The sequence below is a fragment of the Cryptomeria japonica genome, chromosome 9, assembly GCF_030272615.1.
Source record: "Cryptomeria japonica chromosome 9, Sugi_1.0, whole genome shotgun sequence".
Lineage (NCBI taxonomy): Eukaryota > Viridiplantae > Streptophyta > Pinopsida > Cupressales > Cupressaceae > Cryptomeria > Cryptomeria japonica.
The window spans coordinates 568,530,845-568,602,933 of NC_081413.1; the positions used below are offsets into that span (position 1 = coordinate 568,530,845).

Here is a 72,089-nt window from a genome sequence, read left to right on the forward strand (position 1 = left end):
AATTTATTGTACATGAGAATCTCTATTCACTTTTAGTGGAGTTTTGGTAATTATATTGGTCATGATGTGTTGGGTGAAAATTTTGTAAACTCGGAGAGGTTTACAAAATGTGGGTTTTCACCACAGTATGCAAGACAGTATCTCTCTGAAGGCAAGATACGGTCTCTCGTATCTATAAGGGAAGACTCCCCCTTTCAATTTAAATCTATATTTAATATTACTCTACCTACTAACTTTACACTAATCCAAGATGATACAATTACTTCACTCTCTTTTTTCCAAGTAAGTATTTTCCCAATTCTCTATCTAGAATAGATTTCCTTTCTTGATACCTAAAACAGTTCTCATTTGTAGTAATTCAAAACTCTATACTAGTTAGAAGCAAAGTGTCCATAAGAGTACAAAGCCTCTCGTTGTTTCCTTTTCTTAAGATGACTTAGGGAATGATAAAATAGAAATGAAGATCAAAGTCTTCACCTTACCACTATCCTATCAACCTTTTTACAAATAACTCTTTTAACCAATATTATTATTTTTAAATAACAAATGAAGCACAAAATCATTATGTTGCTACTTGTATACAATCTATAGCTTTCTCTAAGAATAACAAAGCAAAGCACTAAGTCTTTGTATGATTATCCACACACAAATCCTACTTCCAAATTCTCGAAGTAACACAAAGTCTACTTAGCAAATTTGAACTACTCTTTAATATGCCATACAACTCACACTGCTCAACTCAAACTCTTTAAGAATATATGACATAAATGACATAAGAACAACTATATCATAAACAAATATGATTCCAACACAAAGTTTGAAAGCCAAAACTTTTCTTCTTATTTTGATTTAGCGTGCAAAATCACAGTTTGAACACAAAGTCTCACTTTGATTTTCACTTTGGTAGATTTTTGTTACATAAAATAAAAAATAGTAATTACAAAGAGCACCCTCATATATATAGGTGAGGTGCAATGATAAAGAATAGGAAAGTTGAAACTAATTTAAGACTAAGTCAAAGAAAGAGTTTGATCTGACTTTGGACTTATACACTCCTAAATGCAAAACTATATATGCAAAATGACACTTGAAGTGTTGATCAAAAATACAAAATTACACTAGACTAAGAATGCATAAAAATGACTAAGTTGTTGGAGCTCCATCTTGTGTCTGGTCACCTCCATCTTTATTTAGAAATTCATCATACTTTTGGAGAGAAGCTTAGATTTTTGCATCATCGGGTTCATCTTCATAGAAGGAAATAACTCGTATTCTCGTAACTGAATTTTCCAATAGAGTACATTATTTCTTGGATTTCTTTGAGAGAGATTCCATATCATCCAAAATGGATTGAATTCCTATCAACTTATCAAGTGAGAAATCTCCTCACTCTACTTCATCCTGGATGAACAAACAAAATACCTGAATAACTAAATCCAAGGGTAAAAGATTATGTTCTTCATCAAACATTTTGGAGGGAAATTATGTGATCTTGGCCAAAATTACTTTGATAGTATTCTCACTTGTTTTTCTAGCCTTTTTTATGCCTTCAACTAATTCCTACAAAATTTCCATTCTATGTTTTAGGAGTTCCTTATGTTACACATAGAATTTTCTCGAGGGAATAATATTATTGTCAACCAAAACATCCAAGGGGAAATCCCTCAACCTAAGACATGATTCAAAGTTATTTTCATGTGTTTCAATGCATCAAGTATTGTATCAAATTCATATTCAACACCTTGAATATTGTCAATCAACTTGATTGTTGAAGTCATAAGATGTGTCCCTTAATTTTTCATTCTATGCATTCACTCACCTACTACTATACCCCTTAAGGTGAGCCTCTCAACTTGTTTGATGGCTTCTTCGTCAATAGATGAAGTTACTGGCTCAACTATCTTAGTAGACTTAGTTATTTTGATTAAAACATTTGTCAACAATTCTACTTGAGTGTTGAGCTTATCTTTCTTAACTTTTTCTTCGTCATATTTGACAATGAGAGATTGGAAGGCCTGTTGTACATCTTGCTTGCTACCATCATGGGTCTATTTACCAAGATTTATTCTTCTCATGGTGTAATCCTCTACTTTAAATTCATCTACGTTTTTGTCTAAAGGAGGTTTTGCAACTTTGACACACTTATTTCTGTCTTGATCAATTCTTATCCTTGAGATAGTTTTGGTTTTCTTGGTAGCCTTTGGCTTGATAGGAACTGATTGACCAAAATCAAAATCATCAGGAGAAATTGCCAGTTTCTTTCTTTTGGGAGTATTTGAAACTAACAATGGTAGAAGTGCAGAAACATTTTCAAATACATAAACACATGTTTGAGAAGAAATACATTGATTATGAGAAACAATGGTGACTATAGGGGAAGTAGAAGTTGTATTAACAACAAATGGAGGATTTTCAATGGATGACTCATTAGGCTTAAAACTAGTTTCTACCAAGATTTTGTCAAAATCATCTAACATGATAGAAGTTACTTGTGGTAGATAAGAGAACATATTAACAATGTTTTCTTGAGGGGTTTCTAATGCAAACTCATTAGTAGGCACATGAGTAACATTACTAGGAGTAACCTCGTGAATAGTAGTTATAGTTGGTAATGACTCAATAGTAGAAGTTGTTGGTACATATGAAACTGTTGATCCAAATGGCACAAAAGTAGGAATAGAAACCTTTGAAGATGAAATGACTTTTACCAGATTAGGTACTTGAGAAACTTGTTCTTACATCTTCTATGCTCCTTCATCCTTTGAAGTTTCTAGTAAGCTTTCCTCATCAAATTATTCTTCTTTCTCTTCATCGTGCTCTTCCTCTATAGGTCGATCCTCATATTAACCTTCATCCACTACTAGTTCAATATCCAAATCAGGTGGTTCATAATTCAAGTGTTCCCCTAATACTTCTAGTTCCTTCTCTTCCTGAGCACTTGGTGTAGAATATTCAACTTGCTCCTTTCCTTTAACTTTTCCCTTTATAAATTTGAATCTAAGAGTAGTATCTAAGGTAATAGGATCTCGTTTATTATTTGTTCTCAAATCTAATTTCTTCCCAATAGGTCTTGCAATATCTTCTTTTGAACCTATGGTAATTTCTTTAAGCTAAATGCCTTTTGAAGCGAGCCACACATTAGTATTTGCAAGAATCTTTTGGAACCGGGTTTTTAATAACCTCCTTTTATGAATATTAAATCAAAGGAAGGGGAGTACTTCCAATTTTATTAGCCTCATACACAGGCTCAAGAATATTGCCATCATCATGAAGGTCTTCGGGTACATCTGCCAAGTTGATATCAATTATATACTCTTTGGTGAGATAACAATAGTCAAGTTTCTTGATATCCTTCTCTGATCTACATTCTATCCAAATATCTTCAATCATGTGACCATGAGTATAGGATCTTTTCAATTTATTCTTCATACCTCTATAATCAAAATCCTTCTGAGCACTTGAAAATCACATTGTAATTCTTCTCATTTCTTCATCCATGGCTCTAGCTTTGAAAACTGAATTAATTGAATATCTTCCAATGGACAAAGAAAACTTGAACCCTGGCCTCTATGAACTTGATTGTTTCTCATGAACATATACCATTTGTCATGCCAACTCCATCAAGACAACCTTGTCAGATGGATACCTAGGAAGCATGAATGGTTGGTCATCAAAGAAATCAACTTCAAGGTAAGTGATGGTGGAAATTTAAGGAACATGCATCCATACTTGTTAACCATTTCCCAAGATTCATCTGAAACTCTATTTTTTTCTAGACTCTTGCCAAAAAAATAGAAAAAATTGACCGAAGAAGGCATCATTGATTCTTCTAAAATGATATTGACTTTGCTTCAAAGTCAACTTAGGATAGTACTTCCAAAAAGGAGCGGATCTTCTATCACCTTTGTAGATAAACCTACAAAATTCTTCATAGCTACTGCAACATACACCAAGTATGAAGTAATGTAGAACTTCAAAGTGTTAGGAACCTTGGTAAGTTGATCACAAAGTGCATCACTCATTTGCCTTCCTCAAAGATCCTCTTGTTATTTTGCCTTGTGACATGAATGTATTAATACATCCATTCATAGTATGTATCTAAAGTTGGAAAACCCTTTACCTTGCTCAGAAGAGTGATTAGGTCATTCACTTCTTTGAAATTGCTTCGATGGATAGTCTTTGGCCACTTGGCAATGGTTGGCCTAGGAGTTTTTAGCCAATTATCATTGATGTTCCTTTTATACTTATCAAAGTTTTCTCGTAATAAACTTCAGTTGACTCTATATTTATACTGGCAAAAGAATCTATATCTAGACATTTAAACAATGTATCAAATAAATCTTTATCCAAAATTAACACCTTATTACCATCAACATCTTTGACATTTCTACTCACTACATCAAAAAGATTAGCCACTACAAGCACAAACTCGGGATTCTAAATTGATACGGGGAAAGATGCGACCAAAAGTATACTACCGTTGATAGTGAGTTCTATAAAATAGTAGTTGGGAGGATTCTCAACCCTTTTGACAAACTCTTCCAAATCTATGTGACCAATCTTTGTATCCCTGATATGCTCAATGTTGGATGCCACTGAGGATTGTGCAAAGGTAGGACGACGATCTTGATTTTTGAACTTCATCTTTCTCTAACTTATAGAGGATGAAGTCATTTGGTAGAAACTGTGACTAAAATATGATTGAGAAAAATATCCTAAGTTAGCAGAAACAACTTCATTGGAACAAGAAGATTGAAAATGCTTTGTCTTCAAAGGTCCTCAAAGAGTAAGACTTTCTTCTTCATACTTTGAAAAATGATAAGTAAACAATTGTATATTTTTCTAAGTGTAGGTGTTGATGAATACTAAGAGGGGGGTGAATTAGTATGCCAAAAATTATTGTACTTAAACACTTTACTATTCTAATAGTAAACTGGTAAAGCAGTTTAGCAAACAAACCGGTTAGCACACATGCAAACCAAATAGCAAATAATGAATTCACCCATAGAAGCACAAACACCATAACACAAAATATTTTGATGTGGAAACCCAAATGGGAAAAACCACGGTGAGATGAAACTCACAAGTAACTATCTACAGAATAGGAACCAGACCGGTTAAGGTCATACAATGTTCTTTACCAGAATAGATCCTATTAGGAATCTCAATCTCTGTTAGGAGATAAGTCCGATTAAGGACTACCTTGCTAGAGGATTTTAGATCCACAGATGTGAACCACCTTGTTAGAGTATTTACAAAAGGCTTTTTGGGCCTACCCGGTTAAGGGCTTCAGACTTGTCGAAGATGTGAGTAATCAACAAGTGAGTGATCTAGCAAATAGCACAGATTGCTTGATTAGATCCTTGATAGCTCATTCCTAATGCATTCCAACATTACTTCAGTCTTCAACACATTCATACTCTACCTTTTTCTCACATACATGAACTTCTCTTCTATAATATCACTTACAAAAACTCATCAACCACCTTAAACCCTTGCAACAACCTAAAACCCTAGACATGATGTCCTTATAAAGGAATCTGATTTCATGTCGATCCAATAGGATTACAATACAATTTCCTAGGTTCAATGCATCTAGAAATATTTGGTAACACGACACAAAAAGCACCGCCAGGGTGTCGGCACTGCAAAACAATCGGTGGATGGTAACTCATCACAAAATGTCGATTGGTAACTCATCACAGAGTATTACTGGTTCAAACAAAATACCGGTTGCCGGTTTGACAAAAATGAAGACTAGGAAATATGAGTTGTGCCGCTTCGTTCCTTCGTACCGCTTGAGATCCTCAAACCGCTTGGGATCTTCATACCACTTCAGATCGGTAAACACTTTCTTCAAAACACCGATAGTCTAAAGACTATAATACATCATACTGATTGGAACAAATACCGGTTGAGCTTTAACTCATACATACAAAAAGTGATCTCATAGCAAGTGTGTGTCCATCAATGACAATCACAACATAATCATAAAAAATGCCAACAATCTCCCCCTTTGGCATTGATGGCAACACTTAGGAAAATTTTGACATCTAAGTGTTTTACAGTAAAGAATATGCCATAATCAAAATTACTCCCCCTAAGCATATACACTATCCCTTTTACATAAAATGCAATGTATACTACTCCTTAACATAAATAACATGAAAGTATACATCAAAACATCAAAATTTATATACTTCTCCCCCTTTGCCAACAATGACAAAAATATTGCAGACTAACCCCTATTTCATTAGTATTAAAATAATAAGTGTTTATGACAGTAAAGAGTAAAATTTGTCAAAAACTGATTTAAAGACCTGCAAAAATTGCTTCATGGATAAGGACCATGACTCAAGTAGGGATGTAGCCACCTCTTTCTCTATCTGCATCTGGGAGACCTATTCTTCCATGGCATCTATCGTGCTCATTTCTTGAGTGATCGTTAGGGCATCAAGATTTAGATAGCATTTCTAGAGAATTTGCAGTCTTGGCAGTAGGACCAGTTGAAGTTCCTGCAAATTTCGTGTCCAATTGCTTATCTCTGCCTCTAGTCTTGCAGACTGAAGTTGAAGCCAGTGAACAGTTTGTCCATAGGTGGAGAAGGATTCATAGGGCATCTTGAAGGTGCTAATAAATGACTACATATCAGTTTGCAGTTTGTCCTTCTGAGTGAGCACATCATCACAGAATAAATGAGGTTGACAAATCTTGTTGAGTAGTAGATTTCCCTCATTCATTGTATCTCTAATGTCCTTTTGTGCCTTCTGGAGATCAGACCGGAGCTTTGTTAATTTTCTCACCAAGGTAGTGTCCAGAGCCTTTTGATGTTCCTTCTTGGCGTTTGCTTCTGCGACCTCTTCCAGGCTTTGCACCTGGTCTTCTACAACTATACATAGGAGCTTCAATTGTGCAAGTGAGGAATCGATATTGGGAAGGTTCGTACCGAGTATCAAACTAGTAAGTGTTTCCACCGCAATTTGGATAACATCTTCCTCCTTTTTCCTCCTTAGAGCATCCAATCACTCTTGAGCAAGCTTAATGCTCTGCAACAGCTCTGATTCATTTGCAGACTGGAGGTCAATAGGACTGGTAATGTCAGCCGGTTTAGCCTATCTATCAGTTGCCATTGGGGTCTCCACCTCTATGCTCTTTGTCGCGCTTCCTTGTCCTTGGCTTTTTGCTTCTCTTCTTGAGCCTTCCTCTGCTCCTCTTCTTCTTTCTTTCTTTTCTCTTCTTATTGTCTCTTCTCTTCATCTTTTCGCTTCTTCTCTTCTTCATCCTTCTTCTTCTCCTCTTCCTTCTTTCTCTTCTCCTCATCTTGTTTCTTCTCTTCCTCTTCTTTTATCTTCTTCTCCTCCTCTTTTCTCTTATCCTCTTCCTCTTTCTTCTTTTCCTCTTCTTTTCTCTTATCCTCTTCATCTTCCTTTTTTCCTCTTCCTATTTCTTCTTTTTCTCCTCTTTTCTCTCATCTTCTTCATCTGCCTGCTTCTCCTGTCCTGTTCCTTCTGATGGTGTACCCTGAGTAACATTTTCACCATCTAAGGCGTCAACATCAATGGGGTCCATTTGTTCTGTGACCGGTTCTCCTTCACTATTATACACCTCATCTGGTTTGCCAGTTTTTGGTTCTTGCTCAGCTTTCCTGTTGGCTTCAGCCACTTGATGCATCTTTAGAGCTTCTTGAGCATGAGTATGTGTATCTTTTATCACTTCATGAACCTTTCCTTCCAGTAACAAGAGTCTTCTTCTTCTCATGAAGAAGAGGCCTTTGTATTTATTCATAACTTCAAAAAGTTCTGAATTTGATACATCAAGAAAATATTGAGAAAATATTTCCTTCCTCATTTCCTGTTCCTTTTCTATGGCAATGCACCATTTGTTGTCTAAAGAATTATACAAAGAATCCGATGTCTCAGATCTAATTTCTGAAGGCGACTGGTCATTTACACATAAATACTTAATGATTTCCTATTCAACTTCTTCCTTTTCATTGTCATTGAAGTCATCAAAACAATCAATTAAATCATTCAACAATTTTCTCCTAATATTCTTTATAGATCTTTGACAATGTGTCAAAGGTTTGTAAGAAGAATATCAATATTTACTGGTGCAGATGTTGTCGGTTTTGTCTTTTTCTTCGTTTGCCTAGTCATCTTCTTAGGCGGTTCTTCTAACACAGTTTCTTTTGAGTCCAATGTACTGCTTTTTGTCTTCCGCTTCCTTTTAAAGACTTTGGTAGGTACAGCTTTCGGTTTCTTCTTAGCTGGTGACCGCTTGGTCACTTTGGGACTGGCTGCAGTAACCGGTGCCGATGCTGAAGGCATTGCCTTTCCTTTCTTTTCTGAGGGTTCTTCAAATGGTGTAACCCTTTCTAGATAGGTGTCAGTTCTCTTTGCGTTAGGATCAAGGGGTGAGGTGATTAGGGTAGAAGCATACCCATCCAACATATCATACATTACCTCATAGCCCATAGGCTCTACTCCTTCCTGCCTAGGCTCAACGACCTCCATTATGCATTCATCCACTTTGATGGTGAAGAAGATGACTTCCTCATACTTTTTTACCATGTCACCAGATATCCTTATCCTTTGGCTCATCTTGCGTCTGAACTCATCAAAGTATTTGTTCAGTGCTTTCGGATAGCCGGTTCCAACCGCTTGTAGGCTCTCCTTGATTTGTTTTGTCACCGATTGGTCAGCAGACCATTGAATGTCACCTACTCCTAGAAAGTAGCCTTGGAAGTAAAATAACACACCAACCAGTAGTTGTCCGAACTTAAATCTCAGTGCATTATCCTATTTGATCGACTTAAGATTCAACATAAGTTGTCTTTGCATACAAGTGCACAGATCAAACGACGCATCTTCCTTGATCATCCTGTAAGCGACATTTACCGCTACAGCAGAGACAAAATTAATTCTACTAGCAGAGAATGTCCGGTAACCTATCACCATGCAGGCATACTTGACCAGATCGTCCTTGAATGAGTTGACGGTCATTCCACGTGACTCGCTCACTGAACTGATGAGCTTGGACATTTCAGTCTTGCTGACCTTCCTTAAGGCTGGCACTTCCCCTGTGTTATAGAAACCAGTGATGACATGAATCGCTTCCGATGTGATATTATGCGTCCGCTCTAGGTACATATTATCACCGTGTACCCTGCTTAGAATAATGTGAATGTGATCATCCAAAAATTCTTCAAGAAAGTAAACTGCATTGTGAAGTTTCTTCTTTTCGAGAATGCTGAATTCCAGTTTAATCTTCTTATCCTTTCCACAAAATAAGCTCAGTTGGGAATGGATTACAAGAGACCCTAGGTCTTTAATTTTGCAGTCTATGTAGTCGGAAATGCCTTCTTCTACTATTACACCAGTAGGTACTTGAGACAGGGCATTGTATTTCGACTTTCGTTTAATGAAGTCCATAGAATCAACGGGTGTACTAGAGCTCTCATGTGATGCGGAAGCCATGATAAACAAAGAATTTTGAAGAATACCTTTGTAGATTGAAATTTAGGGCTTTGCAATTTGAACTACGCTTCACACTCCTTCGGTTGCAGAGATACCGCTTTGCGTTCTACTCTCCTTTAGCAGATGTTAGCTTCAGATTCTTCTTCAGGTTTTTGATAGACTCCTTGAATCACCGTGTAAATTGCTTTTCTTCGCTCTGCACTTGAAAAACTTCTTCGCTTGAAAAATGATAAGTGAGAAATGATTTGAAAATTCCTTTTAAACAGGTTCTCTACCTACCATAATAAATGGTTCACTATTAGGGCGTAAACCCTAATTTGCCTTTTACCATTTCCAGTCTTCTGTCAACTGACAGGTATCACATTCCAGTTAAGGTCTTTTATTGGTGTAAACCAGGGGTTTGAATTATTTCACCGATTGCTCCCCCTAAGCTTTTCTGATGCTTAGTTTGTTGGTTCCATGATTTCCACACTAGGTGCAGAAACCGGTTCTTCATGCAACACCGCTGGTTTCTTTTTCCAGGTTTTGTTCATATCCGCTTGAATAGTTTCAATATCAATCTTTCCTTCTGGAGTGATCGGTATGGCAATGTGACCCGGTTTGTTGCAATGATAGCAGACCATTCCAAGTGCTCTCCATGGTCCATTATTCATGTTACCATTCTTCCTCCTGTATGTTGCAGTAGTGTGACCATGACAATGACAAATCACACAGATTGCTCTCCATCCGGTTGCTGCTTGATAGCCACCGCTACCTGACTGATGACTACAGGTATTAAATCGGTTAGGATTTTGATTCACAAAAGGTTCTGGACCAACTCCTTGAGTCCTCTGAGGATATCTTCTAGTGTTGCTCATAACAGACCTGCATTCAGATCCTCTATGCCCAAACTTGTTGCATGCATAACAATTACCATTGAACTTAATGGATCTAGATTGTAGGCTTTGCTCCTACACACATTAGCAGTATGTCCTTCTTTAAGACAATTAAAGCAAATAGGTTTGAACTTTTGCTTACCTTTACCTTTGAATGTCGGTTGCTTCTTTGATGCTTCAGCATTTGCACCAGAGGTCTCACCTTCCTCATGACCAGAGTAACCAAGTCCATCAGCATTCTTGACAGGTTTGGCCGATTCAAGCTTTTGCTCTATCTTAACAATACTCTTGTTGAACTTAGCAAGTATTTCCTTTGACTCGGAGAGTTCTTTGGTAATAGCAGCATTTGTTTCCATCAAGTTTGCATTCTCAGAGATGGCTATGTCCAGTTCTCCTTGCATGTCTTCCTTTTCCACCTTGCTCAAATGGAGTTGAGCGGTTAGGGCACTGATTTCTTGTTTTAACTTGGAGATCTCATGATCTCTGTCTTTTACTAGGTCTTCAGATTTCATCCGGTTCGCAAGCTCTTGACACATTCGGATAGTCAGTCCTTCCAACTCCTTTCTTAGGTTGGAATTGGATTCATTCAGCTTTTCTACATCTTGAATTAGGGCTTCCATGTCTGCTTCATCAGAGGAACTGTTTTCAGTTAGCTCCATTAGTTTTTCAACATGTTCTCTCCTTTTTGCCTGAGAGGCCTTATATTTGACCATAAGTTCATCATAGGCTTGCTCAAAGTGAGTGAGCCGATAAGTAAGTTCCCTCACAGTGTATTCCCCCATATCTCTTTCCAAGTGGTTAAACTTATAGAAAAGTTGGCTCTAATACCAATTGATGAATACTAAGAGAGGGGGGGGTGAATTAGTATGCCAAAAATTACTGTACTTAAAACACTTTACTATTCTAATAGTAAACCGGTAAAGCAGTTTAGCAAACAAACCGGTTAGCACACATGCAAACTAAATAGCAAATAATGCATTCACCCACAGAAGCACAAACACCATAACACAAAATATTTTGACGTGGAAACCCAAATGGGAAAAACCACGGTGAGATGAAACTCACAAGTAACTATCTGCAGAATAGGAACTAGACCGATTAAGGTCAGACCGGTTAAGGTCATGCAATGTTCTTTACTAGAACAGATCCTGTTAGGAATCTCAATCTCTGTTAGGAGATAAGTCCGATTAAGGACTACCTTGCTAGAGGATTTTAGATCCACATATGTGAACCACCTTGTTAGAGGATTTACAAAAGGCTTTTTGGGCCTACCCGGTTAAGGGCTTCAAGCTTGTCGAAGATGTGAGTAATCAACAAGTTAGTGATCTAGGAAATAGCACAAATTGCTTGATAAGATCCTTGATAGCTCATTCCTAATGCATTCCAACATTACTTCAGTCTTCAACACATTCATACTCTACCTTTTTCTCACAGACATGAACTTCTCTTCTATAATCTCACTTACAAAAACTCATCAACCACCTTAAACCCTTGCAACAACCTAAAACCCTAGACATGATGTCCTTATAAAGGAATTTGATTTCATGTTGGTCCAATAGGATTACAATACAATTTCCTACGTTCAATGCATCTAGACATATTTGGTAACACGACACAAAAAACACCACTAGAGTGTCGGCACTGCAGAACAATCAGTGGATGGTAACTCATCGCAAAATGCTAGTTGGTAACTCATCACAGAGTATTACCGGTTCAAACAAAATACCGGTTTAAGAAAAATATTGGTTGCCTGTCTGACAAAAATGAAGACTAGGAAATATGAGTTGTGCCGCTTCGTTCCTTCGTACCGCTTGAGATCCTCGAACCGCTTGGGATCTTCATACCGCTTCAAATCAGTAAACACTTTCTTCAAAACACCAATAGTCTAAAGACTATAATACATCATACCGGTTGGAACAAATACCAGTTGAGCTTTAACTCATACATACAAAAAGTGATCTCATAGCAAGTGTATGTCCATCAATGACAATCACAACATAATCATCAAAAATGCCAACAGGTGTCAATTGGGTTCATAGGCTTGATTTGCACCTGGGATAATGTTTATTGAATGTAAGATCCAAATCAGGCCCATAGACTCGATTTACACCTTAAGAAGGTAAAAAAATGTGTAAGTTGGGTTTGTGAACCTAACATACACCTAATGAAAAGAAGAAGAGCTTATGTAAGTCAAGTTTATAGGCTTGAATTACACCACAAAAAGATACGAGGTGATGGTGTAGGTCAGGTTTGTGAACCCATCATACACCTAAGGAAAAAAAATTGGTAGCAGTATTGCTTGGGTTCGTAGACCCGAACATCCTTTACTTGGTGTAGTTCGGATCTACGGATCCAAACAATACTGCAAGAAACATGAAATTTAAGTGTTAGGATTATTGGTGGGGTTCGAGTTTGTAGACCCAAACAAGATTGTTGTCATGCATAAAATAATACAGTTCAAGTCTATAGACATGAAAAACACTATAAGGTGTTGATGAAGATATATAAATGCCAAAAATTATAATTGTGATGTCAATCAGGTCCTTAGATCCGAACAACACCATTACTATGGTGTTGCGCTTCATGTGGTTTTTGAACAAAAAGAAAAACACAATTCAAAAAACCTAAATACAAAAAAGAACAAACAAAACGTAAAGCATACCTAGTGAGAAATATGGTGAAGGTGACACTTTCCACATGAGATCCCAAAGCAAACTAGGGTGTGGAAAAAAAAGAATAGAAACAATGAAACCAAAGGAAAGATAAATAAAAATGATTAAGAGTTCGATTCTAAAACAAACTCAAAATCATTTAATACAAAGTGTGGGTAATAAATGATGTAGATCGAGTCCATAGACCCAATTTGCATCATTAGGTGCATTTTGGGTCTATGAACCTAATTTCCACCTAATCTAAGCAAAAAAGTGCATAATCGGGTTTAGGACCCAGTTTAACACCGAGACTAACAATGCAAAATGAAACTAACTTAAACAAGAAAACTAAAGACTTTGCAAAGAAAAGACTTAAACAAAATTGACTTAAGGACTAAGTCGATAGGGGGAACTTAGACAAAAATCACCTCTATTGATGTGCTTCGAGTATATAGGCCACAATTCAGACAAAAAATGTGGGGGTTATCCTATTTTTTCAGATTTGAAAGGGCCAAATATGAAAACGGGAAAACATGATGCCATGCATAACTTGGCATAACTTTTAATGGGAGCTTTATGCAATTATGCGATGTGTTTTATCTTCCTCATTTCAATATTTTAGTTCTAAGTTGTTTTTGTCGTGGTGTGTAGTGAGCCATGGATAATATTTGATTATAATATGGAAGGTCTTCTACAATGTTCATTGGCATCATGTATATGGGCTCTTGGATTATATCATCTATAGTGAGAGTTCATTGACATCTTGGGTTTCATTAACAGAAGATGGTTATCATGATGCATGGAGAGCTTGTTTAGGTGGTTCAATCAGAGATGTGGCAATGATGTATATTTATCATTTGATGATGGATGATTGTCTTCATGCATTTGGAGATGTTGATTCTTGGTATAGATGGTTTTTATTATGTCATGATGTACTCTTGATTTTAAATCAAGTGTTGGGATGATGTAGATTCTTTTGAGACCGAAGTATGTTCATTTGAAGCACATGATCTTATTTTGAGGATATTTTAGATTATGATGTCATGATATGTTCCTAATTTTATTGAAACTCTAACAATGTCCTTGTTTCTTCTCTTTGATTTTGATTATTAATCACTTACATGAAGATTCATGATTTTGAGGGTTGCATTTGAAGCTAGCATGGAATGATTGATGGATTCTCATGGAGACTAGAGAGGCTTGGGAGGTTAAGAGACTCTTATTATTGGAGATCATGTGTTGATATCATTACACTTTAGGGAGGATTTAACCAAAAACATAGAGGAGACTACACTTGGTTATAGATGTGAATCCATTATGGACGCAAAGAAAAGATTATCATTTATTGCAAGTTTTTATTTCCCAATGTTATGTACACATGATAACCTTGTGTTCTATTCTTGGTCAACTCAACAAGTGAAGGCTTTGATATATATTTCCCCCTTTAATATCAAATACATTCTTTATTTTGTTTCTTGTTTTCTCATATGAGTTAGTACTTAATATAAAAATTTTAAGGATGTTTTAGGAACAAGATGCACTCTTTTATGGATTTTTGTTCTCTAATGTTGGTCTTGAGCTATGTATCTAGTTTGGACAACTTGTATGGAGAGGTGCGAGAATTGGTATGGGTGTATTCCCTTTGTTGTGGGGATGATTGGTTTGTTTGATCTATCTTTGATATGAGATTTTTACATCTATTAATGTCATGACTTAATTTGATTTAAATGTTAGATTTTGATATCCTTCCAGAATGGGAATGGTGAAGGAGATCTTACATTACATAACTGAGTACATGTTGGCATGTAACAAGGATATGGTTCGATTTATAGGCTCTCTCTTTGATCTTGTTCTTCTTCTTAGATGTTTTTATTCACATTGTTGAGTGTGAATAACTTGACAAAGTTATGGATATTAGTGGTGAGAGTGGTATTGCAACATATTTGTCTGTGTGATTCACATATCATTGTATATTTTGTTGACACTATGAAATAGGGGAGTTATCTACATTCTATGTATGAAGTATTTTAGATAGACTTGGTATGATTTGTTCTATTTTCATACTTGGCATTACTTATTTATCCTCTTTAATATCTTAGCATGTTGATTGCCAATCTAATGATGAGTTTGCATGTTTCGTCAAATTAGTGCCTATGAGTTATGTTGTCAAGTGGGTTGGCCACCCATTTGGTTGTAGTGGGATGAATTTGATGCATAATATCTATATCCATGAGCTTATTTTAGTTTTAACACAAAATTTGTTTTTGATTAAGGATCAAACAGGTTTTGAGGGGACCCAAAACCCCTTACAAGTTTTGAAGGGACTTGAAACCCTTAGATTTTGCATGAATTCGGAACCCAAAGAAAAATATTGCCACAAGAATCAGCATAGACTACTAGTAGCCCAACCTCAGCCTAACAAAATGGAATGATCATTGAAGAACCAACTGATAAAAGGAGGTCAAAGCCATCCTCCATAAAACTCCAACAACACCAAAAGATGTCAATACAAGAAAATCCAAGGATTTTATCAAGGCTCCCTTACCCTTTACCAAATACCAAGGATTTTTCCAGGCACCCATAACCTGAACATTGGGTTTTAGCAAGGATCCCAAGACCTTAGTAGCTAGAGTCTTGAAGAGAACCATAAAGGAACAATTTGGAACCAAAGGATTTTGAAAGGCTCCATAAACATTCATATTGGGTTTTGAATTGGCTCCCAAAACCAACAAGTTCAAACTAGCAAAGACAATCCAAGTGGAAGTCAACTCCCTACCAGCATAACTCCTTACCACCTCAATATGAAGGAGACCCACCTCAATAGGAATTGAATAAAAATGGACCACCAGATGAATCAACTAAACATCGTTCAACCCAACCAAGCAACATCCCCCATCTTCTCTAGCAATGACCATCTCCACCTTAATAGAAGATAGCTCCACCTCAATAGGAATATCCAAAGAAGACCAAAGATGGTAATATTGAAAAACAAACTAGCCCTTCAGACACTCTCCACCTCAATGCGAGAGACCAAAGACAAGACCATAGAAAGGGGAAATGAAGCCCCCTTTGAAACAACACTAACAGGAAGAACCCACCTTCATAGGGCCGCTGAGCAGAACCAAAGAATCAAAGATGTGAAAGAAAAACCTTTGCATGAAAAGGAACATGGGAACCAAACTATGGATCCCAACAAAGCATGCAATGTGGACAAAGGGGAACCCCACCACAAAGAAACCCCATAAAAAGCCCTCCAACGAACATTGTTGAAAAAGGACATCAAGAAGGGCAAAAGATAGCAGATCGGAGACAACCATACCTTGGACATGGTAGAACCACAAACAAGAAAGAAATGCCAACCAAGAACCCACACAGGACAACCCAAAACATGGTGCACATTGGAGTGAAGAAGCTAAAGGACCCTTCTACAACTCCAACACAAGACCAACTCAACGTCCACCAAAAACCACAAGCTAGATCATAGCACCAGAAACTGACAGAATAAAAGGCTCTAAATAAAAATAGAAGACCAAATAGAAACATAGGAGGTGAGAGAGATGAGCATCCACCCCCAAACATGTGACCAAAGGAAAAGTCTGCATCGAGCAAAGCCCACAATTGGTCCACACCAAAAGAGAGGAGGTAGGCCAAACCCACCTCATCCTCAAATCCAACTACATCCACCTCGTCTACCTCTCCTGCACGTCTTACCCGTCCGAAACCCAAACCCCCAAACTATTTTTGTTGTCGCTCTGGCTCAGCCCTCGACTCCCGCTCATCCTCAAACCCTTGCATTCCTCCCAGTTACAAAACCGAGCCAAAAACCATGGCAACCGACAGAATGAGGGGGGGGGATCATTTGCATCCTCCTCCTCTGCACCTTCATCTGCCTCTCCATCACCATCATTGCAACCAGAAGAAACCATCACTCCTGCTCCTTCATGTGCGTTCCTCATTTGTAACTGAATTATACTTAAACTAGAAATTTATAAATTAACACAAAACTTGTTAGTTGACATTGTTTGTGGTAATTTGTGTAGTGTTATGTTGCATTGAGATAGGAGGATGAACATCCCATGTTTCGATTGTATTTTTTGAGTTGCTTTATTGATGACATGAGGTTTAATCTATGATGGTATACCCTGGTTTGAGGTATGGTTAGCTTGGATTAGTTACAATATTTTTCTATTGCTATTCTAGTTGGTATGACGTAGGTGGCTACTTAGAGACTTTGTTATCATTTTAATTTGATGCTTGTGTTCATGTAAATTTTGGTGAATGTTAATATGTAGGAACAAGGATATGATAAGGCATAGAGATGTTCATAGGTACACAAGTATTTACATGTTGGATGAAAATAGGAGAGTGAAATTTAATGTATTGCAATCTCATTTATTAGATGATAATGCATACTTGCCCTCTCTTCTTGGTGAAGTTTTTTTGTCACAAGGGTTTCTCCACATAAATTATGTGTTATGTGATGCTCTTATGTTGCTGATTTGTGCCTCATTGGTACTATATTATGGTGATGTTATGCATTATTTATTGTTATTATAAGTTCACATAAGGTAGCATTGATTACCATGACAATGTGAGCTGATTTTTAGCATTATAAAAAATATGGATCTAATCATGGTAATTCCATATTAAGGATACTTAATTTTATATTTACATTTAAGTTTTGGATTTTCATATTGTATTAGTCCAAGACTGAATCTCATCCATTGAAGTCATATCTTGATTATTTGGATATAGGTTTAAACTCTTGACCTTTGGTATTAAAGCTTGTATATTTCTCAACACCCTCTTGACTTAGTATAGTAAGGCATTCATCTTTAGTATAGTAATACAGTCATCTTCTTCCAAACACAAATACTTGGGTTCATGTCTTGCAGACATATCATCTTTGTTTGCAAAGACTCAAATTACAGATTTTGAGGACATTCATCTCCTCTTTGTTGATGGTCACATCATTAGTGTTAGTATACCACCATTAGAGTCTTTGTAGGTTGTTCTCTATTAGTCTTCATAAGTTTATGGATTGACACCGTCTCATTCTATGGATATTTGAGCAAATTTTAGAGGCACAAATCATTTAGATTTAGATTCTCTATTCATCTAGTTTATTATAATAGTTTCTACAAATACCAGTGGATCTATTTCTTCCAAAGGGGACAAATGTTATTTGTAAGTAGTGGATCATGTTTTTGTAAATCCTATGAGGATCTGGTTAATACTGAGAGGGGGGGGTGAATCAGTATTAACACAATTTATAACTTCAAATCAAAATACCATTTACAACAAATCTGAAATCATTTAATACATAAATCTATCCCTTTAGCAAATCTCATATACTTGATACCCACTTATGAAATCTTATTATTTAGAATATTCACCAACTAGATATCTGATCAACACGTACTCATACTTGACTTATTATCAGATTAGAATACTTCATCTATCAATTCATTAACATTACCAATAACCACTTACAGATCTCTGATAAATAGCAATAAACTTATCATAACTGGTAATTAGAAGTAATGCATGAAAACATAAACACTATGAAAAGACATTCCACACATGAACACCAAGATTTTTGGCATGGAAATCCAAATGGGAAAAACCACGGTGGGGATTGGTACCCACAATAATTTGTACTCTTTTGAAGTATGCCATGTTAGGAGCTTAGCTCTATTAAGAGCTTACAATATGGCGGTTAGGAGAAGACTCTATTAGGAGTCACCTGGTTAAGGGATTTGCCTATCACTCCATCTAGGAGCTTAATGATCTGTTAGGATCATCCTGGTTAGAGGATTTAAACACTCTTTTGTGAGCTTCCCTATTAGGGGACTTAGATGGCAAAGGCCTGTTAGGACCTACCCGGTTAAGGGATTTATGTTGTTGTAACTGTTAGGGAACAACAGTGAAAAAATGATCTGTTACTTTGCACTTTAAGCTTGCTAAATCAGATCCAGTTATGCTTCATAGTCTGCAACACTCAGGCAAATCTCTATCTTCTCTGGGATGGCTGAACTCATTCTCCTCATGCCACTGACACATGAAACATCAGTTATGTCACCCTAAATAGCCATAACAACTATTGTTAGGGAACAACAGTGAAAAAATGATCTGTTACTTTGCACTTTAAACTTGCTAAATCAGATCTAGTTATGCTTCATAGTCTGCAACACTCGGGCAAATCTCTATCTTCTCTAGGATGGCTTAACTCATTCTCCTGATGCCACTAACACATGAAACATCAGTTATGTCTCCCTAAATAGCCATAACAACTAATTCGGCCATAAAACCTAATTACATCTTGAATTCACAATACAAGTCATATCAAATCAATATCCAGATCATTACTGTAGACACCTAAAATTGTCCAATCTAATTAAATAAATATCTTTATTTATTTAATTACTTTAGCCTAATTCATCTATTATTTAAATAAATCCTTATTTATTTAATTAATTCATTTATCCTCTTCTAGCCTTATTTCTCATTTAAATAAATACATTTATTTATTTAAATTATCCTTTTCCTAAATTAAATAAATATCTTATTTATTTAATTGATCCCACTTCTTCTATTAATTAAATTAATCTTTATTTATTTAATTAATTCATTAACCTTTTCTACCCATGACACATGTCATTCATCTCTTAATTCATACACTACCTACCCCTTTCATTATTTTATTATTTCTTTTACCTACCCTCTAATCATAGCCGACCTCCTTTTACACCTCTCAATCTTATCCCTCCATTTCATATTTTGTCTTCTATATAAGAGGATACTTCCTTCATTATCAACCTTGGCTAATCAATTTATGCACTTGACTACACTACGCTTTTGGCATATGCGATCCTACTTGCAACCACATTCCGTTCTTTGTTGAGCTCTTGTGCACATAAAATTTGAGAGCAAATATATCAAGCAAGATCAATGGAGATAGGAAGAATGGAGATCCAAACCCTATTGGACATGTGATGGTATAATCTTTGTGATTTCATTTGATTTGCATTGTCTTAGGTAATCTTCATATGTTATGGTGGATCTTTGTTGTTGTTAGGTTAGGGTTTTGTGGTTGAATTCATTTAGCCTTTCAATATTGTTATTATTGTTATCCATTTTCACCATATACAATTACAACAATTTACAATGCAATATCAACCGTTGATTATTCATAACCCATCATAAAAATCTAATATGTATAGAAGTTAAACCCTTAGAACATTCCGCTAAGCACTTTGCACATTCCCAAGAAATTCTACCATCTTTCGCGCCAAAACACAATTTAAATTATTCACACGGGTCATGTCGTGTTATCTCCTTCATGTAGATTCGCCACCAATCACCATCATATAAAAAATCATTACCAGTTGAGTGAAATTATCACCGGTCCTAAAACCCTACTAAAACCCTAGCATAACTCCATCATAAATTCAAAATATGCCTTCTAATAATCAACATAGGATGCGGTTCTGGTCACATACAAAATTCCATCATAAAAGTTTATGTCTCAAACCACAAGTCTCCAACCATCACCGATTTACCGATTCCATCAAAATATTTTATTTTACCGGTTGAAGTCCTAATTCTAAGTCCTACCGGTAAACCATGTCATACTTACAAATTCTAAATCTAGTAGACCAAATTACTTATCCAACAAGTCAGACACCAAAGTTCATCTATAACCATCATCAAACATTAATTAACATATGTTTCCATCAACGACAAGACAAATAATTGATCATGTCATCATCAATCTTCTACCGATACAGTCATCAACTCATCTGCATCAGTTATGCCAATTATGCCAACAATATCCCCCTTTAGAATTGATGGCAACACCAATCAATTATACAATCAATATATAATCATATATGTCAATCATTTGCATCTTAGCACATTAATTGTCGGTCTCTGCATCAGCCACTTTTCACTATCTTTTCTTCTCCTCAAGCTTGATCATCAGATTTTTTTTCTTCTCCATAACTGATTAGCTGATTTCTTTTTCTTCTCCCCTTTGATAGCAATGCCAAAGTTAAAAATGCATCATTTGACTTCAATCTGATCAGAATTGTAAATCATATCATACTGCATTAGAGCCCTCCCCCTACGAAGTAGCTCGCATCTTCATCAATCCTCAGTGAAGAATAAACATAAAATCCACAGGATTGATGCAACTCCAACATCTTAGTTCTTCCAATGTAGGGGTCTAACCCCTAATTTACTTATGAAAAAATCAAAAGTAGTCTTTGGAAATGGTTTAGTAAAGATATCAGCTAACTGATCTTTACTCTTCACATACTCCATCTTTACCTGCTTCTCCTGAACTCTTTTGCTTAAGAAATGATACTTCAACTCTATATGCTTGGTTCTTGCATGAAGTACAGGATTCTTGGAAATATTTATTGCACTCATATTGTCACAATATATAGTCAATGGTTCAGACATATCTATCTCGAATCCTTCTAGCACATGTCTCATCCATATGGCCTGCGTGCAATTTCTGGATGCAACAACATACTCAGCTTTAGCTGTAGATTGATAAACACAAGTTTCTTTCTTTCTTGTCCATGCTACAAGTCTTCCTCCAAGCAAAAAAGCTCCACCGGTTGTGCTTTTCCTATCATCCACATTGCTTGCCCAATCTGCATCAGTAAAAACATCTAAAGTGAATTTTCTTTTGTAGGGATACCATAATCCACAGTCTAATGTTCCTTTAAGATATCGGAAAATCCTCTTAAGAACCACCATGTGACTTTCTTTGGGCTCTTTTTGGAATCTTGCAACTAACCCAACAACATGAGAAATGTCTGGTCTGCTACATACAACATAGTGTAGTTTACCAATCATAGACCTGTATTATTTTTCACTAACATCAGGTGAATCATCTTGCTTTGTCAACTTGCAGCCTGTTAACATCGGTGTACCTATCGGTTTACAATCTTCCATGCCAAAAGTCTTCAACACCTCTTTAATATACTTGCTTTGATAGGTAAAATACCACCATCCAGTTGTTGGATCTGTAATCCAATAAAGAACTTTATTTCACCGATTAGAGACATCTCGAATTCCTTTTTCATCTCATCAGCAAATTCCATACTCATATTATCATCTCCACCAAAAATTATGTCATCTACAAATACTTGAGCTATCAGCATCTTGTCTCCATCAATTTTTAGATAAATATTACTATCCTCATTGGTATGTTGGAATCCAATCTTGATCAAATGTGCATGTAATCTCTCATACAATGCCCTCAGTGCCTGCTTTAGACCATACAAAGCTTTATGCAATTTACATACCATGTCCTTATCATCGGTCAATGAAAAACCATCTGATTGTTCAATGTATACTTCCTCTTCAAGAATTCCATTCAAAAAGGTTGACTTGACATCTATTTGGTAGACTTTGAATCCCTTATATGCAGCAAATGCCAACAGCATCCTTACTCCTTCCAATCTTGCAACCGGTGCAAAAGTTTCACTATAGTCTTCACCTTCTTTATGTGCATATCCTTTGCAAACTAACCTTGCCTTATTTCTTACCACTTTTTCATCTTCGTTTAAATTATTCATGAAAACCCATTTGGTTCTAATCACGTTCTTGTCCTCCGGTCTAGGAACAAGTGACCATGTCTAATTTTTCTCTATTTGATCTAATTCCTCATTCATTTCTTTCACCCAGTCATCACCTTTGAGTGCTTCCTTAACTGTCTTGGGTGTAGAGATCAAATAAGAATTTTCTCTAATCTTCCTCCTGGTCTACACACCTGCATTCTTATCACCAATTATCTAGTCCTAAGAGTGATTTAATCTCACATATCTAGGTATAGTCTGTGTCAGTTCTGCATTTTCCTCATCTGATTCACTAGTCAATTCACTACTTTCTTCTTCACTATCCTTGCTTACCGGTTGAGCACCTAATACTGTATTTATCGGTTGATCATTATTTTGTGCTTCTGGTTCAAATATCACCAGTCTTTCTTCATTATCATCTTTTTCAGGTTTAGACCTGCTTGATCCTTCAGATTTATTTGACAAATCATCCACCTTCACATTAACACTTTTAACTATTTTCTTAGTTCTCTTATTATAGCATTTATATGCTTTTCTTTTACAAAAATAACCAAGAAATATTCCTTCATCAGATTTTGCATCAAACTTTCCAATGTAGTTATCCTTTTTAATAAAACATTGACTTCCAAAGATTTTGAAATAACTAACACAAGGAGTTTTACCATACCATAGCTCATAAGGTATCCTATTCTTGTCTTTCTTTACAAGTATTCGGTTTAATGTGTAGACTGTAGTACTTACCGCTTCTCTCCAAAACATCTTAGGCATATTACTTTGTAATAACATTGTTCTAGCAACATCAACAATTGTTATGTTCATCCTTTTTGCTACACCATTTTGCTGTGGTGTCCTTGGAGCAGACATTTGTCTTTCAGTACCCTGTTCATCACAATACTTGACAAACTCATCGGATGTGAATTCTCCTCCTCAATTAGATCTTAAGCATTTCAAGTTTTTATCAGTCTCATTCTCAACTAAAGCTTTAAATGCTTTAAATTTATTAAAGGCTTCATATTTCTCCTTTAGGAATGTAACCCACATCATCTTAGAATAGTCATCAGTAAAAAGCATGAAATATCTATCAACAAAATAGCTTTTTGTTCTCATAGGACCATAGAGATCGGTATGAACCAAATCCAAACTATTTTCATATGTACACTTCTTTCTCTTAAATGAAATAGAGGTCATTTTATCAATTTGACAGTCTTTAGATATCACATTATTCGGTTTAACAATTTGTGGTAATCCTCTCACAATAATAGACTTGCTTACCTTCACCAAGTTATCAAAATTCATATGACAACATCTCTTGTGCCACAACCAGCTATCTTCCTTCTTTGCAACTAGACAACTATTGATATTAGCATTTAAATGAAATAAGTTACCTCTTGTTTGTTTTCCGGTAGCAATCAGTTCACCATTTCCTCCAAGAATTCTGCAGATTCCACCATTAAACTCAAGCAAATAACTTTTATCATTGAGTTGTCCAACACTTAACAGATTATGTTTCAAACCATCAACCCAAAATACATCATCAGTATTATTCTTCCCATTCAAAGAAATAGAACCTTTACCTTTCACCATGTAGGGAGAGTCATTTCCAAATCTAACAACACCTCCATCAAATTCATTAAGAGTTAGGAACTTACTCTTATCTCCAGTCATATGGTGTGAGCAACCACTGTCTATAATCCATTCATTACTATTTTCTACATGAGAAACCAATGCCTTCTCGTCAGACAATTCCTCCTTTAGAGCTACAAACACAATCTCTTCATTGTCATCTTCATCTTCAGATTCTTCATCGGTCACACCTTCATCCACTGCAACATAACAATGTTTTATGCCTTTCCCTTTGAATTTCTTGAACTTGTCTTTCTTATCGGTGTTAGGGCAGTTAGCAACAATATGACCAATCTTACTACAAGAGAAACACTTTAAAGGTATCTTTCCTTTATACTTACCAGTGCCTCTTGGAAATCTCTTGGCTAGCAGTGCTTCAAGTTTCATTACTTGATCTTCATTGTCTTCACTTTCCCGATTACCTCCATGACTAGATCTGCACTCATGACTTTCACATACATTATTTCCTTTTCTAGCAGATGAACCGGTAATAGAAGATTTAAAAGGAGCTTCAGTAGATTTTACCACACTATTGTCAAAACTATTTAACTCAAAGGTTGTAAGCTTACCAATCAAAGAGTCAACAATTACCTTATCCTTTGAAATGGATTTGAGTTCTTGGATTGCTGATACTTTAATAGCATACTAAGGTTGAACAATTCTGAGCATTTTACTTACCACCACATCATCATCAATTTTACCACCAGCACCTTTTATACTGCCAACAACTTTTTTAATTCTTTGACCATACTGTGCAATGTTTTCTCCTTCTTGCATTTTCATATCATCAAATTTTCCTCTCAAGCTTTCCTCTTTTGCTCTTTGTACATGCTCATCTCCTCCATGAATTTTTTCTAATTTTTCCCAAACCTCATGTGCATTTTCCAATCCTTGAACATCAATATATTCAAAATCAGATAAAGTACTTATAATAGCTTCAAGGGCTTACATGTTCTCCTGTTGATCTTTAAGTTCATCTGGTGTCAAGGGAGCAGTAGTAGGAGCCACATTTGTTGTTTCAACATGTTTCTAGTATTAAGCACCAAGACCTTTGAGATATATCTTCATCCTGTCTTTTCAAATCTTCTAGTTATCCTTGTTGAATTTTGGACCCTCTTTCTTCATCATCTTGTCTTTCTCAGAATCTTTTCCTCAAGCGGTTAAGCTTTTTTTTGCACACAGAGGACCATGACTCTGATACCAATTGTTAATCCTATGAGGATCCAGTTAATATTGAGAGGGGGGGTGAATCAATATTAACACAATTTATAACTTCAAATCAAAATACCATTTGCAATAGATCTTAAATTATTTAATACATGAATATATTCCTTTAGCAGATCTCATACACTTGATACCCACTTATGCAATCTTATTAATCAAAATATTCACCAACTAGATATTTGATCAACACATACTCATACTTGACTTATTATCAGATCAGAATACTTCATCTATCAATTCATTAACATTATCGGTAACCACTTATAGATCTCTGATAAACAACAGTAAACTTATCATAACTGGTAATCATAAATAATGCATGAAAACATAAACACCATGAAAAGACATTCCACACATGAACACCAAGATTTTTGACGTGGGGTAAAAGTACAAAGCTGTGTCACACTTTTATAAAGGAAATGGCCAATGTTGATTCAACTTTTTAAATTAAATCAATAGAAAGTGAAATATATATTTTGAATTTTGAAATGATGTAAACTAATCAAATTTATATTCTTATGTCTATTTTAAGTTTGTAATTTAAACAAAAATTTAAAAAATTATTTGAATATAGTTTTTTATAAAGTAAACACTATAATTTAGTTGCTGAAAAAATATTGAAATTGAAGTTACACAAGCCACCACACTTTATTTAGTAAAATTTACTTTTTTTTCTTGATTTTTGTTTTAATATTGATAACTTGAAACTTTAGTGCATGGATATATTGTTTACTATTTTTTATAAATATATATTTTTCAATAAATTTGAAAAGTTGTGTATGCTGAAATATAACCGTTTCCAATTCCCACCACCTTTTTTCTTAATTATTTATCCAAATCAGAAAACAATTATATCATCTTGACATAGATTCTTTTCTCTACTGCATCATATTTTTTTCAATTTTTTTTAATAAATTTTAGTATTTTTCCTTGACAAGATAATCAACCTTATATTTTAGTGTTGATGACCTACTTTCAATAAAAATAAAATATAAAAAATAAAAACTAATTAAAATATTAAAAGATCTATATTTTGGAAAATTCACTTATAGATCTATAAAAGGGTATTTTTACATTTCAAAAAAAATATTATTTATAAGAGTAGGAGTTGTTGAAACATCAATTTTTATTTTTTTTGTAATTAGACCAAAAGTAGTATAAAATATACATTTAGTAGACACTTCCAATTGGAAAAGTTGTGGCCCATATATTACTTAGCTATAATGAATCTATATAGACCATATGTTTGACTAAAATTAATTTTTAGTTAGAATTACTTAAATTCACTTGTGCTGATAAGTTAGCTTGAAACGTGACACAGTTTTTGTGGAAATGGGAAAAGCCACGGTGGGGATTGGTACCCACAATAATTTGTACTTTTTAAAAGTATGCCTTGTTAGGAGCTTAGCCTGGTTAAGAGCTTGCAATGTGCTCGGTTAGGAGCAAACCTTGTTAGGAGTCACCCGGTTAAGGGATTTGCCTATCACTCTAGCAGGAGAAATGATCAATTAGGATCAACCTGGTTAGAGGATTTAAACACTCTTTTGTGAGCTTCCCTATTAGGGTACTTAGATGGCAAAGACATGTTAGGACCTACTCGGTTAAGGGATTTGTGTTGCTGTAACTGTTAGGGAACAACAATGAAAAAATGATCTGTTACTTTGCACTTTCAACTTGGTAAATCAGATCTAGTTATGCTTCACAGTCTGGAACACTCAAGTAGATCTCTATCTTCTCTGGGAGGGCTTAACTCATTCTCCTCATGCCACCGACACATGAAACATCAGTTACGTCGCCCTAAATAGCCATAACAACTAATTCGGCCATAAAACCTAATTACTTCTTGAATTTACAATACAAATCATATCAGATCAATATCCAAATCATTACAACAATTTACAATGCAATATCAACCGTTGATTATTCATAACCCATCACAAAAATCCGATTTGTACATAAGTTAAACCCTTAGAACATTCCGCTAAGCACTTTGCACATTCCCAAGAAATTCTACCATCTTTCGTGCCAAAACACAATTTAAATTATTCATGCGAGTTGTGTCGTGTTATCTCCTTCATGTAGATTCACCACCAATCACCGTCATATCAAAAATCATTACCAATTGAGTGAATTCATCACCGGTCCTAAAACCCTAGCATAACTCCATCAGAAATTCAAAACATGCCTTCCGATAATCAACATAGAATGCGGTTCCGGTCACGTACACAAATCCATCATAAAAGCTTATGTCTCAAACCACAAGTCTCAAACCATCACTGATTTACCAATTCCATCAAAATATTTTCTTTTACCGGTTGATGTCCTAATTCTTAGTCTTGTCGGTAAACCTTGCCATACTTACAAATTCTAAATCGGGTAGACCAAATTACTTATCCAACAAGTCAGACACCAAAGTTCATCTGTAACAATCATAAAACATTAATTGACATAGGTTGCCATCAATAACAACACAAATAACTGATCATGTCATCATCAATCTTCTACCGATACAATCATCAACTCATTTGCATCAGCTATGCCAATTATGCCAACATTTTTTTCTTCAAGCATTCATTAATGCATTAGAGCTACTTCTACATAGGGGGTGCAAATCCTTATTTTCTCTCTCATTATAGAGAAACATTCATTGTACTTGAGCAACAAAAGTAGTCCTTGGGGTCACATCAAATCCTCCTTTTCTTCTTTCACTAGTACATTTATTTAATTTTCTCTCTTTTGGAGAGGAGCTTTTCCCCATGTGGTTTTATCCTTTTCTTAAATTATGAGATATTTCATTTGTTTGTACATGGGTACCTCATCAAGACTTTATAGTCAGGACCCCTCCATGGATCCATCATTGCATTCATCATTGGATTTTAAGTTGTTCCCTGAGTTAATATTAAGGAAGTTGTTGAAGCAAATTGGTTAATCAGCCAAACATTAATTAATAATCAAATAATTACTTAGGTCCCTTATTACTTTATTACACTTAAGTTAAATTTGGAAGTGTTTTAATATGTTTAGATTGAGATATTTAAAGGTCATGTTTCCTCAAGTCATAAGATGAGGACACTCATCATGATCAAACTTAATCCCCACTTAGGGTTTCTTCTAGGGTTTTACTTTTATAAGAATCCATTTATACATTGTAATCATCCAATTATATTCTTTTAGATTCATCCCAATATCATATGCTTTTATGGATCAATTCTCCCTCAAAGTTGTTTTTTCTCTTCAAATGTGATAGGTGTTTTGGTCATAGGTGATTTTTGAGAGTGTGTGCAAAATATAGTGTTTCTAAGCTATTAATAAGCAAATTTACACACATACACAATGAAACATTCTATTAGGGAAATTAAATGAAATAATTAAAATAAGAACTCCCCATTGTTGTCTCATCGCTCCCTATTCCCAAGGATCTCGCATTTTCATGATAGTGGCTCTCAACTGCATGTGCAAGATGACTGCCTGATAAATAGGCTTTAATTCGAATGCAATGATATGGTGAAATGTGAAGTATGATATTCCTACACTAATATGATAACTAGACTAATAATGCAACACGAGCCATGATAGCAATGCAAATATGTGATATTAATTTTATGAATGATGTTATACTAATGCAAAGGATGTTAAAATGTTGAATGCCAAGATTTCAAAATGAATGCTAAAAGTGCTAAGGACCCCTCTCATAGCTAAGAGAGAGGGTATTTATAAGATTTCCAAGATTGGAGGTGAGGTTGCAAGAATCGATGGTACATATTAAGACTGGAGAAATCGACAGTTGATATTGAAGAAGTTAGGAAGGGGTTGAGAAGAGGGACACTTGTCATCCCTAAGGGGACAAGTGGCAAGGAATCTCCAACCATATGCCAACAAAGGGGGCAAGTGGCATGGAAATGAGAGACAAGTGGTGTAGGTGCCATGTGTCTCCAAGAGAGGGCAAACACTCAAGAAAATGGTTAGGATAAGGAGGTTGGAGGAGATAGGGTTTCTTAAACCCTTAGTTGGATTGGGTGGTTTAGGTTAGCATGCGGTTAGGCTAGGTGGTTAGGATTAGGAGCCATGTGCTCAAATTTGAATTTTAAATTCAAATTTAATGAGAGGGGATAGTTAAATACACAAATTAATTAATTTGTTTATTTAATTGGAAATAGAAGAATTGAATTATGGTGGGGAGAATTAATTATTTGAGATTAATTAATTCAAGGGAATATGACATGAACTATATAAATAAATCCTTAGATTTATTTATAAGTAGAAAAATAAAAAGGAAATTAATTAAATCAATTTGTATTTAATTAATTAGGAAGGTTTATTAATTAAATCACTGTGTATTTAATTAATTATCTCCAGACCATTTTTTAGTGTATACATTTTGCCCCTCTTTGAAGCAATGTGTTGCAAACACATCGGTTCAAAGAAAAATTCACTTGACGCGTAGAATGATGCCCTAGATATTGATATTGATGGAAAACGTCAAAAAATTCAATTTTTACCCTTGGTCGTTGATTTTTCGTTAAATGACATGTGTATACCCCCTCGGGAGATGAATTGGAATTTTTATTTTATTTTTAGGATTTTTGCGATTTTTGAAATTTTTAAGGAATTTTTTAATGTTTTGAATTTTTTCGATTTCATCTCCTGATAAAGATATTTTTTGAATATTGCCCCAACCTTCCAAAATTGATTAAATTAATTTTTGAAAATAAATGGGATAAAACATCCCACTTAAATGACCTTTTAACCTCTTTAAAAGTTAAAAAGTTAACATCAACTTACCATTTGATTCATTTGCATTGTGAAATTGGTAATTTTTGAGCTCTAAGAGAAGATGGCTATTCCTCAATGGAATCACCAATTAGAACACATGCGGCGGGATCAAAGACCTCCAGAGTACAGACCATCGGTACGTTTACTAAGAAACCCTAGCTTCGTACGGTTTTTAATTTTTTTAACTTATTTTTTGGTTTTTTCGGTGCTATTTCTTTCGTTTTAGCTTTATTGGTTAGGGTTTTAGTGTTTTTAGTTTAATTAGTGTTTTTGGTCTGAAAGGCAACGTTTCAGGTCTGTGATTTAGCGTTCTAAAATGTTTTAGCATTTTTGGTCCATGATTTAGCACTACCTATTAAAGTTTTAGCGCATACCGTTGATTTGGCGCGCCAGGTCTAGGTTTTAAAACTTTTGGTCGTTGGTGTTTTTGATCTTTAGCACTATAGGTCACTAATTTAACACTTTGAAGGCACATAGTGGCATTTTTTATGTTTTGGCATGTTGATGCCAAATTTCTACGTTTTGATGATGCAGTTTGGCATTTTTTATGATGTGATATCCGACTGTAAAAAAGTGATTTGAAATTTTCGTGTTTGATTAGGTTGTTGATTAGTTTCTGATTATCTCAATTAGAGTGTCTGATAGGATAGGATAGATGATGACCTCATTATAAATGAGATTCAATGATATATGCTCACCGAGATTTGATAGAAATCTCACATGAGCAAGATAGGTTGATAAATTGATTGGTAGATAGATAGATAAATTGAAAACTGATACATTTTCTGGTGAACCAAATTCCTAGATACACCCAAGGATGAAATTCCCCAAGGGCTGTCCACAATTTATTGCCAATCTAATCCAAGTCATGATGCAAGTCCCTTCCATGTTTAAAAAATGCTAGACCCAATGCCACTAGATGCTTCTCTTTTAGAGAGTCTGATACATGGTCCATCTCCCTCATGTCAAAGCATTGATTCCTTCCCAGAATTCCCCATGCATGTTCAAAGTCCAACCCCATGTCAAGAGGATGATTCAGAGCACAAAGAAACAAGTCTTGAAACGGATCAAGATCAAGACCCTAAAACTTTTCCATTGTGTACTTGATGTAGAGGGTTTGGTGTTAATGAGCAATTTCCTTGGCTTCTTCTATGGGTTAGCACTTGGCACCATCCAATGGTCCAATACCTCCAACCTTCCAAAGGTTTATAAGCTTGTCCTTGATCCTTCCCAAGGATCAATCCACTCTGGACAACTTGGTTTCACAAGGAGACTCCTACTCCTATGTACTCAACCCCTAAACTAAGACATCTCACAACCCCAAGCCCCTTGCCAATAGGACCTTTTGATCAAAATGTGGAATTTTTCATGTGTGGGTGTTTTAACATGTTTTATATGTTATTTTTATTGACTTATACCTCTTAAGTTATTCTTACAAGCCCTTTGTGCCTTTTGTTCTTAGTGACCTAGGAAATAGGGCTACAAGCAATTAGGCCTCTGTTTGGGATTCTTCCTCTTTATCTACCAATATATCCAAAAAAACCCTTGAAAAAATTTGATATTAAGGCACCCATTTGGACCCTCTAAAGGATTTTAAACTTTTGCATCTGGGTTTTGAGTGCAAGTGTTCAAACCCTAATGTGCCTATTTTGGCCCAGTTAACCGATATAGAGGTTTTAGGTCTCAAAACCTTCACTATTCAAATGGGAATGAAGTTAGGGATTTTAGATAGGGTCTAAAAATATCTAAGGGGCCCCTCAATACATGTTTTTACCACCTTTTTGTCCACCGCACCAAGGATTCAATCAATCCTTCACTGCATAGACTTGCCACATGGGTAGTGTCAAGTCTAGGGCATCACTCCAAAAGAGCAAGGTGGAATCTCCTGCTTCCAAAATTAAGAAAAATAGTTAGTATACATGGTAAACCAACATTCCCCAGGGTTTCAGTCCATTCCCATAGAGGAATGTTGAATAATGATACCTTTTGCATCCAAACCTTGATTTTTGGGGTTTCTTCCAGGCATCAAGAAAGAAAACTCAATTACTCCTCAACCACAGAGCTTCAAGACCTCAAACCTACATAAAATGAAATATGATTCAATTTTTCAACCTATTAAAGATATTATCCCTTCTAGATGTCCGTACAAATCTGTACCAAAGCCAAGAACACAAGAAAATGCAGTAAAAATGATAGTTGCAGAATTGTAGGAAGCATAAATTTCATTCAAAGTTTCTATCTAGCCTTTGGGAATCATTCCTCGGGCTTAAATAAGGCAAAGGAATCCTTCTAACCACCTCCCAACGTACAAGTTCAACCAACTAGCCGTTGGACAACCACAACTCAATTTTTTACAAAATTACCTATGACAACATAGCAACTTTGGACAAATTATTACATCACACACTTGCCTTCACACCAAAGGTTACAAAGTGTAAACACAACACCTCTAGGACCCCTAGACACCAAAAACATAAATAAAATTCCCATACCAGGCTTTTAACCATGTACAAACCTTGGAACCTTAGGTTTATTACATAGCATTGGTAGCATTGGACCTACCACATCCATTTAGGACCTACACAAGAAACCTTCAAGGAAAAACATTATGTTGCATTCAAAAACATGTTGAAAAGATTCTAGCACACCTTTGAGTGCCCCTACACCATACTCCCTTGGACAAGAAACTCAAGTCCCTTGAGTTTCCAACCGGGTGACTGAGGTTTCATGCTTTATGATATCACTTTCAGACATCCAAGTAGCTTCAGACTCAGGGAGGTCCTTCCACTTGACCAAGTAGTCCTTGTAGACCCCTCTTATGGTTTGTTTGATCACCTTGGAATCAAGGATACTCTCCAACTCCAATGGTTTGCTTAGTGGCAAATCCTTCACCCAATCTACATCCTCTTCCACAAGAGATGAACCAGGTGTTGCATCAGGTAAAGGACCCTTAAAGGTTGTCAAATCACATACATTGAAAATGGGAGAGATCCCCAAATCTAGTGGAATTTCAACCCCATAAGCATTATTACCAAATTTATGAACCACCTGAAGAGGTCCTATCTTCTTCATGAGTAGTTTATATGGTTGACCCTTGGGCAACCTTTCCTTCCTTAGGTAGGCCATCACCAAATCTCCCACCTTAAACTGAACATCCCTTCTCTTAACATCTGCCTTGAGTTTGTATTTTTCTACACTTTTGTGAAGTGAAGTCTTGACTTGATCATGGATCTCCTTCACAGTGATGGCAAAGTCCTCTCCTTGAGCACTCCTTCTTTCCATACCTCCAAGATCTCTAAGTTCAAGTATCCCTCTAAGATGTAATCCATACACAACCTCAAGTGGGCTTCTCCCTGTACTTCTATTAACTGAATTATTATATGCATATTCAACTTGTCCAATCACCAAATCCCAACTTTGTCCATGTTGCTTGGTAAGACATCTAAGAATATTTCCAAGAGATCTATTAACCACCTCAGTTTGGCTATCAGTCTGAGGATGGTATGTTGAAGAAAATGACAAATTGGTACCCAATTTCTTCCAGAGAGTCCTCCAAAAATGACCCACAAACTTGGAGTCTCTATCAGTGACAATATTGAGAGGTAGACCATGTATCCTTAGAACTTCTTTGAAGAAGAGACCTGCAATATGAGATGCATCATTTGTGCATTTAGATGGCACAAAATGAGCCATCTTGCTGAACCTATCAACAATTAAAAAGACACTATCAAACCCCCTAGAAGTTTTGGGCAAACCAAGTACAAAATCCATACTAAGGCTTTCCCAAGGCCTAGTAGGAACCGATAAAGGTAGATACAACCCAACATTAGTAGAAACTCCTTTTTCCCTTTGACAAATGGGACAATTCTCCACAAATCTTCTTACCTCTTCTTGCTTCTTAGGCCAAAAGTAAAACCTTGATACCCGCTCCAAAGTTTTATCCAAACCAAAATGACCACCAAGGCTGCCATTATGCTTTTTCCTAATGATATTCTCCCTCATAGAACATTGAGGAATACATAGTTGATGCCCCTTAAAGAGAAATTCATCCTACAACATGAAATCAAGGAACTCAACATGAAAGGAATCATAAAACTTAGTACATACATTATAAGCATCCTTAAAATCTTTATCCTCCTTATACATAATTTTAAGAGAATCAACACCAATACTTTGGCATTGGATTTCTTGGATACTGAGTACTCTCCTACTCAAGGCATCTGAAACCTTATTAGACACAACCTTCTTATGTTTTATAGTAAAAGTGTAAGGTTGGATTTGTTCAACCCACTTGATATGCCTTTGATTCAACTACTCCTACCCATTAAGAAAACTCAATGCATGGTTATCAGTATAAACAATGAACTCTTTTGGAATAAGGTAATGGTGCCACTTTTTGAGTGCTTTCACCATATAATAGATCTCCAAATCATAGGTTGAGTACCTTTTCCTAGCCTCATTCAACTTCTCTAAAAATAATGCCACTGGATGCCCTTCTTGGCTAAAAACTATGCCTATTGCTTGCTTTCTTGCATCACATTCAACTATAAAAATTTGATCAAAGTTAGGGAGCCTCAAGGCAGGAAGTTGTGAAACTTTCCTCTTCAAAATATCAAAGCTTTGGGATGCCCTCTCTGTCCATTCAAACATGCATTTGATTCATCCCCTTATAGTGTCAAGAATTAGAGCACAAATATGACTAAAACCCTTGATGAATTTTCTATAAAAAGAAGCCAATCCATGAAAGCTCCTAACATCACCTACTGTCCTAGGTGTAGGCCAATTAACAATAGCCTCAACCTTTGAAGGATCCATTTTTAAACATCCCTTAGAAACCACAAATCCTAAAAATACCAACTCAGTTTCCATGAATTCACACTTCTCAAGGTTGATTACCCGTTTCTCCTCATGAAGCTTCCTCAAAACATGATCCACATGCTTCAAATGCTCCTCCTTGGACTTGATAAACACCAAGATGCCATCAAGATAAACAATAACAAATTTTCCAATAAATACAACTAATACCTCATTCATCAGGCGCATAAAGGTACTAGGTGCATTCGTGAGCCCAAAGGGCATCACCAACCATTCATATAAGCCCTCATTTGTCTTAAAGGCAGTCTTCCACTCATCACCAAGTCTAATTCTAATCTGATGGTAACCTGATTTCAAATTAATCTTTCAAAAGTAGCAAGATACCCCAAGATAGTCCATTAGGTCTTCAATCCTAGGCATAGGAAACCAACACCTAATTGTGATCTTGTTAATGGCTCTAGAACCAGTGCACATTCTCCATGTTCCAACCTTTTGGGGTGCCAACACAGTAGGTACAATACATGGGCTTAAACTCTTTCTAATCAGCCCTTTGTCCAATAGTTCCTGCACTTGTCTTGATATCTCAACATTTTGTTTGGGAGTCATCTTGTAGGAAACTTTGTTGGGTAAGGTTACACTAGGGATCAAATCAATTTGATGACTGATTTCTTTGATTGGAAGCAAGTTATCAAGAATGTCTTTGGCTACAACTCCTTCATATCTATCCAACATGGCTTGTACTTCACTGGGAACCTCTCTATTTGCACCATTCTCTTGTTGAGGTTTATCCTTTGGGTATAAGACTAAACCATAGCCTTGGGTCTCCTCTTGCTTAAGGACATATGAAAACTCTTTCCCACTAATCATCATGACACTTGGACTAACAATCTTCTCTTCTCCTTGATCAGGTAAAGGTTCCATCCTAAACTGCTTACCATTCTTGGAGATGACATACACATTCTTTTCCCCATCTGTTAGGCCCAATATGGAAAGATAATGTACTGAGAGGGGAGGGGTGAATCAGTACTTCAAAACTTTTCTTCAACAATAACTTTACTGTTATGCATAAATTGAATAGTGCAGTAACATAATATAATGCTAAAACAAATAGATAACAATCATACATGATTTACTCCATAACACATATATTTTGGTTACGCAGAAACTCTTGGTTAGAGAGAAAAAATGTGGTGGGGATGGCACCCACAACTTCACTACTGCAATAATAAAGGTTTCTCGGTTAGAGATACATGTTTAGCTATTTCTGATAGCTGACCCTGTTAGGAGTATCAAGATCTGTTAGATCTACCTTGCTAAAGGATTTTACAACACTTAATCTAAATGTTGCACCCGGTTAGAGGCTTTACAATTTATAGACTTGATTAGAGTCTTTTACCCTGTTAAAGGTTTCTCTTACAACTTCAAAATATTACAATAAAATCATTACAAATATCTGCAACTTTACATCTAGAATGTTATAGCAGATTCTATGTGCTCAGAATAAGATTACCTTGCTTATAGCATACCTCGGTAACCCATATAGTAACTCGGTAAACCCTTATGTTTACTCTGTTCTTTGACTATTCTCTGAAATCCTTCTCGGTGACCTCTGTGTCTCTGTAACAGTCATAACACTTAGTGCTTTCACATGTCTTGCTTCATATATTTCTCTATCTCCCTTTCTGTCATGCTACATGTATATATATGTTCTTAATCCATGTTGTATAAATTATAGATCTCTTATGACAATGATTCATTCATTGCTTCGATCTTACAAACTTATTTTATCGAATGAATAACCATGCAAAATATTTCATTGGTTAGATGACCTTGAAATCATACACAATCTTTAAGTGCAATTTCCAATGTGATAATGGTTAGGTGTTCCTTGATCTTGTAACACATTTCCATATGTATGTCCAGGTTCAATGAATCTGGTAACACGTTTCACTCGGTGTATATCAACTCGGTGTGTCATCTTTGCTACTCGGTAGACATGGAATGATACTTGGTAGACAACTCAGTGCATAGTGGGCTCTGTGACTACTTTCTTTTATAACCGACTGGACTGTGCATACCGATTGAATATTTCAGTAGAGATAACCGACTAGAGTATATAGAATAACTTTGAACATAAAACTAATGGCAACTTGATAAGTAGTAACAATCTCCCCTTTTGACATTAGTTGAGATGTTTGACAAAAACTACTTTCAAAGTTATAATAATCTACATACTTGCAAAATTTGACTACATTAACAGTATATACAATAGTCAATGAAATAGTAAATCCAGATATACTCCCCTTATCGATATATTGTACAAAACTCTGATTTTACATGCTCGGATGATCAATGTTCTATGTGCTGCACTTACTCTTTGCTTACTGTTTTGTTCACTGCTCGGTTCACTGCTCTTAGGTACTCTGCTTACTCTGCTTGGTATACTCCCCCTGTATACTACACTCCTTTTGTTTGATACTATACTTTGATGCTTTGAATACTATATCACTCCCCCTTTTTGACAAACATCAAAATTTAGTTACCATTCGGTGGTGGCAACTGGTCAAAAATGGATTTGTACTTTGTCTGTGCTTCGGTGAGAGCGATAGAGAGGGCATCCTTTACACTGTCCATTAAAGAATTTTGCGCTTGAATATCAACCAATAATGATATTAAGCTATCTAAAGTGCTTCCCTCTTGTGTAGTAGATAGGTATGTGGCTCGGTTGAGTTGTTCTTGGACGGATGAAATATGAGGAAGGAATAATGTCTGAAGTGTCATTATGTCCATCCTGATCTTGTCTTCTTCATTTCTTAGGTCCAATTGTTGAGCCATGAGCTATTGTAACTTTGTATAGAAATTCTGAACAGAATTGGGCTCGATGGTCAACTTATTTGAGAGATCGGTGATCTCTTTCTCAATTGCTTCTATTTTTTTTTATGTCTTTAATGAATAAAGAAAATGTATAGAGTTTCTGAAATAAATAAAGAATGTGCTTGAGTTGAGGGGTCAACTCAATAATAAATTTGACAAGTTTGACTTTGCCAATAGCTATAGCTTTCTGTACCTCTTCTATCATTTTTGCAGTGAGCTCTTTGTCTTTTAGCTTACTCAAATATTCAGATGTATCTACTCCAGATGTCTCTATCATGGTTAGGAGTTCATCCAGTTGAATGTGGATGGCTGCATCTTTGGTTATTGTAGCTTCAGGTAGCATATCTGTTAAGAGTGCTTTCACCTTCTGAAGTACTTTATTTTTCTTTTGAATAGCCATTTGCTTCTCTTGTTCGGCCTTTGCTTTGCATAGTTCACTGAAATAAATGAGTGCTTGCCCCTTTAATTTGGATATATCAACATTGGGCAACACTATTGGTTTTGACAAATCTACTTTGAAACTATGTTTTTTCAACTTCTTTTCTTTACCTTTCACCAATTTAACTAAGACAATGGCTTGTGAGGCTTGATGACCCTCGGTAGGTTGCTCGGTAGAGGCAACACTTTGGTCGGTCTCTTTGGCCTCTGTAGTGTCCTTTGGTGTCTCGGTACTCAATGTCTCAGTTGCAACATTTTCAGTGCTAGAAGGATCCTGAGACGTCTATTCTTTAGTAGTTCCTTCTCCTGTTGTAGACTTGTGATCTTCGGTGCCTTAATTCATATCCTGAGGGGTTTCGGTTGAGATAGGTTGATTGATCGGTGGATAAGGCTGAACTTGTTCCAATACTAATTCACTGGATACAAGTTTTGCATATGCATTGCCTTCTATCATTTCCTGTTCCGGTGCCTCTGTATCCATGATATCTTCATCTATTTGAATGGTGTCAGCAGGATCTTGCTCGGTAACATCAAGATCTTGCTCGGTGACATCAACTATTTCAACTTGAGCTTGCTCACCGACATCCTTGTTTCTAAAGATTTCCTGCCACTTTTCTTTTGTCTCATTTTCCACTTCAATATACAGCCCATTCATCAGTTTCAAGGCTTTTTGTTTGACGGGGAACTTTGTGTGGTAGGTTGTTAGATGTTCTTTTATTTCAGCTATCGACATGTCAGGAAAGAGATGTACTAGACTTCTTTCTTTGATCTGTTTCTCCGAGTCTAGGGCATATTGCCACCCGTTATCAATATGTGCATATAATTCTTTTGGAAGAGAATTAGAGACTTCTAATGGGACCAATCAAAATTTCAGAAGTGTGCATATGAAAGCTTCTTCAATTTGTCTCTTTTCATCTTCATTTCTGTATTCATACTTAACATATCTGAATCCTCCAAATCCACCATATTCCTTTAGATTAGTGCAAAAGTTTTCAACACTATGTACATTTACCTTCTTGCTCTTGACAATCTGAAATTTGCTTGCATCCTCAGATTCGGTGTCACTAGACTCTTTTGCGAAAATGAGTCTCCGAGTAGATTTCTTGTAAGTTTTTGTTACCTTGGGAATAGTAACACTCTTTGTTTTCTTACTCGGTGAAGCTGCAGATGCTCTTGTATTAGGTCTCTTTGTTGGAGGAGTTGGTGAGGCCTTTGATGTGTCTTGTTTCTTTCTTTTCAACACTTTTCCCTTAGGCAATTCGGTGCTCAGTGTTATAGCTGCCTCTTGGGCTTCAGATTCCTCTTCGGTAATGGTTGTTGTGCCTTTGACAGGTGTGGAGGAAGAATCCTCTCTGAATTTCTCCGATAATGCCTTTATCATCTTTGTTGCCTTTCTTGTAGCTTTGGGTGCTACAATGCTCATTTTTACTTTTTCTTTCACTTCTTCATAGGTTCCATACCTCAGCTCGGTAGCATGCCTTGGTAATGTAAGAAATGCATCAATTTGTTGTTGTGTGATGTCAAAATCAATCTCGTAACCCATAGGTGACAAAGATTGAGTTCTTGGTTCCACAACATTCACATAACAGTAATCAGTGTCTACTTCAAAACATATGTCAGCTTTGTATTTCTCCACTAGCTTGGGTGGAATCCGGTACCTATTATGCATTTTCTCTTGAAACTTACTAAAGTAATCATCCATAATATCATTAAAATTATCTCCTAGCTTCTTAATGAAGTCATTGATCTGATGGGTGATTGGTCGGTGTAGTTCCCAAACAACTTTACCGACTGATGGAAAGAATTTTTCAAAATAGAAAAACATGCATACAAGTAGTGATCCAAACTTTAGTGTATTAGCTGAGTTGTTCTTCTTCGGCTTCCTAATGGTGTTCATATTCTCAAACAGGTTTTTCAACAACACCTCACATAGATCAATTTTCATTCCCTTTTTCACAATTTTGTATGCTAGGTCTACTGCTGCACAGGGTACACTATTTTCCCTTGTCGATTGGAAGAAATAGTAACCTATTACTCTAATGGCAAATTTTAGTTCTGCATCAGTGACATTGTTCAATTTCAGTCCTCTACAATCTAATTCTACTCCAGTTAAACTGATCAATTCCTTCTGTGATATCATCTTTTGATCTCGAGCATGATCATAAATAGGGTAACCGGTAATCAAATGAATGATTTCCTTGGTAATCTTAAACTGTTGCTCCTCTAACCACATGAAATCATCGTGGACTCTGCTTAGAACAAACTTGACCCACTAGGTTTTGAACACATGGGGATAGGTTAGGGCTTCAGTTAATCCCTTGGTCTTAATATGCTCAAACTTGCTATCCAATTTACCATCTGTGCACAATTCATCATATGTGTCTTTGATTTCAACATGACCGAGTTCTTCAACACGACATTTGGTGAAGAATCTCACATCCTCGACTAATAAAACTCTATCCAGGATGAGTGAAAATGCGGTTTTGTATGCAACTTTGGGAGTTAAAGAGTATTTTAGTGAGGGCTTTTCAACATTCTTAACGACGATGGGATCTTGGATCTTAGGTGCCATTTGTAGATTTCAGATAAAAACTAAAAAAAGATCCTTAGGGTTTGAGGATTTTCAAACAACAGACGCTTCACACTTAGTAGATAATAATAACTTGATAAGATCGGTAAACCAGCTTAACAATGCATTGAGATTGATGTAAATACCTTGAATTTTGCTTTGTAGGAGGTTTGATCACCTTAGATTCGCTTTTCTCTGCTCTCTCGAAAACTTGGTAAGTAAAAATGACCGCGTAAATGCTTTAAGTACACAATATACCTTATCGGGCTCCGTGTGGGTTAGGTCAAAAACATTAAATGCACTCGGTTCCACCACACTTTCTTTCCTTTTCTTGCGCTTTAACCGAGTAACCAAACTTCCTTCGTTTACCGACTTGACAGGTTTCCTGTATAGTGCTCCAAAAGACTTTGATAGAATTTCAAACTTACTAATACATCTTTAACTATGCAAATTTTGAATTAAGTACATAATAAAATAGGAACTGTTAAGATTTAACCTTTTGAGAGAATATAGTCCCTTCATACCTTTACCGATTAATTTGGAATAGGTGCACCTAACTCGGTAGGTAAGGTGCTTTCTTCATTTGAGACAATTTCCTTCTTTTTCCAAATCATCTGTAATTTGTCTTTTATTTATTCAGTGTCTTTTCTAGGTTGATCTCTACAATCTCCAACCAAGTGTCCAACTTTGTGACAATGAAAACATGCCATACCAGGATTTCTCCATGATCTTCGGTTGTTCATCCCAAACCTTATAAAGAATTTGGCACTTATATATCCATATCTTCCACAACATTCACACCATATCCTTGTATTGTAATCCCATGGTACTGTAGAATACTGTCGGTAAGGATCTGTGTGAGCTCGGTAACCTCTAGCATTTGCTCAGTGTGCAGACCACATATAGTTCTTTTGCTTAAGCCAACACTTCTCGGTATTGTGTCCATATCTATTGCAGTTTTTACAAAACCCTTTGAATTTTTCCTTCTGATAATTGTTAACAGACTTTGTCCTACATTGATTAAATGTGTGACCATATTTATTGCAATTGTAACAATAACCATTGGACCTAGTGACATTCGGTTGCTTACCTTTTCTGATTTGGCACATGTTGGTAGTGTGACCTTGATTTCCACAATAGTTGCAAATAGGCTTCTTTCTTTTGATGTTCTTCTTGATTCTAGCTTGCTTTGATGATTCTCCTCTCTCGGTAGTATGGATTCCCTTCTCGGTAGAGTCTTTTCCTTTGTAACTGAGTCATGCATCTTTGTTGGGTCTTCTTGTATTCAATTGCTCATCCAACATCTTTGATGATTCATAACTCTTCTTCAGTGTTTCTTTGGATTTATTTTATGTTTCAAGTTCATCAATCAACCTTGATACTTCGAGTTTCAATGCTTGATTCTCACCATCTTTCATATTTGCTTCATGATGTGCATAACCTAGTTGATCTGATAGGTTTTGTTGAATTCTAGTCAACCTTGTGATTTCATCATTGTTATCAAATACTAAGGCTTCAAGTTGTTGTTTCTCTCTTTCTAGATCTCTTATTTTATCCTCAGCTATCCTCAATGCATCAAGATTTTCAGTCATTTGTGTGCTGAAATGTTCATGTTCTCTTTTCATTGCTTTTAGTTGATCAACCAATGCTTTGTTCTTTTCTTTCAATACTCCAATCATTTCTTCAGTCTCTTCAAATATACTGTTCTCAGATGATGTCTCAATTTGTTCCACTAACTCTTGAGAGTCCTGCAAATCATCAGATAATCTTCTTCTCACTTTAAGAGATTTTTGCATTTGCCTTTGCATGTTTGCAATCACTTGATTAGCATGATCCAGCTCTTCTTGCAGATACACAATCCTCCGAGATTGTTTATAGCCTTCCATTGATAAGATCTTTCTCTTTAGGCAGGTAAACCCTTTTCCAAGATTGAAGCTCTGATACCAATTGTTAGGCCCAATATGGAAAGCTAATGTACTGAGAGGGGATGGGTGAATCAGTACTTCAAAACTTTTCTTCAACAATAACTTTACTGTTATGCATAAACTGAATAGTGCAGTAACATAATCTAATGCTAAAACAAATAGATAACAATCATACATGATTTACTCCATGACACATATATTTTGGTTACGTAGAAAATCTTGGTTAGAGAGAAAAACTATGGTGGGGATGACACCCACAACTTCACTACTGCAATAATAAACGTTGCTCGGTTAGAGCTACATGTTTAGCTATTTTTGATAGCTTACCCTATTAGGAGTATCAAGATCTATTAGATCTACCTTGCTAAAGGATTTTACAACACTTAATCTAAATGTTGCACCTGGTTAGAGGCTTTACAATTTATAGACTTGATTAGAGTCTTTTACCCTGTTAAAGGTTTCTCTTACAACTTCAAAATATTACAATAAAATCATTACACATATCTATAACTTTACATCTGGAATGTTATAGCAGATTCTATGTGCTTAGAATAAGATTACCTTGCTTATAGCATACCTCGGTAACCCATATAGTAACTCGGTAAACCCTTATGTTTACTCTATTCTTGACTATTCTCTGAAATCCTTCTCGGTGACCTATGTGTCTTTGTAACAGTCATAACACTTAGTGCTTTCACATGTCTTGCTTCATATATTTCTCTATCTTCCTTTCTGTCATGCTACATGTATATATCTGTTCTTAATCCATGTTGTATAAATAAATCTCTTATGACGGTGATTCATTCATTGCTTTGATCTTACAAACTTGTTTTATCGAATGAATAACCATGCAAAATATTTCATTGGTTAGATGACCTTGAAATCATACACAATCTTTAAGTACAATTTCCAATGTTATAACGGTTAGGTGTTCCTTGATCTTGTAACACGTTTCCATATGTATGTCCAGGTTCAATGAATCTGGTAACACGTTTCACTCGGTGTATATCAACTCAGTGTGTCATCTTTGCTGCTCGCTGGACATGGAATGATACTCGGTAGACAGCTCGGTGCATACTGGGCTCTATGACTACTTTCTTCTATAACCGACTGGACTGTGCATACCAACTGAATCTTTCAATAGAGATAACCGACTAGAGTATATAGAATAACTTTGAACTTAGAACTAATGGCAACTTGATAAGTAGTAACACCATCATGTTGGGCTTTGACATCAAACTGCCAAGGGTGGCCTAACAACAAGTGACAAGCATCCATAGGAAGGATATCACGCAAGATCATATCCTTATAGTCTCTTGGTTCAAAATCCATGCAAGTTTATTCATGTACCACTACATGTTGCCCCTTGTTAAGCCAAGACACCCTATAAGGACTCACATGTGGTAACCTTTTTTATTTTAACTTCTCTACCATTTCCAAAGCAATAATATTATCAGTGGATCCAGAATCTAAAATCACCTTACAAACTTACCATGAGACTTACAAGTAGTCTTGAAGAGTGACTTTCTCTTGTGGTGGCTCCTTGTATTGGGGTACCTTCAATAATGTCCTCCTTAGCATGAGGCTTTCTCCATCCAAGATGTGATGCATTTCCCATGGGTGAATTGACACTTTGTCCATAATCCTCTTGCATAGGTTGATTCCTTCTTTCTGGTCCATGTGAACTACAAGCTTTCTCTGGGCATCTACTCATGGTATGACCCACTTGGTTACAATTGTAACACTTGCCAGTGAAAACACTAGGACCTCTGCCTTGACTTCCTTTCCTACCCCTACCAAAAGGTCTTCTTCCTCCTCTAAAGCCTCCATTCTTATTGTTGAACTCTCCATTGGACTCTTGCTGGTTAGAGTCACCATTTTTTGAAGTAGTATTTCTTCCTCCATAGCCACCTCTACCTCCCCTTCCTCTATTGTTTTGTTCTCCTCTTCTCCTTATCTTATCTTCCACTCTCAATTCCAATTGGAAACATTTGTGCATAGTGTTCGGAGTCATGATGTTGATCTCATCTTGAAAGTTTTGCCTTAACCCATTCAGGTATCTAGCCACCTTCTCTACCTCTTCTTCATGCTTCTTTGACCTAAGACTTAGTTTGTGAAATTCTTCAGTATATGCATTCACATCCAATTCCCTCTATCTGAGATTTTGCAGCTTCTTGTATATCTGAACCTTATAGTCTATTGGTAGGAATTGATCTTAGATTTTGTTCTTCATCCTCTCCCAAGAGGATATCTTCTTCTTCCCTATATTCATCCTTTCTTCTTGCAACATTGTTCACTACAACAAGGTAGACCCATTGAGTCTAGAATTTTCCAAACTCACTCTTTTCTCCTTAGGTACTTCTTTGTAGCCAAAGTAGTTCTTGAGTGCTTCTATCCATTCAAACACCTCTTCTCCATTCAAGTTACCAGCATAGATAGGTAAACTTTCCACATTCTCTTTGTTTATTGATTTCGAAGCATCCAAGAACATCTTTTGATCAGGTGCCATATTCTGAGGGATGACCTCCTGGTCTTCATTCTCCTCCTCTGATTCATCATCACAAGTTTTGTCCTTTCCCTTGGTCTGTCCAGTCTCTTTGAGTTTCTCTTCAAACAACTCCCCTACCATCTTCTTGATGGCCTTTGGGTTCATTGCCCTAGGAGGCATTGTATCAACCTCTCTTCCAAATTCTAAGCTTGACATACACTATTCCCCCCTTGGTATAGCTCTGATATCACTATGATGCAGAGGGTTTGGTGTTAATGAGCAATTTCCTTGGCTTCTTCTATGGGTTAGCACTTGGAACCATCCAATGATCCAATACCTCCAACCTTACAAAGGTTGATAAGCTTGTCCTTGATCCTTCCCAAGGATCAATCCACTCAGGACAACTTGGTTTCACAAGGAGACTCCTACTCCTATGTACTCAACCCCTAAACCAAGACACCTCAAAACCCCAAGCCCCTTGCCAACATGACCTTTTGATCAAAAGGTGGAATTTATCATGTGTGGGCATTTGAACATGTTTGACATGTTATTTTCATTGACTTAGACCTTTTGGTTTGTTCTTATAAGCCCTTTGTTCCTTTTGTTCTTAGTGACATGGGAAATAGGGCTACAAGCAATTAGGCCTCTGTTTGGGATTTTTCCTCTTTATCTACCAATCTCTTTGAATAACCCCTTGAAAAAAATTTATATTCAGGCACCCATTTCGACTCTCTAAACGATTTCAACCTTTTGCATCTGGGTTTTGAGTGTAAGTTTTCAAACCCTACTGTGCCTATTTTGGCCTAATTAGCCGGTAAAGAGGTTTTAGATCTCAAAACCTTCACCAGTCAAATGGGAATGAAGTTAGGGATTTTGGAGAGTGTTTTCACATGTATAAGGGTCCCCTCTATACAATTTTTAACCACCATTTTGTCCACTGCACCAAGGATTCAATCAATCCTTCACTGCACAAACTTGCCACATGGGTAATGTCAAGTCTAGGGCATCACTCCAAAAGAGAAAGGTGGAATATCCTGCTTCCAAAACTAATAAAAATAGTTATTATACATGGTGAACCAACATTCCTCAGGGTTTCAGTCCATTCCCATCGAGGAATGTTGAATAATGGCACCTTTTGCATCCAAACCCTGATTTTTGGGGTTTCTTCCAGGCAACGAGAAAGAAAATTCAATTACTCCTCAACCAAAGAGATTCAAGACCTCAAACCTACATCAAATGAAATATGATACACTTTTACAACCTATTCAAGATATTATCCCTTCTATATGTTCATACAAATCCATACCAAAGCCGAGAACACAAGAAAATGCAGTAAAAATGACAGTCGCAGAATTGTAGGAAGCATCAATTTCATTCAAAGTCTCTATATAACCTTTGAGAATCTTTCCTCAGGCTTAAATAAGGCCAAGGAATCCTTCTAACCACCTCCCAATGTACAAGTACAACCAACTAGCCGTTGGGCAACCACAACTCAATTTTTTACAAAATTGCCTATGACAACATAGCAACTTTGGATAAATTATTACATCACACACTTTCATTCACACCAAAGGTTACAAAGTGGACACACAACACCTATAGGACCCATAGACACCAAAAACATAAATAAAATTCCCATACTAGGCTTTTGACCAAGTACACACCTTGGAGCCTTAGGCTTATTACATAGCATTGGTAGCATTGGACCTTCCACATCCATTTAGGATGTACACAAGAAACCTTCAAGGCAAAACATTATGTTGTAGTCAAATACATGTTGAAAATATGCTAGCACACCTTTGAGTGCCCCTGCACCAGTACTACATTTGACCAAGATCTCATTTCCTTTGATGATCCCCCTATCTTTGTCCATCCTATCCAAAATCCCTTTGACATTCCACTCCCTAAGCAAGATCAAGATATCCCTTTTGTCATTTCTAATGATCCCATTAAAAATAAATAGTAGAGACCCTTTAAAGAGGAATCTAATGATCTTCCTCCTTGTCAAGATCAAAGTATCCTTTCACTTTCATGTCCACCACAAGACCCTATCATCCCTTTAGATTCTCCACAAAATTCCTTTGTTCCTCCATCTCCATGTCCTAATACTCCATATACACTCCAAGATCTCATTTATTTTGATGATCCCTTTATTCCCCCCACTCCATCTGATGAAGATCCTATCACCGATCCTAATTCCCCTCATGATTCTAACACGTTGGTGCAAGATGTTCATGACCCCCCTACATGCATAATGGGTTCCTCCACTTTGGTTTAGTCTGCTCAACTTCATGATCCCATCATGTCTCCCATATCATATCCACCTCATAATGGACACATAGTCTTACCAAATCAAAGAGTATCCCACAGGTCAAAATATTCATAAAGGTAAAGAGGTAGACCTTCACAAGCAAGTATCCCTCCATATCAAAGAAAAAATTAATGGTCATGGCCTTAGTGACATTTCTCAAGATGTTGGTATCCCTACTAAACCCAAATCCAAACGTACACCTTCCCCTTCATCCCTTCAATTCATCTTAGGTCCTTATATCCCTCCACCCACTAGGTAGGATCAGCAAAGGCACACATCTTCGAGCACCTTCCACCCATCTAAACGACCTCCATTTCATTCCTATCTATAGACACCTATTTTTGTCCACTTAATTAAATGAATTTTATATTTGTTTAATTATCATTTATCCGACTATAAATTAAATTAAGATTTAATTAATGTATCTTTTCTTCTATCCAACCATTACTTAAATTTAATATTTAATTAATTAACCCCTTTCACCTTTCTACTATTAATTAAATAAATTATTCAATTTATTTGATATAATTCACCAAACCAAATTCTTCTATCAATTAAATAAATCCTATTTATTTGATTAAATCCCCTTTCCCACATTTAATAAATTTACATTTGATTAAATCAATTATGCCATATAAATAAATCAATATTTATTTATAAATCCCCAACCCACTTGTGTTTTCCTACAAATGCAAGTTGCACCATTTAATTGAAATAAATGATTTATTTTAATTGAAAATCCCAAAATCCCTCCCACTTGCATTGTCCTACAAACCCACTTGCATGATAATCATTCTTCTAGAACCTCCAAAATCCATCTTAATTAACCAAATTTTATCCTAATCATTGTGACATTCCTCAAAGACGTATTTCCCCAACAAGTTAGCTAGCAAAGTCCTCCAAACTTGTAAGGCTCTTACATAAGCCTTGAAAGTTTTCTACCTTCAAGCAAGTTAACTCCCAAAGTCTTCAAAAAGCATTTAATGCTCTTACAAGACTTCCCTTCTTCAACACACTAACCCACATGACTTGTCCCCTTGACCATGGTTAAACTTTGCACAAGAGTTTACCCATTGGTCAATAACTTTTATCATTGGATAATAGCTTTAACCAATAACCCAACCACATAAGGGTAACCCTCATGTCTTCTCAAGCAGTTAATGCTTATTTCACCTCCTCTCAAGCCTTCTCATGGTGACACTCTTTAACATGGGATTGGGTTGAGACTCCCACATGGATTGAAAATCATTCAATCATAGCCCTTCATAAGACAATTCAAGCTTGGTCATCTAATTGCCCATTTCTTCTATAAATAGGCCTCATTTCTTCATTATCAGGATCCTAGTTTTTTGCATCCAAGCTATAGCTAATTTCTTTTGTGGAGGCTATCAAGGAGTCTTATTTGCTTCTCTTTGCAAGTTTGATCACTTAGGGGCATTTTAGTGTTAAAAAATCACCATGTGAGCATAGCATATCATGTTAGTGTAGTATATAATGTTAGGATAATCTCATTTTAGCTTCACCATATTTTATCATATCATAGCTTATCAATATCATATCATAGATCTTAATTGCACTTTCATTTAGATCTTTATAAATTCATCCCTCATTCTTTAGGTAGTCATTCTAAAGATCAAGTGCTCAAGTAATCTGAGAACAACCTTGATTTGAAGAATCTTTGGAGATAGAGAATAATGGAACGGTTTTAGGAGACTAATAATTTAACTTGTTTTGTTCATTTCATCCCTCTCATATAATGTTTCATTGGTATGTAGGTTGTTTGTGCTCTTGATTGACTAACCCTCCTTTCTCGCATATATTTTTGGTGCCCATCGTGGGGCAAGCCACTTTTTTAAACATTTTTTTTCGTAGGGTTCACGCAGGCCCAAAATGCAGAAGTTTTAGTGCATTCGACAATTCTCTTGGCACATCTGACCTATCTTCAGCCGCATCATGTATGTCTTTTGGTGCATTTGATCCATCTTGTAGTGCTTTCAAGACATTTTGTAGCACATTTAATCTATCATGTGGCGCATTTAATCTATCTTGTGGTGCATTTGGTCTGTTATGTGGTGCATATAATCTATTCTATGGTGCATTTAATAATTATTATAGCACATTTGATCTTTTTTCTAGTGCATTTGACACAGACATAAAGCTAAAATTTGTAATCTCAAAAATATTAGGCTTGTCAGCCCACAATTTGGATTAATCTCTTGCAAGGTTTTGTAGGTGCTAATATTGTGTGCAGGGTATAAAGGAAATAGAATAGATTTTTACTTTACTTTTTCAAGTTGGTAAAAAGAATTTCTTTTCTTGCAAAGCTAAAAAGAACTTCACATTTCATTTTGGTGCAAGTAAAGAAGAATCATACCTTCTTTTGGGGTTTAAAAAGGACCTCACTTTCCTTTCTTGCAAAGTTAAAAAGAACAACAAATGAAACATTTATCTTCTTGCAAGTTAGTTCACATTGTCTTTTGGTGCTAGTAAAAAGAACAAAACAAATTTCCTATCTTTGTTACAAAAGGGGTGAAAAGGAACAAGCCATCTTTCATTTTGCAAGTTAAACAAAGAACAAGCCATACTTTTCAAGTTTCAAAGTTCTTATCTTTCTTGCAAAGGTTTTTCAAATTTATCAAAGCTAATGGTTGCCAGTTTTGATTAAAAAGAACATCATTATTACTATATTGGTTAAAAGGAATAATCATGTTTTTTGAAGCAACATCTCCAAATAGAAAATAGATCGCATTGCAATGAAGGATTAAAAGGAGCAACTTGTATTTTGTGTATCGAAAGTGATAGGTATATGCTCTCCCCTTAATTGGGTGATCAAAAAGCCAAACTTAATATTAACTTGCTTTATTTCCTTTATTACAATTAAGATAACTCCTTTAGTAGGCTTGCCCTCCCGAGAAGCTAATAAGGCTGGTGAGAGGGGAACAACCTAAGTGGGGAATGACTAATGCCAAGTAATCCAACCCACTATAATCAAACATGGATGTGATGAAAATCACGTCCAATAGTAGTTTTGCATTGATAGCCTTCCCCCCGTATCTTTGAGATACGTAAAGCCTTTGTTCTAAAGGTTGGGAAGCCTCCTAAGGGATTTTATCTTTGACGCACTGAAAAGAATCCTTTCTACGAACCTTAGAACAAGAAACCTCATTGAGTCAGTTATCCAAACATCCTTAATATAATAGTGCAAGGGTGGGGAAGAATCTGCCCCCAAGAAACTCACCATATATCTCCTAAGAAAACAATCCAATTGAGAAGCAATTATCTTTGGTTCAACTTCTAGAAAAAGGCAAAAAAATGAGTGCACCTTAGGGTGGGATAGGGCTATTTAAGTTGACGAAGTATCAAGTGTGGGCTATGGTATTATTGATGACCCTTGAGATTAGCAAGTTTGATTGATGTGTATTCATGTTAAAAACCAGTGAAAACAAAAGAGGATTTGAAAAGATCATTAAGAACAGACACTTCATGTTTAGATTAAAGGCAAATATGCTATTGTGTTCATGAGTGTTTTCTATGTCCTTTTCATATATCATAAAAACATCTTGCTAAAAATCCAACAAAGTAAAAAATCACTTCAAATTTACAACAAAAATCAGAAAATCCCACAGATTTGGTGCCTTTGACCATTTTTGTGGTGCATTTGAGAATTACAGTGCAATTGATTTATCTATTAGTGAATTCAACCAAAAATATAGCACATTTGATTAGTGTAGTGGCACATTTGACATTTGAAGTAGCGCATTCAACAACAGTGTAGCGCATATACTTTGGCGCATTTGCGATAGAGAGTGTTTCTAGGCCAAATCTCAGAGATCTAAAACATGATTCAGATACCCTTTTAGGTTTTCTTTTGGATCCAATTGTCACAAACATGATTTCTTCAAACAAAATAAGAGGATATCAACTAATGATCTCAGTTTCACAATTCCAACCAATATCAACATCAAATACTTAGCTAGTTATCCAAGTTAGTCAAATTAATCTAGTTTCCAATATCAGGATATATCATCCTTCATTGGGGAACTTCATTGCACCATTTGATGCACTTAATCATATCAATAGGGGAATATTAAACCACCTATTCAACGTGGTAAACTTGGGTGTCAAAACAAGGTATTTGTTCTCAAATCAACATACCAAAAATTGAAACTTTGATAACTCGTATGACCACCCCTCAACACTTAAAGAGGAAGAATCTTCATCAAAAGAATGGTTTAAAAAGAAAAGAGCCTAGTCAAAAGAAGATCTTGAAGAAGAGAAACTTTCTCTACATAAACCACAAACTCCTTCTAAAGCACCACACTTTCTTGCACCATTTCTATAACTATCAACGCAGTCAAGGAACTGGGTTTGACGAGGAATCCTTGAAAACATGTGCCTTCTCACAAAGGTCGGCACTATCACACCATCTTAACAAAGGAGGAAATATCAATTTGGCTTATCTACCTGAAGATCCAATCACTTATTGAATCACATTTCAAGTAGATCATTCACATGCCCATCTTTACTTGATCTCAAAAGCGTATAGAGCAAGAAGCAAAACCCAAATCTAGCATGGGATATAGAGATGTCAACCCCTTCTCTGAATATCTAAATACTAACGAGGATGAGATCATGAAGGACCTAATTCAAGAGGCCCAACAACACGTAGGCTTTCAAAAACTTATGGAAAAACTAATAGAAGTCGACAAACAAAAATACTTCCTCATGCTAGCAAGAAAGGTGTTAAAATCCCTGCAGATTTTGACATGGAGCAGTTAAGGTAAACACATCATGAAACAAGAGAGGAACCAAGAACACATCACCATGATAACCATGATTAAAATGACCCTATGGCTAACATTACACAACTCCAAGCTCTTCAACAACAGATGAAAGATATGCAACAAGGGACAACAAAATATATTCCTTAGAGGATATTTTCCACTACCCATTTGATAGAAGCTTGAACATGATACCATTTCCAACTAATTGTGAAATTCCCAAATATGACAAGTATAATGGCAAACTTGACCCCCAATATCATGTAAGGGAGTTTTGCACCATGAGTTTGGAATTTGAGCATAATGACACCTACATGATGAGATTGTTTCCAATAAGTCTAGGTGGACAAACTATGGAATGGCTCTCAAAAATCACACCGGCCCTAAGATCATTTGAAGAAATAGTGAAAAAATTTGTGTCACAATACTCTTACAATATCCCACATGAGATAACCATGCTTGATCCTTGCAATACCAAACAGGAAAACAATGAGCCATTCATGACATTCCTACAAAGATGGAGATGACTGATTTCTAGATACCCCCATCCAGTACCTGAAAAGGAAAAGATGGATATCTTTATTGACAATCTTAGTGGTGAAATGAGTTATCTACTCCAACTACAATGTCCACCTAGCTTCCAGAAATTCATCGATAATGGTATCAAAATAGAAGAGGCCTTGATAAAAAAGGGAGTTTTGAAATTCCCTAGGGAAGGCACTAGTTCTTCAAACAACTACTATAACAACAACAACTACTGCTATAACAACAACAATAACAACCTTGAAAAGTCTAAATTTTGGACAAAGAACAAAATGGCGTCAATGATGGTGTAGTCGACGCTCACAATGTGAAAGCAAAACAACTAGTTTTTTACTTATCACGTACTACACGAACCAACAATTGAGGAAACAACACCAAACCAACTCCTACACCATGTCGAATAAAATTCACACCTCTAGGGCAATCACTTGAATCAAAATTCAGAGAGCTTTTGGCAAACAAACTCATCACATTGCCAAACACAAGGGATTTTGAACCACAAGTTAAACCATCATGGTGGAATGATGCACATAATTGCGAGTATCATAGAAGAAAAGGTCATCAGACCAATGATTGTCTAAGATTGAAGAACTTGGTTCAAGATCTACTAGACAAGGGTGACATAACAATAGATGGACATAAGACCAACGATGATCATGAAGTATTTAAAAATCCCCTCCCCAATTATGACACGGGAACAAAATCATCCTCAAACAACAAGGGAGCCCATATAAATCATGTGTATGGTAACGCCATCAATCACATATCGATATGTGACAATCAATTCAATGTCATTAAGATCAAGGACAAACAAGAGAAAGTCTCGGTAAATGTGACTACACGGTCTCAATCCAAGTATGTATTGAAAGGAAATGCCTCCAAAGTGTCCACTCCTCCAAAAATCAATACAACTTGGTATATCAATTACAGAAAACACTAGCCCAAAAATCAATGCTGGAGCTTCTCAATATTTGACCGACACACAAGGATATATTAGAGAGAGCTCTCATAGACACTACAATTCCAAACAACTTGGATATTGATCAATTCCAAGCCATGGTAGGGCATTTCACCGTGCCTCATAATCTATCATTTTCTAAGCATGATGGCGTCTCTTTGATTCATCCACATAATATCCCACTACATATCGAAGGTTGGGTCCATAAACATCGGGTTAAACGTGGCCTAATAGATGGAGGAGCCGACCTAAATATTTGTACTTTAAAACTTGTCTGTGCATTGGGCTTCTCAGAAAAAGCTATTGATTCAAACAAAAAAAAGATAATCATAAAAGCATATGACGATGAAGGATTAATGGTACTACCCATCCAAGTGGGACAAGTTCATAAAAACACCATTTGGCAAGTCTTATATATATACTTGTCTTACAACATACTCTTGGGTCGTCCTTGGATTCATGAGATGCAAGCAGTGCCATCAACATATCACTAGTGTCTAAAATTTTCTTACAATGGGCAAGAAATATCCATATCAGCTGACACCAATCCCTTTCAGTACTGCAACAACCTTAAAATATCTCAAAATGTCCTAGTACCACACAATAGGGAAGCTCTTGCTTCCACATCATCAAGCAAGAAGGATCAAGTCAACTCTTTATCCATAGAATTTGAGAAGAAGATGCAGTTAAAGGATAAAGGCATGGGAGAGTATTCTTTTGAACCATCCTTATGTCTATCATAGTTTCCAATTTTACCAAGGTCTCATGGACAACCATCAACATCAAAGCAAAAATCTATACAACCCATCAAAAAATTTTATGCCGCATTTATCCAAGTAGGAACATTAGCAAATGAAACAGAAGACAAGGACTTCCTAAATTGGTTATACAAGGATGAGGAAGAAACCAAAGTAGTAGCTTTAGAGGTTGCAATTTTCATAGAACAATATAGCAACAGATTTAGGATCATGCAAAGGATGGGATACAAAGGCAAAGGTCCTATTGGCAAGTGTCAAGAAGGTATCATAGAACCAATTCAACCTTACTCGCAACTCGCCAAGGACAAATCTAGACTAGAATATGGACAACATCAACAACATCAACAACAAAATCAAGAATCTGCATGGCAACAAAGTCAATAACAAGCACGATGACGACAACAAAAACAAGAAATGGCACAACAACAAGAAGTAGAAAAAGCAATCCAAAAGCGGTAAGAGGAGGAATGTGTAGATTTGATACATGACATACAATCCCGAGGAGAGTATAATCATAAGCCTCAATTTGGTTATTAACAACTTTGACAATGTCTCTATCATGACCCTTACTGTGCCAAACCTTAATCCACATAACAATTCCTTACCTCTCATATATCTTGAGCTCATTAACTGGGAACAAACTGAACCCTTTACTATACTTATCTTTCAAGAGGATGATGCCATTGTCCATTACCTCTGTGCAGTAAACCAGAAACATGCTCCACTAGTGAATCTCATAATAATATCTTCAACCATGGGAATGCCAAGTCTTTCAACCAAAAAACAAATAAAGCACAAAATAGATCTAATGGTGAAAACCATCTAAAGGCAGTATTAGATCACAAAAAAGTAAAAATAAAGGACGTATCTGATAGTGAAAACCTCTATGAGGCACTAATAGATGAAAGACTTGACAATCTTCCTTAGCACTATTAGGAGAGATCACCAATATTGATTGAGCCAACACAATCAATAAATATTGGCACATCAGAAACAACAAAGACATTACATTTGGCTGCATCCTTAAAGGATCAAGAGAAACCAAGTTTCACAAGGTTTTTCAAAGAAAAGAAAATCAAATTTGCTTGGTCATATGCAGATATGTCGGGGATAGATCCAGACTTGATCATGCATCATTTATCCATAGCTCCAGGAGCCAAACCTGTCAAATAGAAACTAAGAAAAAAGAAACCAAATGTGGCACTACTAGTCAAAGCTGAACTATAGAAACTACGGGATGTCGGTTTCATTCGACCAATTGACTATGCAGAGTGGATCTCCAACATAGTACCCATTTTCAAACTGGACAAAAGTATCAGGATATGCACTGACTTCAGATATTTGAATAAGGCTTTCCCTAAGGATGATTTTCCTTTACCCAACATCGATACAATTGTAGATTTAACAACAAGACGACATGTTATCACTTAAGGATGGTTTATCAGGCTACAATCAGATCAAGATAGCACCAGAAGATCAAGACAAGATAGCTTTCACCTTCCCATGGGCTACATATTATGTCATGCCTTTTGGCTTAAAGAATGCAGGAGCAACCTATCAACACGCAATGACCATAATTTTTCATGACATGCTGCACACATTCATCGAATACTATGTATATGACCTATTAGCCAAATCATTTACAAGAGAGGGACATCTAGAGATTCTTGACAAAATCTTTCAGAGGCTAGAAAAATTCAATGTGCGACTAAACCCAAAAAAGTATGTCTTCGGTGTAACATCCGACCAACTATTGGGATACATAGTATAAGAAAAGGGAATTGAGGTAGATCCTATGAAGGTACAAGCAATCATGGAGATGCCACCTCCTAGAAATATCAGTTGTTTAAGATCTCTACATGGATGGCAACAATCCATCAAAAGATTCATCGCTCAACTAGCCAAAAAGTGCCTCCCTTAATTAGATATTTAATTAGATATTAAATTTACTTAATAGTTTGATAGAATAAAGGATACATTAATTAAATCTTAATTTAATTAATAGTCGGATAAATGATCATTAAACAAATATAAAATTCACTTAATTAAGTGGACATAAATAGGTGTCTACATTTTCTGACAATCAATATCAGTACCTGACAACCAATATCTACAGCAAGAATTCACAAATTGTAGCAACACTATCCATCCATACATTCCTTTTCCCCTCCAAGAAATTTGGATGCCAAGCATCAAATTCATAAGTCCAACAATCCACATGTATTCAAGGATCAACATGTCCTGTCTAATCTGCATGTCAAAACAAAGCAAAATATGATCCAAAAAGAAAAAGAAATATCCAAAAGTCCACAAAGGCAAATTTCTCATACAGAAAAGTCAAAATCTATATGGGTTCCTAAATCCCTTATACAAGCAATGCATTCCAAGGAACTACATAAGTATGAAAAGTTTTTAAAAAAAAGTACATTCCTAAACGGCTTCTTCAAGCACAACAATCAAAAGAAACATCCAAATTGGCATCTAGAATTGCTATTCCTCCATCCAAACCTTCAAAATTTATTCCTCCATCACCTTCTTCATCCATTTTGGGTCCTTATGTCCCAAAATTCCTAGTTATTCCTCTATCCAGATCTCAATATTTAAGATCCAATTTTCCTCCATCAATCCACCACCTCTCAAGGTTTGTGCCAATGTTGATCTTGCCAAAATTTCAATTTGCTCAAACCCAATTCTTCCAATACTAGGTATCCATTATCCAATACCTCTTTTCCATCCTTTCATCCATCCTATCCAATCTCTAGCCTAAACCCTTAGTTTCATCTCATTTCCATGTTATTATCCTACCAACGTCTTTGAGCACACTTTTAAGAGTCATGGTCCATTTTTCAAGGCTACTATCCAAACAACAAGATGCTTGAGTCCTTCTTCCATCACCTATCATGTGTCCATTTTTTGCTAAATAGTAAAAAAATACAAACAAAAAAAAGGAAAAAAAAAGCAAAAAGCAAAAAAAGAGAAAAGAAAAATAATTCATCCACTGGTGAAAACCTGGCAAACAGGTGCCCTGGACAAGTAGCATGATGAAACCTGGCAAATAGGCATCATGTGTAATCCATGAACTTCTTGCATATCATATTTGGGGGCAGGTTTCATTTTTTTCTAGATCTTGTCATATCTTCTTGTCCTTCATTATCCTATTGTACCCCTATCATACCCTCCATTGTCCATATTTCCCTTTTCCACCTTTGATCTTGACAAGGTTGATTATCTTCATGAACATCATACATCTTGTTCACAACTTTTAGTCTATCATAGCTTTCGGTATTTATCCATTGGCTTATACCTTTTGTCCATATTCCTTGGCTTATTGCAACATTTTGTCACTATCCATTAGCCTATTGCAACCTTCAGTCCATATCCCTTATCCATTTTTTACCTTGCTTACCCTATCCATATCCTATCACCATCCATACACTCTTTTTCATCCCTTTATCTTGATCTAACATAAGGATGTACAATACAATACATGGATTCAAAAACCTCTTGATATGTCCCTCATGCTGTGTCATTTGCTTTACATTGTCATATCCAGTCCATTATCTCATCGCGCGATAGCCCATGGAGGTTGAATCTGCTTTGTCTTCATAATAAATGCCCTTTGTCTTCCTTGTATCCACAAACATTTCAGCAAGCTTATTTATCCATTTATCATATTCCTTGCCTTGATAGACACTAGGGGAAAAACTCTTGCCATGATCATTTGACAAAGTTATCATTGTGAACATCTCAGAAGCCACGATATGTACATAGCTTTAAAAGTCCTAAAAAAAAAACACTAAAAATCAAATAATGTCTTAAAAATCACTAAAAAATGAATAAAGTCCTGAAATAATCACAAAAAAATTGTAAAATATCTTGAAATAACACAAAAACATTCACAAAACATCCTGAAATAATTAAAAACAAATTGAAAAATATCCTAAAAAAAGCACAAAAAAACAAACTCAAAAAACCCTAAACATTGGAAAACATCAAAATCCAAAAACTATAATCTATGGAGATTGTTGGTCATTGTTGCTGCTTGGATATGTTGTTGTCATTGATGTCAACATATTCTTGTGTATTTATCCAATGTGTACAAATTGGGAAGATCTTATGACCCGGTTTGTAGTGTTGCTTTGTTGATCACTATTTTTTTAGAGTTTAGTATATACTTTGGTATATTATGGTGTGATCAGATCTTGTGTTGAGATTTTGGGATATTGCTTGGGATGGTCTTGTTTATCTTCATTTCAGATGGATCATGATTTGGTGCTCAACAAGTTATCTTTCTTAGTGACAGTTGTTGATTGGTTGTGTTCTTGAGCTTTCAGACGTTGACAGATGAAGATTTGATAAGTGGTGTTGGTGCAGCTATTCCTGATGATTCTAATGTGCTTGTTGGTGTTTCCTAGTCATTTCCTATTTGTTTTGTTGATCCGCATTGATCTTTGTGCAATTTTTTGGTGGTTTATATGAACCAGTGATGATTTTCACGTTATGTGGTTTTCCTGGTGGTACATAGCATGTTGCGGTTGATCTTGGTGTGATTTTCGATGGAGTTGTGCGTTTCAGAATTTGATTTAGGTCTATGTTATGTTATGTAAATCATTATATTGGTTTGGTGGTTGATCTTTGTATCATGTGATGTAATTTTGTAATTGAGGGTTTAGCCAACCTTGTTATCTGATAACTCAATGATGAAAGAATAGTACCAAACAGGTACTGAGAGGGGGGGTGAATCAGTACAGACAAAATTACACTCTTAAACCGGTTTGTCAACAGACATTATGTATTGACAGACAAACAGTAACATCGGTCCTAAAATAGAGTACAACCGGCAAAAACCCAAAATAGCTAAGACAAGCATAAACTAGTTGAAACCTATCTTCTCATATACTCTAACACTTCATTTCCATTTCACCCTAATACATGAACAAGTAATCTACCATCAAAGATATACATATGAGCAACTAGATCAACATGATTTATTGCTTGATAGAAAACAACAAAGCATCACATGAGGAAGACATCACACATAACACACATATTTTTTCACATGGAAACCCAACTGGGAAAAACCACGGTGGGGATGAATACCCACAAGTTTGTTTTTGAACTCTTTAGAAGTCCGCTCTGTTTGGAGCCTTGTCCGGTTAAAGACTGGTACAATAGGTTCTGTTAGGAACTGATCTTGTTAGGGATCACCTAGTTAAGGGATGGCAAGAACACCTGGTTAAGGGTTAAACCTTGTTAAAGGTTACCTTGTTAGAGGATTTCAAGAGCTCAATTGTTTTGAGTCACCCTGTCAAAGGATTTACAGCAAGCCGGTTAAAGCTACCCTGTTAAGGGATTTTCCAACTGTTGAGGTGGTTAGAGATCAACAGGTATTACAATAATTTGGTAACAACACTTAATGCCAATGCAGATCTGCTTAAGCTCCTCTTCACCTTTTGCACTTACACTCTGTAGGTATCACTTTTCTCCTTTTGGTCTGGCAAGAATCACGTATCCCTTCTCTTGGATACACACACACAACTTTTGCCAACAACCTCAGAAAGAGACACAACATCGACCTTATAGGAAAATAGATAGGTTGGTAGCATAAACCCTAAACCCTAAATCTGTTAGGTTAAGGAATTAAAACAGTTCAATCCTAACTGTTGAGAACACTGCATTAAATGCAATAGTTCTTGATCCAATCTCAAGACATTCTCCATCGTCCATTTCCACTGATTTCATGGCAGCTGATAACCCATCACACGTTATCACCATTTTATAGACTTCGCACATCTTCTCCCCCTTTGACAACAATGCCAAAGTGGAGGCACGAGCTTCCCTGTTCCATTATGCTGCTCCCCCTGAGGAGTAGCATCCTTCAACACATCAATCCTGAAGAAAAATTTGACTATGCAATACCTGACTGATGTGGAGCATATACCTTTAGTTTACCTCCTGAAGGGGCAACACCCCTAATTCACCCCTTAAGTACATAAATGTAGCCTTTGGGAGAGGCTTGGTGAATATGTATGCTAATTGCTCCTGACTGGAAACATGTTCCAGTACAATTTCTTTGTTCTGAACCTTTTCCCTCAAGAAATGATACTTAAGCTCAAAGTGCTTGGTTCTAGAATGTAAAACCGGATTCTTGGAGATATTAATTGCACTAGTATAGTCACAAAATATACTTACCGGTTCAGATACAGGAACTTTGAAGCCATTTAATACATGCTTCATCCAAATTGTCTGAATGCAGTTCATGAAAGCTGCAACATACTCTGCTTCCGTTGTAGACTGAGAGATACAACTCTACTTCTTACTCATCCATGAGACCAGTCTACCACCGAGAAAGAATGCACCACTGGTTGTGCTTTTCCGGTCATCTATATTTCCTGCCCAATCAGCATCTGTGCATACTTTCAAGTTGAAATCCTTGCTATATGGATACCACAATCCATAGTCAGTAGTTCCCTTCAAATACATAAGAATCCGCTCGACTGTAACCAAGTGGGATTCTCTTGGACTTTTTTGGAATCTTGCAGTAATGCCAACTGCATGTGCAATATCCAGTGTACTTTGCACTACATAATGCAACTTACCAATCATTGATTAGTATTCCTTCTCATCAACCAATGTTGAGTCATCTTCTTTGGATGGTTTACAACCGGTCACCATCGGTGTACCAACTGGTTTGCTATCTTCCATGCCAAAGGTCTTCAACACCTCTTTGACATACTTGGACTGAGTGATAAAGATTCCATCTTTCATCTGTTGGATCTGCAATCCAATGAAGAATTTAATCTCCCCTATGAGTGACATCTCAAACTCTTTCTTCATCTCATCTGCAAACTCATGACTCATCTTGTCATCTCCACCAAAGATAATGTCATCAACAAATACCTCACAGATCAGGATCTGATCTCCTTTAGACTTCAAGTAGATATTGCTATCTTCACTTGTTCTCTCAAATCCAATCTTCATAAGATGGGAATGCAGACGTTCATACCATGCTCTAGGTGCCTGCTTTAGACCATATAAGGCTTTATGTAGCCTACATACCATGTCTATGTCTTCAGATAGGGCAAACCCATCCGGTTGCTCAGTATACACCTCCTCTTCAGGTAAACCATTTAGGAATGCAGATTTTACATCCATTTGATATACTTTGAAACCTTTAAAAGCTACATATGCAAGAAGCATACGAACTCCTTCCAATCTGGCTACAGGAGCAAAGGTTTCTCCATAGTCTTCTCCTTCCTCTTGAGCATATCCTTTGCACACCAATTTGGCTTTGTTCCTAATCACTATGCCATCCTCATTCAACTTATTTATGAAAAACCCATTTGGTACCAATGACATTTTTATGCTCCGGTCTGGGTACCAAAGACCATATACCATTTTTCTCTATTTGGTCAAGTTCCTCTTCCATTGCCTTGATCCGGTCTTCATCTTTATGGGGCTCTTTGAATGATTTAGGCTCAAATTCAGAGGTCATACATGAGTTTTCTCTGACCTCTCTTCTTGTAAGGATTCCTGCATCCTTATCTCCTATGATCTGCTTAGGATCATGATTCAACTTGACATACCGAGGAATGGTCTTAATGGATTCCTCTTGCTTTTCTTCTTCATCCTCATCTCCATCAGTATCAACATCTACATCTACCAATGTAGGAACACTGTTACTGGTACTTGGTTGATTGACAACCGGTTCCTAGAAGGTTACAACCAGTTCATTTATTGCTTGCTCACTGCCAGTTTCCTCAGTTTTCTTAGAGGTTTCATCAACTCTTACATTGATTCTTTCCATAATTCTCCGAGTCCTATTGTTGAAACACTTGAGAGCTTTGCTCTTGGTGGAATATCCTAGGAATATTCCCTCATCACATTTTGCATCAAATTTGCTCTAGTGTTCACTCAACATTTGCTACCAAACACTCTAAAGTAGCTAACCATAGGTGTCTTACCGGTCCAATACTCATAAGGAGTTTTATCCTTACCTTTCTTGATGAGTACCTGGTTCATTGTGTAGACTGCAGTGCTCACCGCTTCTCTCCAAAAGGTGTGAGCTACCTTTCCTTGAATCAACATGGTTCTAGCTGCTTCAACCATAGTCCAATTATTCCTCTCTGCTAGGCCATTCTGTTGTGGAGTCCGGGGGGCAGATAGTTGCCTCTTGATGCCATGTTCTTCATAGTACTTGTTGAATTCACCGGAAGTGAATTCCCTTCCTTGATCAGTTCTCAGGCACTTGATCCTTTTACCGCTTTCCTTCTCCACTAATGCTCTGAAAGCTTTGAACTTTACAAAGGCTTCAGACTTGTCTTTCAAGAATGTGACCCACATCATTCTTGAGCAATCATCAGTGAGAATCATGAAGTACCTATCACCCTACACACTTCTAGTTTTCATAGGACCACACAAATCAGTATGCACAAGATCAAGCAAGTTGTTAGCAGTGAAAGGTTTACCTTTAAAGGTTGAGGAAGACATTTTTCCCAATTGACACTCTCTGCACAAGGTATTATCCGGTTTGCTTAGCACCGACAACCCTCTAACTGCCTTGATCTTACTAGTCTTCACAATGTTATCAAAGTTTACATGGCAGAGTCTCCTATGCCATATCTATCTATCATCAAATTTAGCCATAAGACATGTACTTATATTTGCATTCAGCTGAAATAGGTTACCTTTGGTCTGCATGCCAGTGGCCACCAATTCACCATTCTTTCCTTTGATTTTGCAAACTCCATTCTTGAATTCCAGAATGAGGCCACTGTCATTCAGCTGGGCAACACTTAGAAGGTTGTGTCTGAGAACATCAACCCAATACACATTGTCAGCACTACTCTTTCCATTCAGAGAGATGGACCCTCTGCCTTTGACCATGCATGGTGCATCATTGCCAAAGAAAACCACCACCATCATACTCTTCCAAGGATAGAAACTTGCTCTGGTCACTAGTCATATGGTGAGAACAGCCACTGTCAATGATCCACTCATTGGAATTATCAAACTGGGAGACAAGAGCCTTCTTGTCTGACACATCTTCCTTGACAGCAACAAATACAATATCTTCATTTTCTTCATCCTCTGATTCCTCATCTGTGACACCTTCATCAACTGCCACAAAACAGTTTCTATGGTTTCCTCCTTTGAATTTCTTGAACCTTTCCAATTTGTCCTTGTTGTCGCCATTAGGATAGTTTACAACAATATGTCCTATCCGGTTGCAAGAAAAGCATTTCAAAGGTAGCTTACCTCTATATTTTCCAGTTCCTTTAGGAAGTTTCCTGGTAAGGAGAGCTTCAAATGCCATCAGAATCTCCTCATCATCCATTTCTCTGCTCTGTCTTGATTTACCACTAGTGCTAGCTTCTTTTCCTTTTCTGGATGGTACAACAGAAGCTTTAAAAGCTGATTCAGTATTTCGAACACTGCCATCAAAACTATTTAGCTTATAGGCTGTCAAATTTGCAATGATAGAGTCTGGAGATACCTTAGTCTTGTCTATTGATCTCATATCTTGAATAGCAGCAACCCTTATTGCATAGACGGGCAATAGGGATCTTAGGACTTTGCTTACCATAGTGGAATCTTCTATTTTACCACTTGCACTCTTGATATCTCCAACGATGGTTTTGATTCTTATTCCATACTGTTGAATGGTCTCACCTTCAACCATCCACATACCTTCAAACTTCCCTCTAAGGCTTTCTTCCTTAGCTTGTTTTACATGCTCATCACCGCCATAGATATTTTCAAGAGTATCCCATACCTCTTTGGGATTTTCCTTATCTTGGACATCAATAAACTCAATGTTAGATAAACTACTAATTAGGGCTTCCATGACTTGCCCATTCTCCTGTATCTCCCTCTTTTGGTCATCGGTGAGAGTACCGGTAGGGGCAACATAGGCATTCTCAACATAGCTCCAGTGTTGAGCACCCATGCTTTTGATGTATATCTTCATTCTGTCTTTCCATATACTAAAATTTTCTTTGTTAAACTTTGGACCTTCCCTCTTCATCATTAGACTGGGATATTTACCTCAAGTGGTTAAGCTTATAGCACAGAGGACCTGGAGGATGCTCTGATACCAATTGATAACTCAATGATGAAAGAATAGTACCAAACAGGTACTAAGAGGGGGGGGGGGTGAATCAGTACAGACAAAAATACACTCTTAAACTGGTTTGTCAACAGACACTATGTATTGACAGACAAACAGTAACACCGGTCCTAAAACAGAGTACAATTGGCAAAAACCCAGAATAGCTAAGACAAGCATAAACCGGTTGAAACCTATCTTCTCATATACTCTAACACTTCATTTCCATTTCACCCTAATACATGAATAAGTAATCTACCATCAAAGATATACATATGAGCAACTAGATCAACATGATTTACTGCTTGACAGAAAACAACAAAGCATCACATGAGGAAGACATCACACATAACACACATATTTTTTCACATGGAAACCCAACTAAGAAAAACCACGGTGGGGATGAATACCCACAAACTTGTTTTTGAACTCTTTAGAAGTCCGCTCTATTAGGAGCCTTGTCCGGTTAAAGACTGATACAATAGGTTCTATTAGGAACCGATCCTATTAGGGATCACCCAGTTAAGGGATGGCAAGAACACCTGGTTAAGAGTTAAACCCTATTAAAGGTTACCTTGTTAGAGGATTTCAAGAACTCAATTGTTTTGAGTCACCCTATTAAAGGATTTACAGCAAGCTAGTTAAAGCTACCCTGTTAAGGGATTTTCCAACTGTTGAGGTGGTTAGAGATCAACAGGTATTACAATGATTTGGTAACAACACTCAATGCCAATGCAGATCCACTTATGCTCCTCTTCACCTTCTACACTTACACTCTGCAAGTATCACTTCTCTCCTTTTGGTCTAGAAAGAATCACGTATCCCTTCTCTTGGATACACACACACAACTTTTGCCAACAACCTCAGAAAGAGACACAACATCAACCTTATAGGAAAACAGATAGGTCGGTAGCATAAACCCTAAACCTGTTAGGTTAAGGAATTCAAACGGTTCAATCCTAATTGTTGAGAACACTGCATTAAATGCAACAGTTCTTGATCCAATCTCAAGACATTCTCCATCGTCCATTTCCACCGATTTCATGGTGGCTGATAACCCATCACACGTTATCACCATTTTATAGACTTCGCACATTCCTGAGGTAGATAGGAACAATCTCCTTCATGCAAGATCCTTCACGCGCACAAGGCTTACGTGGCAACACGATCTGTTCTTCGTTACCATGCTAACTCATCACACAAAGTCACTGGTTGAGCCACACAGGCTTGAAGCACTTCAACCGAACACCTTGAAGTTGAGACTACCAACGGGTAGTCATACAATGCTTCCATGTGCCGGTTCACCTTGAGCAAACACACCACTTCACTTTGTCACAAATGTCGGTTCACAGTGTTATACCGGTTCTCACATATGCCGGTTCTCATCTCTTCAACATATTGACATCAATGACAACATACAATGTTATTATGTCCTCATACCGGTTCACATAATGCCAATTATGTTATGTAAATCATTATATTGGTCTGGTGGTTGATCTTTGTATCATGTGATGTAATTTTGTAATTGAGGGTTTAGCCAACCTTGTTATCAAGGTTGATGAATTGTATATATAGGTGATATATTCATGTAATTTAGGTGTCGATGTTGTGTCTGCATTATCAGAGAGTGGTGTATGTGCGAACAAGAGATTTATCCTTCAATGTTGAGATTGAGGAGAGATTGGTGTTGCTAAGCAGACAACTGTGCTTAACTGGAACTGTAATCAGGCATTTGGACATGCTATTCTTTATGTTCATTTCTTCTGGATTGTAGTCTAAATCTTGTTGTAAGTTAGTGAGACTTCCTTGAGAGTTAGTCTTCTGGGCCATTATATTTTGAGCAGTGAGCTCTTGGTAGTGTTTCTGAATGCATGTGCATTCCCCATTGTAATATTTTCACATACAATTGCAGAGTATCATCTTACTGTTGATAGGTTCCCACCGTGGTTTTTCCCTTAACCAGGTTTTCCATGTCAAAATCTTGGTGTTGTGTGTTGTGCTCTCAATTTTCTTATCTGTCTTATTGCTGCAGTTTATCAGATCTATTTTTGTATTTAAATTTGTTGATCCGATGAAGGCAAATTCACCCCCCATCCAGTCTTCCTTCTTTGTTGTTGCTAACAATTGGTATTAGAGCTAGATCCTCCAGTAGAAGCTTAACCACTTGAGGAGATCCGGGATGGCAGCTCAAGGTGTTATCTTTAAGAAGGACAGTCTGAGGTTTGATGGGAGTAACTATGCTATATGGAAGAATCGGATGGAAGTGCACTGAAAATGTCTTGGAGAAGATTGCTAGAAGATTACAAAGAATGCCTATATTGTTCCTCTGAATGGACCGACTACTCCTAATGAGATCAAGGAAGCCAAACATAATATTAGAGCGAAGGAAGAATTGCTTAGTGCCCTGAGTGATTCTGAGATGACAAATGTAATAGGACTTCAGACCACACATGAGATCTGGGAAAAGCTTGAGATCCTATATGAAGGTGATAAACAGGTGAAAGTTACAGAGTTTGAAAGGAAAGTATGAGATGTTGAAGATGGGAGATGATGAGAACACACACTCTTTCATGGCTAAAGTGAATGATCTTGTCCTAGGTATCAGATGTGTTGGTGGAACCATTGAGGAAGATGAAATTGTTGCTAAGGTGCTGAGATCTTTGCATCCTGCTTATAAACACAAGGTTGCTGCTATTGATAAGATTCGAAGTGTGACTATAGTGACAAGAGATATATTGGTTGGAAATATTGTTGCATTTAAGCTGAGCGAATTTTGAGAATCACATGGAAAGTATGAGACAAAATTTAGAGCACCAACACCTGTATCTGGAAAACAAAAGTATGACCCTGATGAGTGCAAAATATCCAAATATGAAAGAGAGAGAAAATAGATGGAAGAGCAAGAAAGAGAGCTAGATGAGCTTGAAGCATTGATTGCCCAGAGATTGCCTAAAGGAGCCAGTAAGTATGATGGAAAGTTTCCTTTGAAATGTTTCTCTTGCAATAAGATCTGACATTTTTCTTCTAGATGCCCAAAGAGAATGGCTAAGTATGACGGGCATGATAAGTTTGATAAGCATGATATGAATGATAGATATAAAAATCATGAGAGGTATGATAAGCCTTACAAGTGTAATCAGAAGTATAGGAATCAAAAGAAATGTTATTATGCTGCTAATGAGGGTGTTACATATGAAGAATCAGAAGGAGATGAATTTGTGCTTATAGCAATTAAAGAAGATAGACCTGTACCTGTTGATTCCACTAGCTGCACTATTGAGGAGAAAGCCTTAGTTGCTAAGGTTGAAGAGAAAGATGAATGGGTAATTGATAGTGGTTGTTCACATCATATGATAAAAACAAATTTGTGAGTATGGAAATGTATGATGGTGGAATAGTAAGATTTGGAGATGACAAAGCACATGTGATCTGTGAGAGAGGTTCTATTTCTTTTGATGGTAAGCATAACATTGATGATGTCTTGTATGTTGAAGGTTTGAAGCACAATCTTTTGAGTGTTGGACAAATGGTTGATAAAGGTTATGATCTATGATTCAAGGATGGAAAATGCAAGATCCTAAATGCATTCGGTATAGATATTGCATCTGGAACTAAGACTGAAGGTAACATTTTTAATTTGAATGTCGGTGAGAAAAGTTGTTTGATTGCTCAGATTGATGAGAGTTGGTTGTGGCATAGGAGAATTTGTCATGTTAATTTTGATTCAATGATCAAGATCTGTTCTACACAAGATGTTAGAGATATGCCTAAGATTGTTAAGCCTGCTAATCTGATATATAAGGAATGTCAGGTGGGTAAGCAAACAAGAATTTCTTTCAAGAGAAAACAATATACATCTGATGGACTGATAGATCTTGTGCATACTGACCTATGTGGACCTACAAATATTAGAAGTGTGCAGGGTGATAGATATTTCATGCTACTAATTGATGATTATTCCAAGATAATGTGGGTTGTCTTTTTGAAGGAGAAATCAAAAGCATTGGACAAATTCAAGATATTCAAAGCTAAGGTGGACACTAAGTCTTGTTCGAAGGTAAAGTGCCTGAGATCTGATAGAGGTGGAGAATTATGTTCCAGTGAGTTTAATTCATTCTGTGAGAACCATGGGATTAGAAGATAATTATCTACTCCTAGAACCCTTCAGCAGAATGGAGTTGTTGAGAGAAAGAACAAAACTATCTTGGATGCTGCAAGGACTATGTTGATCGAAGGGAATGTTTTGAAGATCTACTAGAGAGAAGCCATTAGAAATGCTATTTACACATTCAACAAAGTACACATTGAAGGTGATACCAATGAGAACCCTTATGAGCTTTGGTTTGGTCATGTTCCTACTGTGAGATATTTTAGAGTATTTGGTAGCAAATGTTATATGAAGAGAGATGAGGATATAGGAAAGTTTGATACTAGAAGTGATGAAGGAATTTTATTGGGATATTATACAAAGAGAAAAGTCTACCAATGCTACAATAAGAGACTTAGAAAGATAATAGAAAGTGCAAATGTGAAGGTGGATGAGAACCTTGGGAAAGAGATCAAAGCATGTGGTTATGATGATGGTCAACATGTTATTTTAACTCCTATTGAACCTAAAGAGCCTAAGAAGAATGATCTGGTAGATATTATTAATCTGGATGTTGATGCTTTCGATGAAGAGGTACAGGGACATGATAATAAAAAACAATCAAAAGACTCCAAGGTATGTAAGACTAAATCATTCTGAAAATCTGATTATTGGTCATAAGAATAAAGGTGTGATGACTAGAAGAAGGTTAGTTGCTGAAGAAGTATGTTTGATTTCTAAAGTTGAACCTAAAGATGTTGCAGAAGCTTGTAAAGATGAAAGTAGGATGAGAGTTATGGAAGAAGAACTAGATCGGATTGAAAAGAATGATACATGGGAACTTGTGCCTAGACCTAAGAACAAGAATGTTATTGGTACTAAATGGGTATTCAGAAACAAATTGAATAAATTCGGTGAAGTTGTCAGAAATAAAGCTAAACTGGTTTGCAAAAGATATTCTAAGAAATAATGAATTGATTACGAGGAGACTTTTGCTCTAGTGGTTAGACTTGAAGCTGTTAGAATGTTGCTTGCATATGCTACATATAAAGATTTCAAGGTATATCAGATGGATGTCAAATCTGCCTTTTTTAATGGTGATCTAGAGGAAGAAGTCTATATTGAGCAACTTGATGGATTTTCATTATTAGATGATGGGGACATGGTATGTAAGTTGAAGAAAGATCTTCATGGATTGAAGCATGCCCCTAGATCATGGTATGCTAGATTAAATAAGTATTTGTTGAAATTGGGAACTACTAAAGGTGCTACTGACAGTAATCTATATTTTAAGATAAAAAATGATAACATCCTGATTGTTGAAGTCTTTGTTAATGATATTATCTTTGGAGGTGATGATGACTTGAGTATGAAGTTTGTCGGTGATATGCATAAAGAATTTGAGATGTCTATGATTGGTGAGATGAAATTTTTCTCAGGTTTGCAGATTTCACAGACTAGAAAAGGTATATTTATATCTCAAACTAAGTATGTGAAAGAATTGCTAAAGAAGTTTGGGTTAGATGACTCCAAACTAGTTGGAACTCCTATGGTGACTGGTTGTAAATTGTCTAAGAATGATGAATCTCTGAAAGATAATCAGTTTGTACAGATATATGGCTGGTGGACTGCTATATCTTACTCAGACTAGGTCAGACATTATGCATGGCCGCTAGATATCAAGCTGATTCGAAAGAGAGTCATGTCACTGCTATGAAGAGGATATTCAGATACTTGAAGGGAACCGTGGATTATGGTTTGTGGTATCCGAGGAATGATGATTTCATGCTATGTGCCTACACTGATGCAGATTGGGCTGGTGATGTTGATGACCAAAAGAGCACTACTGGTGGAGCTTTTTGGGAAAGAAGTTGGTTTCATGGGCTAGTAAGAAACCAGATTCAATATCCTTATCCACTGCTGAAGCCGAGTACATTATTGCTGCTAGTAATTGCACTCAGGTAGCTTGGATGAAGCAAATGTTGAAGGATATCAGAGTTATTTATGATGAGCCTACTATTATATATTGTGATAATTCTAATACTATTAACATGTCAAAGAATCTGGTGCAACATTCAAAGACTAAGCATGTGTCAATCAAATATCATTACTTGAGAGAGCAAGTCAGTGAAGAGAAGGTAAAGCTAGAATATGTATCTACAAAGGAACAAATTGTTGATATTTTCACTGAGCCTTTGCCTGCAGATACATTTGTCTATTTGAGAGACAAGTTAGGGGTATCTACCCCTCCTATTGAGAATTAGATGCATTAAGTTGCATCAATCTGGTGGAGTTCACAGTCTTATCCTTTTTTCTAGATTGATGAGTTGGTGTTGCTCCTTTGGTGGAGTAGTCTGTATTTTAGGGGGAGAGATTCCTGTGACTCATGCTTCTATTTTGGGGAGAGAGAGTTTGATCATTTGTTTTGAGATATTTGACATTGTTGTCAAAGGGGGAGAGAAATCATGTGAAAAACTGCTTTATATGTCTTGATCTTAGGGGGAGTTTGCTAATGATATCTTCTTGCTTTGTATTTATTATTTTTCGCATTCATATGTTGTCATCAATGCCGAAGGGGGAGATTGGTGGAGATTGTTGGTCATTGTTGCTGCTTGGATTTGTTGTTGTCATTGATGTCAACATATTCCTATGTATTGCTCCGGTGTGTGCAGATTGGGAGGACCTTATGATCTGGTTTGTAGTGTTGCTTTGCTGATCACTGTTTTTGCAGAGTTCAGTATATCCTCTAGTATATTATGGTGTGATTAGATCTTGTGCTAAGATTTTGGGATATTGCTTGGGATGGTCTTGTGTATCTTCATGTTAGATGGATCGTGATTTAGTGCTTCGCAAGTTATCTTTCTTCATGACAATTGTTGATTGGTTATGTTCTTGAGCTTTTAGAGGTTGATAGATGAAGATTTGATAAGTGATGTTGGTGTAGTTGTTCCCGATGATTCTAACATGCTTTTTGGTGTTTCCTAGTCATTTCCTATTTGTTTTGTCGACCTGCATTGATCGCTGTGTGAGTTTTTGGTGGTTTCTATGAACCACTGATGATTTTTGTGTTATGCAATTTTCCTGGTGGTGTAGCATTGTATCTCAACACTTTTTCAGTTTTTAGCATTGTAATAGAGATTACTTTTCAGTGTGCAATAGAGAGTTTTAGTTTCCTTGTCAATTATTCTTATTTTTCCATTGTCATATGAATGATTTGAT

The 72,089-nt window shown here is 36.4% G+C and overlaps 1 protein-coding gene across 1 annotated transcript; it reads right to left on the reverse strand.

Moving 5' to 3' along the window:
* Positions 1-32,903: 32,903 nt before the first annotated feature.
* Positions 32,904-45,504, reverse strand: LOC131858511 (uncharacterized). The gene is made up of 2 exons (XM_059211763.1): positions 45,264-45,504; positions 32,904-33,583 (listed from the first exon to the last, which is right to left on the reverse strand). Exons 1-2 carry the CDS (start codon positions 45,502-45,504, stop codon positions 32,904-32,906), a joined length of 921 nt encoding a protein of 306 aa, XP_059067746.1.
* Positions 45,505-72,089: the final 26,585 nt, after the last annotated feature.

Bases quoted from the DNA above. Each gene is read 5' to 3' on its own strand.
- LOC131858511 (XM_059211763.1), bottom strand. From the start codon at position 45,504: ATGCCTCCTAGGGCAATGAACCCAAAGGCCATCAAGAAGATGGTAGGG. The intron at 33,584-45,263 runs GTAACTTGAATG...ATAATAATTCAG, and splicing joins AAGTTTACCTATCTATGCTG to TTAATAGAAGTACAGGGAGA.